Source organism: Gossypium raimondii, chromosome 10, assembly GCF_025698545.1.
Source record: "Gossypium raimondii isolate GPD5lz chromosome 10, ASM2569854v1, whole genome shotgun sequence".
In the NCBI taxonomy this organism is placed as follows: Eukaryota; Viridiplantae; Streptophyta; class Magnoliopsida; order Malvales; family Malvaceae; genus Gossypium; species Gossypium raimondii.
Genome location: NC_068574.1, coordinates 61,070,045 through 61,142,133, shown reverse-complemented (window position 1 = coordinate 61,142,133; position 72,089 = coordinate 61,070,045). Strand labels below are relative to the sequence as shown.

Sequence of the window (72,089 nt, the reverse complement as noted above, 5' to 3'; positions counted from 1 at the left end):
TATTTAAATTTGAATTTTATTAGGATTATTGTTAGAATTATTATTTAGATTTATTTTCAGCTTTTATCTTTATCTATCTTTTAAGAGTTTAAATAGGAACAAACTAGGTTTTCTGTGTACTATAAATATGGGATGGAGTGACACAAATTGACTCTCATCTTTTTTGTAAAAAAAAATCCCTCACCCTAAAGCTCTTAACTTTTTGTTCCTTTTACTTTTCAATAAAATTCCATTTTATTAAACTTATTTTTTTTTCTGAAAAGCATGAGCCACTAAACTCATCTAGCCAAAGGTTGTCGAGATTTCCCAAAAAAGTTTCATGAGGCTTAGAACCCGCACTTAGCCTTCTCAACGAGTATTCATCGTTTCTTCGCATTACGGGACTGACGCTTCCGTCCATGTCCTTCCAAAAGTGATCTTTTCATCTTGTGCAAAGGCGACTGCTTTGTATGTTTTGGGAAGGTTGCACAGTCGGTTCATTAGCTTATTGCGTCAGTGGTTGTCGAGCCCAAGAGACAAAATGGCATGACATTTGCCATTGAGAAGTAATGATCTAGTGTAAGACGGTCCCACGAAAGTGACGATTGACTAGAGTCAGGTTCCTCTAAATCGTAAGTCTAAAATCTAAATTGAGCTGGAACAAATAATATGTATAATAATAAAGAAATGTATTTGAGGACTAAGGATGAAACAAATAGGGTGTCTTGGTAAGTTTAGTAAATTACCTAATTTTCATGAAATAATCCAAGTCGATTTATTTTTTGTGTGTTTAAGTTGGAATACTTTTTAGTTTTACTTAAAGCAAACTAAAGGCTCTCTTTATTTTTATATGCATTATGCCTAATTTTTATAAAAGTTTGGAGTGATACTTCTTTAATGGTAAAATCTAAATTACACAGTGGATATGAACCATACTTGAGGACAAGCATGGGCTAAGTAGGGGAATATGATAATACTCTAAAATGACATACTTTTATGTGTGAATTGCATAGATATTTTGAGTATAATTCTACTAATTTTTGCTTTTTATGATTTTTATCTTGTAAGGACTAAATTGAAGGCAAAAGGAAATTTGGGGGCAAAAAACGTGAATTTAAAGATAAAATGAGCCAGCGTGTGAAATAAGAAATATGTGTTGCTGAAAATGCAAAGTGTGAAAGACTTGGGGGCAAAAATTCAAAGAAGAGATTTATAAACTCAAGACTCTATTTAAATTTGAATTTTATTAGGATCACTGTTAGGATTATTATTTAAATTTATTTTCAGCTTTTATCTTTATCTATCTTTTAAGAGTTTAAATAGGAACAAACTAGGTTTTTTGTGTACTATAAATATGGGATGGAGTGACACAAATTGACACTCATATTTTCTATAAAAAAACTCCTTCTCCTTAAAGCTCTTAGCTTTTTGTTCCTTTTACTTTTCAATAAAAATTCTATTTTATTAAACTTATTTCTTTTTTCTCAAAAAGCATGAGCCACTAAACTCATCTAGCCAGAGGTTGTCGAGATTCCCCAAAAAAGGTTCATGAGGCTTAGTGTAACAGCCTAATTTTGACCCTAATCGGAATAGTGGTTTCGAAACCACAAATCTAAGTAAAAAAAATTTAAATATTATTTTCTGTGTTTATAATTTGTGAATTAATATGTGTGAAAATTTCGTGATTTAATTTTACTGTATGTGTGCTTAATTTGATAAAAGGACTAAATCACATAAAGTATGAAAGTTCTATTTTACAAGCTAAAGGTGTCTAAAAGCTATAGAATATTAATTGGAGGTCTTTAATGTGCAATTTGGCCTTGTTTAGGATGGTGGCCGGCCATAGGGACAAAGAAAAGATTTGGTCAATTGGTTAGGTAAAAATTTGGTGACTAAATTGATTTTTATCATAAAATAAAGAAAAGAGTGATATCATCTTTTCTTCTCCACCTTCACCACCGAAAATTAGCAAAAAAATAGGGGTTTGAGAGCTCAAACATTTTAGCAACTTTTCTCCTTACAAGTAAGTGTTTTGATGATCATTCTTTGATAATTTTTGTACTTTTTTTGGAACCCTTGTAGCTTGAGCTAGCTAATGAGGGGACTATTTTGCAAAATGGTTGGAAGTCTAGGGTTTTTCCATGTGAGCCTTTATGTTGGTTGCTGCATTTTATGGAAGAAAATGAGTCTTAGTTGTTAAATAAACAACTTTTGTAAAAGGTGTTACCATGAAAACACCTAAAAGGACCTTTTTGTAAAGGTTATAAAATAGGTGTTAAATATGTGAAATAAATGACATGTATGGACTTATATGAGTCTAGGGAATAATCGGCCAAGCTATAGTGTGGTCAAATTTGGAATATTTTGTATTTTGTGAAATAGGGACTAATTTGTAAAAATGTGAAATGTAAGGGAAAAAGTGAAATATACTTATTTATACGTTTTTGACTAAATTGAATGAAATTATGTTTGAATGAGTTTAATTTGAATATGTCTAAATCAAGAATTAAAGAAATCGAACTTGGATCTGGGGAAAACAAAAGTCGTCGATTAATCGTTTCGTTCCGGTTTATCGTTGTCCGAGGTAAGTTTATAAGCAAATAGATAATATAAATTCTAAATAAATATTAGTTATATATGCTAAAATGAAAATATGCAAATATATATATGTAGCCGAATGTGTTTAAGTTCGGGTAACAGAAATAGACGTGGATGTGATTTACCGATATATAGCGCTGAGTGTGCGAGTATGGAATAGCTATGGCTATACGAATGACACTAAGTGTGCGAAAGTAAAATGATGATGTTGAATAGCGGGCACTAAGTGTGCGAAACGAAAATGACGATGTCGAATAACAGACACTAAGTGTACGATACCAAGATCAATTTGGTTAAATGAGAGAGAGCACTAATTGTGCAACGTCATTATAGCTTCGACAAATTATTTAGCACAAATTGTGCGGATCCAATGAATGATGAATGTGACATATAAGTTCATGATAGTACAAGTATGTAATAGTTAAATAATGTATGATATCAAGGTAAGTTGGTTATTTCATTTGTGATACAAATTAGATGATGCAAATGAAAGTATGTGTGTGTGTATGAAAGACTATATTTGGCCAAATGGTAAGTGTATTATGTGATATCAAAATTATGTTTTTTTTATGCTTATATATATATGAATATGAATTGAATAATTAGGTTATGTGATATTGAACTATTAATAACATTGAATTGTTTATTTGCTTATGACTTACTAAGCTTTGATAGCTTACTGTGCATATGTGTTTGCCTCAGTTTTATAGATTTTGGAAGTTAGTTACGGGATCGGGGATCGTCAGTGAAATCAATCACACTATCGTCCATTATCGGTATCTATAAAAGTTAAACTTAAACTTATGGCATGTATAGTCTATACTACCTTTTAGAATATATTTGAATGATGTACATATATATAATAAGACATGCGAAAATGGCTTGTTTATCTTGATATGTATGGTTTCATGCTTGATTAAATATCATGGTTAATTGTTTGGATTGTGTTTCAAAAAAGGTTGAAATAGGGTAGTAAAGTTATTTGATAAAGATTAGCAATTGAGATGGCTAATTAAGAATATGTTTAGTGTTATGTCTGCCTAAATGCTAGTTAATACAAAGAAATTATGAAAGAGTAAAAATTTGCAATGGAACAGTTTTTTTTTCTTGGACAGTAGCAGTGATGTGATTTTGAAAAATCACCGAGGATATTAGAAATGGAATTAGAGGGTGAATGAGATATAGAATTAAATATTATCAAGTCTATTTTCATATGAAAGAAATGGTATAGGAAAATGAATTTTATATTACGAGATATTTTAATTTTAGTGATACAGGGTCAGAATGATTTCAGAATCCCTAGTCTTGAATTTGGAAAATTATTAAAAAATTTACAAAAATATTTATGGGTTGGAATTTATATTTTTAAAATTATGAATGAGTCTATTTTCAAGAGAAACAAACAGGAACATCATTCAAATTCTGTACGAGAAGATAATCAGTTTTTAGTACAAAAAGATCGAAGCTATCAGACAGCAGAATAGGGGAAATTTAAAGAATAAATTGTACTTATTGGTTGAACCAAAAATTCTGAAAATTTTATGGTAAGAAGATATATGAGTCTAGTTTTAGGAAAAAATTACGGATCTAAATTTCAAGTTTCGTAACTCGAGTTATAAATAATTAGTGACTATAATGCAAGTGGACAGTTTTATTGTGGATAGTGAAATAAATTGTTTTGATTGTTTAAGTATTCGGAAAAAAAATTTTATTCTCTGAACTAGTAATGTAAGTCAGGTAATGTCTCGTGCTCGACTCTGGCAATGGTCTCGAGTAAGGAGTGTTACACCTAGAACCCGCACTAAGCCTTCTCAACGAGTATTCACCGTTTCTCCGTATTACGGGACAGACGCTTCTGTCCAGGTCTTTCCAAACCTTTTCATCTTGTGCAAAGGCGGTCGCTTTGTATATTTTGGGAAGGTTGCACAGTCGGTTTGTTAGCTTACTACTTCAGTGATTGTTGAGCCCAAGAGACAAATGGCGTGGCATTCGCCATTGAGAAGTGATAATCTAGTGTAAGACGGTGCCACGAAAGTGGCGGTTGGCTAGATTGGAGCTGGTGGTCGTAGGCGTCATCTTCCACTATAACTGGCTTATTCTATTACGAGAAGGATCACCTAAAAGCCTAGGATTGGAGAATCGAGATAACCGGAGGCTGGAATCTCTCAAATCAAAGAATCCATTTTCTCTATTATGTTTCTCTTTACAATTTTGATTTCAATTTATACAATTTCATCTCCTCCATGTAACACCCCTTGCCCGAGACCATGGCCGGAGTCGAGCATGAGGCGTTACTTGACTTAACTTAAAAGTTCGGGGCATAAAAATTTACTTTCAAATTTAATTTCATCATTCATAATAAAGCTGTCCTCCTGTACAGCAGTCACTAAAATAATTATAATTCAAGCTACGAAACTCGAAATTTAGATCCGTAAATTTTCCATAAAACTAAACTCATATATCTATTCACCATAAATTTTTCAGAATTTTTGCTTTAGCCAATTAGTACAGTTTATTAGTTGAAGTCTCCCCTGTTTCACTAATCGACTATCCTAACCACTCATCACTAAAATTTAATTATCTCTTATTAAAGGCTTCATATGGTGATTAAACTTATTTCTACTGAAAATAGACTCATTAAGGAGTCTATACATATAAATTATAACTCAAAATTCCTTCTGTACAATTTTTAATGAATTTCTAAAGTCAGAACAGGGACTTCAAAACATTCTTGCCCTGTTTCACTAAAATTCAAATATCTAAAAGTATATAATTCTTTTGCTTACTCCACTTCTTTCCTATGAAAGTAGACTCTTTCAGCTTTAATTTCATATCTCACTCAACTTCTAATTCTATTTCCACTATTTTTGGTGATTTTTAAAAGTTACATCAATGCTGCTGTCCAAGAACTGCTCCATTGCAATTTTTAAAAAATTCAATATAACCCCTTTATAATTGTCTAACCTTCCCTGCAAATTTCAAATCACAACCAATTCCAGTATTTCATCTACTTCATTTAAATACTAATGAAGTTCAACCAATCAACCATTTCAAACTAAAAACATGTATTTATTTCGATATCTAACGCAACCATAACATTCAAATTTACTTTTTACTTCAATTCCCTATACATGCCATATAAATCCAAAAAGTTGCTTAACATAAACTACCGGAGTATATCTGGGTAGTGTGATTCTTGATGTAGATCCGATCCTCCGAATGTATAAATACATTAATCTACAAAAACAATAAACACACACATGTAAGCTTATAGAAAAGCTTAGTAAGTTCATAGGCATAAAACATAAATCTTACCAAACACTTGTACACTTATACAATATACACCATTACTAAATTTACCTGTCAACCACAATCTTTGGTGAGTTCCTTGGTATAAACTCACTACTACTTATTCTTTTACCATAATTCCTTTGGGCCCATTTGTCACTTACCATCCTTGATCAAAATTAAGGAACGGTTATGGAAATTTGAGTACTTCACCTTCACTTTGCCATATGACCTCTTATCACTTGTCCTTGATCGATAAGTGTAGCTAGGCTACCACTTATCACTTTACCATTTGATCGATAAGTGTAGTGAAGCTACCACTTATCACTTTATCACTTGATCGATAAGTGTAGCCACTTATCACTTTGTTTCTTGATCAGATAAGTGTAACCACTTATCACTTTGTTTCTTGATCAGATAAGTGTAACCACTTATCACTTTGTTTCTTGATCAGATAAGTGTAGCTAAAACTACCACTTATCACTTTGTCACTTGATCAGAAGTACTCAAATCCGACGTTCCACTTAATTTGATCATTTATTCGATTTTCACATTTTTATTTTATTCTCATTTCAACAATAAATACATTTCACCATACATTGTATAATTCATGAAATTAACATTTAATCATTAAATTTCAGCCACATGAACTTACCTGGATCGATTTGCAGAATTTGTAAAAGTTCAGGGACTAATCGGCTACTTTTTCTTTTCCTCGACTTGTTTCGGGTTCTCGATCTAAAATGCAAATTTATTCATTCATCAGCATTTAATTCAATTCTAATTCATTTCACAATTTATGCCCTTTAATTTTCGAAATTACACTTTTACCCCAAACTTTACAGTTTTTACAATTTGATCCCTACTCAATTAACCCCTCAATTGATCTAATTTTTCTCAATTAACACCTTTTCCAACTATTTTAGACTACTACATAGCCTTTCATACTCAAAACCGCAACACCAAACCTTAATTCCCAACTTTTTCACAATTAGGTCCCTAAAATCAATTTCTATCAAAATTACTTAATAAAATCATCATATAACAAAATTAAAGCTTCAATTTCATGTTTATTCATCATAAAAATCCAACACTAATCAATGGTAACTTTCAAAATCAGCCATGGAATCAAAACTAATGAAATAATTAGTTGGACCTAATTGTAAAAGTATCAAAATCACAAAATTAGAAGAAATAATCAAGAATTAAACTTACATGATTCAAAAATATGAAAACCAGCTTATTCCAGACCTCCTATGGCGTTTTTGCTGATAAATTGTGAAGAGATCTCTAGATTTTTCACTTTTGTCTTTGTTTTAAATGTTTAATTTGTTAAGTTTCCAATTTTGCCCTGTTTCTCCTTACATTCTGCTGATTTTTCTTACCCAACCGTCCAGCCCATATAATTTGGGCCTAATAGCCTTTAAATCCTCCACTTTAGTCACTTAAGCTATTTAATCACAATTTAACAAATTTTACACTATTCCCAATTTAGTCCTTTTAGTTAATTAACTATCCAAACGTTAAAATTTTCTAACGAAACTTTAATACCAACTCAATGACACTCTATAAATATTTCTAAAAATATTTATGGCTCGGTTTAAAATCTTGAGGTCTCGATACCTCGTTTTTTATTTTAATTATTTTAATATTTATTCCTAGTACACTATTCACTATTTCAAAAATTTTCCTAACTTCACATTTAACTTATACTTACTAAATTTATAATATTTTCTACTCGTTTGTCAGATTTAGTGATCTCGAATCACCATTCCGACACCACTAAAAATTCAGGCTATTACACTCCATATTTTTAATTCTATTTTTTTCTAGGTATAATGTCTTTTCTTAGGCACGATTGTGCCCAAGATTTCGAGGAATAAGAAGTTGTAGAAATCCAGTCCCTGAGGATTTGACCCTACTTCCCTTATACTATTTTCTTTCGTTATTTCATAAGGATAGGTTATTTTTGGTGCTTTCAACGACACACCAATATATCTTATAAATAATAAAAATATTTAAAATAAAAAAATAATTGTTTGGGGGAATGAGAATTTTCCAATGGATAGCCGTAAACGATTTGAAGAAGTCTTTGAAATTCTTTACATTGAGCAAAAATCCTGTCTCTTCCCATGACCCTTTTGTGTTCTCACCTATAATTTTTTTTATACGTGTTTAAGTAATCTTTGTGCATTTTACATTGTACATCTAATAATTCTTAAATGAGCAATATTTGGCTCTTGCAGGTTCGGGTTGCTTGGTAGGATCTGCTCAGTCTCCTACTGATCAACTTTCTTTAGAGTCAAATAGTTCTCGAGAGCAGTCTCATATTCCTATTTCACCATGGGCTGTATCTTTCAGTGGTAACTCTGATTCTTCTTCCTCACCTGGTATTATTCCTTCACCAGTATTGGATACTCAGAATCCTCCTGGTCCTTCCTATGTTAATACTCACCCTATGACAACCAAATCCTAGAATGGTGTTTTTAAGCCAAGGGTGTTCACTGCTGAGCTCAGTGACACAGAACCTGCTACCATTTACGAGGCTCTTGCGAGCAAAGAGTGGGCACGCGCAGCTCAGCAAGAATATGAAGCTCTCTTGAAGAATAACATCTGGGATTTAGTTCCCCTACCAGCAAACCGACGAGCAGTGGGTTGTAAATGGGTGTTCAAGCTCAAGAGGCATGCTGATGGTACCATTGCTCGCTACAAGGGCCGTTTGGTGGTTAAGGAGTACCTTCAAGAAGCTGGGGTGGATTTTCAGGACACATTCAGTCCTGTTGTTAAGCCCACAACTATCAGAGTTGTCTTGGCATTAGCGGTTCAGTTTGGCTGGCAACTCAGGCAGGTGGACATCAACACTGCCTTCCTCAATGGCGATCTGTCAGAAGAAATTTATATGCATCAACCACCTGGTTTTGAACAGACTTATGGGGAAAAACCACTCGTGTGTAAGCTAAAGAAAGCTTTGTACGGCCTTAAACAAGCTCCTAGGGCCTAGTTCTCTAAACTTCGAGATTTCCTATTGTCTTCAAAATTCTCTTTGGCCAAATCCGATGGTTCATTGTTTGTTAAGAAAACTGTTGATGTGATCTTGTATGCCTTAGTCTATGTCGATGACATCATCATTACTGGAAAACATCAGGCCAGTATTGATCAGTTTGTTACTGACTTGGATACTCAATTTTCTTTGAAGGATTTGGGCTCTCTCAACTACTTCCTTGGCATTGATGTAGTCTCCACTTCTACTGGTTTGTTTCCCAGTCAGTGCAAATATGTGCTCGATCTTCTTCGCAAGGCAAAAATGGACAAGCCAATAGTTCTCCTACACCCATGATTGCTTCTTCTATTTTGTCTCAGCACACTGGATGCGAGGTTATGAATGCATCTGACTATCGCAGCATTGTATGCGCGCTGCAATATGTGGTCATCACCAGACCGAACATCACTTTTGCTGTCATCAAAGTATGTCAGTTCATGCATCGACCGCTTGATGCACATTTTAAAGCAGTCAAACTGATTCTTCGATACTTGCAAGGTACTTTGGATTTTGGTGTTCAGTTCACACGTACTACTACTTTGCATATTGTAGGCTATTTGGATGCAAATTGGGGCACTGATATTGATGATCGGAGGTCAACCTCGGGGTTTTGTGTTTTCCTTGGTGGTAATCCTGTTGCTTGGGGATCGAAGAAGCAGCAGGTGGTCTCTAGGTCCACTGCAGAAGCTGAATATAGAGGATTAGCTTGTGCAGTAACTGAGGTGGTCTGGCTAGAGTCTTTCCTGTCTGAACTTCATGTTGCACCATCGAAGAAGCCTACTATATGGTGTGATAATTCTGGAGCTGTTGCGGTTTCTGCCAATCTAGTAATGCATTCAAAATTTAAACATGTTGAATTGGACATATATTTTGTTAGAGAAAAGGTTGCTGCTGGGAAGCTAAGTGTAGGGCATGTTCCAGCATAGGAACAAGTTGCAGATGTGTTTACAAAGCCCTTAGCAGTACCTTTGTTTACAAAGTTTCGATCGTGCCTTAAGGTGATTAAGATGACCGATCACTCAGCAGGAGTCAAGACGATGGGGGCATGTTAAGGGGATGCAAGCAGTTGTGATAGTTAGCTGCAGTTAAGAAAGTTAGTTAGTATTCTGTTAGTAGTTAGTCAGTTGCAGGTTTTGTATTATAAATACAATGAACTTGTATTCTCAAAGATAAGTTGAAAATATACGTTCAGTATTTCTTTTCAGTTTACTTTTCATTCTTTCTAGTTCTCATTAGTTTGTTTATAACGTTACAAAGTGGGGAATGAAAAAGGGGAAGTGAAGAGCTAAGTAACCTTAACGATGGAATGTGGCCAGGAGACATCTTTCTTCTCTTTGATATGGAAGTATGTGCTCCTTCTGATATAGGAAATTTTGAAGCTCAAAAATACTAGAAAAAAAAAATGAGATTTGAGCTAGCGAGAATTGCATGATGCTGAAGATATCTTATATAGAGGTATTATTCCTGTCGGTAACGTTGCAACTTGAAGTCCTTTTGGTTATTAGAACTTCATGTCGGTAAGGTATTAAAGATTAAATACATTAAATACATTATTGTAGCTGCAACAATCAAGAAACATTCTCGAATCTTCATGTGAGAAAGTCTGCAACAATCAGTGCGATCCGCACCAGTGTCAAACTGACCGACTAGTACAGTTTTCCTTTTACTTGAACAAAACTTTAAACTAACTGAATTTTCGTGGACCAGTCGGAGGGATCCACCAGAAATTAATGTCCTATTAAAGCCTAGGGATGTACTCGATTATCCAATCTCCTACGATATTTTTTAGGGGAGATGATGGATTCGCCTGAGGAGCATCATTCATTTTGAATCTTGAATAGTTTTAATAGCTTTCAAACTATTGTCCACGTTTTAAATATTTTGAGCTTATAATAAAATTTGATATTAATCAATTTAATTACATTTCATTCGTGTTTTAAATGATTGTTATTATAATTAAAATGTATTATAAAATCACTAAAAAATTAAAATTATTATCATTAACATAATAATATTAAATACTAATTTTTTAAACAAAATACTTTTGATACATTTAAAATTTTAAAAAAGAAATGAAATTTATCGAATTGAATCCTTATTCTTAATATCTAAAAGATGAAATATACTACTTGTATTTTGACAAAATTTGAGATTTTGTCATTATATTTTATTTGAAAATTTTAATCTAATTTATCAAAATTTGTTAATTTAAGATGTTGATTAAATACGGATATAAAATAAATATTTTGACTATTTAACTTTTAATATAAAGTGTTTTAATAATAAAATTGATGGTTAAATTGGTCAAATCGTCAATTCTCATAGCAAATAGTTCTATCGCCAGTCCAATATTAATTAATTAAAATTTTATAAAATTTAAAAATATTAAAATTATAAACCAGTCTTTTGTCTTGATTTTCAATTTTTTTACCACTTCCAAATAATTAGTTGAATTATCAATTAAATCCCTTTGCTCAAATGCATATATAGACCTTAAGGCCTTTATAATTAAGTTGTTGGTCGGTCCCCATGAAACTAATGTATTAAGAAAAATATTTTTTGTGAACGAAAATCTAAATACATATAAGTAAATTTATCTTAATTTCTTATCTTTCATCAAGATTTCAATAGCAATCGTAAGTAGTTCATAAAATTTAACATAAAATTATTTGTTGACACATCCTTAAAATATACAAATAAAACAAAACTTTCCTAGTTAATCAAGAAATTAAATAAAATCCCCTTCCAAATTATTGCATCTTAAATCTAAACTTCAAATCAAAAATCGTGAAGGATAAATTCATTTTTCTTTTCAATTTGAACAAATTGGTGCTAATAACATATTTTGTTGCATGGATGCATGGATGATACTGGTCGAGCGATGGTTGCATGGATGATACTGGTGGAATTAAATGCGGTGGTAAGAGAAAGGTGAACACCGCTTGCTGCGATAGTAAGAGAAAGGTGAACAACGCTTGGGGATTTTTGTATGTAATTTATGGCGAGGATCAAGCAATGAGGTCAAACATTGTTCAAACGTTGTTGCTACTTCAAGTCCTTACCGACATGACACTTTTCCTTGTTTATTATTTCCACTCACCCATTTATATTTATTGCTTCCCTAATTTCGACCAAATCACCAAATTTCATCCATGCAACCATCGCTCGCTCAAATTTTATTTTATTTTCTCTACCTTTAAATTTTCAAATTTATTTAGCATTACAATAATTATGATATATTTAAAATCTTATTTCAATGAATGTCAGTAGTGTAACCGGTCTACACGGTTCGCCATCTATGATGGAGAAAATTATCCGACCTTTAATGACATAACTTTTACGGTTCACGTAACATTATATAATTCAACTAATTTTATTTTCTTTTATTCACAGCTGTTAGATAAATGAAATAACTTTGCTATTTAAATCTCTGGCAAAGTATTTATGTAACTTTATTTTTATTAGCATAACAATAAAAATAAATTATTGTGTAATTCTTTAGTCTTTATTCCTTATCTTTGACTATTCCTTATCTTTGCATTTATTACTTTCACATGTGCCATTTATTTGTCCTTTCACAATAACATGGTAAAGTCTAAGTAATTAATGCGCTTAACGTGACTCAAACTCAAAGCAAATTTAGAGCGGTGAATACCTTAACTATTAAGATATCACATAAGGTTCGATAAAATTCTTAATTAGTTCCCCTCGTTATATGTTAAATAATGTGTTTTTCTTCTTCTTGTCATATTAGTGTTGAATAATGAACAAAGCATTTTATTCAGTTTGTACATTCTATTAATTTAGTTTTGATTTTTAAAAAATTAACAAATTTATCTCTTGATCTTAATTCTAAAATTTCAAAAAATATAAAATTTTAATAATTGACAGAATAATTTATTCAAATGCAAAATATTTTTTTTCTCGTGAATTTTATTATAATGTGTTCCTTAATACTAAAATTAGGAGTATAAGGTGAAAGATAGCTTGATGTCATGTTAATATTGTTTTGGGTTAACAAATATTCAACTCAAATTATAATGAAAATACAAAAAAAAATCATGTAAACTCATTATAAGTTTATAATTACTTGGTAAATGAGCCGGTTTGGAAATTTAGATATTTTCGGGTTTGAATCAATTCAAGCTTAGATTTTTTTTAGGCTCAAGCCTTTTTGGACTCGGAGTTTTTGGGGTTCAATTTTTTTTTTCAGATTTGAACTTGGATCAAGTTAGATGAGCTCTAACAAACTCAAATAATTTTGAAATTTCTAAATTATAAATATTTTAATTTTAAATATAATAATTTATTTTACTTCTAGACAATGACAACATAATTTAGATTTGCATTATAAAAAGCATAAATCTTATAAAAATAATTATAGAGCTTATTGTATATAAAATTTATTATTATACAATATGTACATGAATTGACAAAATCTTTTTATTGTTTATTATTATACTCTATTCACAATTTATTAACTTTTATCTTTCCTATTAAATTTAGAAACCTAATGCTTATGTTTTAAAATATTTATGCCAAACCTCAATTATTATACTAAGCTCAAACCCACTATTATCGTAACTCAAAATAATCCAATTATAACTCATATTTCAATTTGAAAATAAAAATCTTAATATCTAGGGTGTTCAAATAGTTAACCGAATCAAATTAGTATTAACCTAATTAACCAAACTTTTAATCATTTAATCGTTAATCGAACTGAAATTTTTAAAAAATTAACCGAAATTTATATATATTTTTCTTAAAACAAGTATAAAACATATAAAAGAAATTGATAATGTTCATTTGTATTATTAATTATTAAGTTTGACTAATTTGACTAATTCTATTAATTACTTGATTTGAACCAAATTAACCAATAACTAAACTTCCAAAAAATTTGTTAACTGAGGCCAACCAAATTAGATTGATTCAATTGATTAATTCGGTTTTAATCGAAATTTAAACACCCTACCAATACCCAAATAAAATTTATAAAAATTAAAATTTTAAAATCTAATTTAAAAATAATATGTAGAGAGAAAAAACTGAAAATTGAGCGAGGTTTAAAGCAGAAAAAAAATAAAAAGCCTAATACCCAAATCTAATTAGTCATTGAGCTCGTGGATACCTTTTGAAAACCCAAAGCAGAGTGATGGTTGAATGAATGATAGCGAGATGTGATGATGCAAAGTGGGGCCTGAAATGATATTAGGGAGAAGGGAACTTCCGAAATCTGAAGGTACTTAGCTTCCGAGAAGGTTCTTAGGACTTACGCCTCAGAGAAGGTTCTTAGGACTTCCGCCCTAACTACCACACCCTAAACCCTAAACCTCAATCCTATATAACACATCAGAAGGAGCATATACTTCCATCAAAGAGAAGAAAGATGTCTCCCGGAGACATTCCATCGTTAACGTCAGTTAGCTCTTCCCTTCCCTATTTTCATTCCTCGCTTTTTACCCTTATAGACAAACTATGTTAATTATTATTTGTACCGTTTGGTTTATCGCAGGACTAACAGCAACAGCAGCATCACTGGTTTTAGCTTTCTGATGGTGGTATTCCTATCTCTAATGAACCTCAAATTCCAACCCCAGCGTAATATTGAATCTCCGTTTGAGACCCAAGGTGTTGTCATGGCCATGTTCGTGATCTGTATGTTCGTCTACTCCATAACTTTCTGCACTCCTTACTTCCTTGAAGTTATCGATGACATCAACCTTCTAGCCGGAAGTCTTGCCACGGTTTTACTTACGTTTACCCTTTTCCCGCCTCTAGGCTGCCTCATTCTTTTCATTTGGACCATTCACTTCGTTAAGCTAATATATGGTGCAATTCCAAAGCTTTGTCAGCTATGCCAGGCGCTTCCTTCTCTGTTCAATTTACGAGTACTGCTCGGTTGCCATGCCCACCATAATGAAGAAAGATGGTAACTCGTTATCTCTATCAGACTATCACCTCTTCTTGTATATCATTGAATTGAATACCGGTACATAATGTATCTAATCTTTTTAAGTAATGTTTGTTGAGACAAAATAACATCACTGTTTTTCTTAATTATAGTTGCAACAACCATATCCATGCAAGTCTGGGGTTTCTAATAAGCGTGCTTCTCGCTCTCATACAAGTGAAATACCAGTCCACGAACATGGCGGTGCCTTTTGAGACCCACCCTGCGATCATGTTCATATTCATCACCGCCATACTTGTTTACGCCCCAACTGCAGCAATCAAAACCAGCAACGGTAACTCGTCAATTCACCGTATCATAGTTACCAAAATCTGCCTCCTTAGTGGAAGCCTTGCCACGGTTGTACTGCTACTGGTTATCGTCCCTCCAATTGGGTGGCTCATTCTTCTGATTTGGACCTTCTTCCTTGTCAAGAAAATATACGACGGTATGCTACACTTGCCGTGCCTGATAATTTCAGCGCTTAACTATGTTATCTATCAAATATGGGGTCGCCGTCGTGATCTGAACCAAGGAAGAAATAGGCTGCCGATTTAAGTACAACAGAAATGATCATGGTCGGGCTACAACAAAATTCTAAATCCGCTTATTAGGCTCAGGTCCAATCTGGAAAAAAAAAAAAAACAGGCTTAAATTCTAACCAAGTCTAACTTGAATCGTAAAAGCCTGAGCCGAAAAAAAGTGTACTGGTGTTATCAAAATTCCCTCATATTTATTGCACTGTACTACTTCTCAAATAATTTTGATTCCATTAAACTAATGAATCATAATGCTACCATTTTTATAAATAATCCAAACATCCGAAATTTGCTTCTTTCATTCCTTTCTCAACTTTTATATCCATTACCGTTATAATCCGGGGGAAAAACTTGACAAATAATTAAATTATAAATCATGCTGCTATAAATTATATGCTATTTAGTTGGTAAAAGCATTACGGAAGTTATCGTACTAGGAGCCAGATTGCATTTTGCTTCATTACTTAAAAAAAATAGGTAAATCGTTCTCTATACGTTCAATCAAAAAATAAACCGATTCTTTTTGTTAAAAATTTCATCCAATTTTACTGTTAAAAATTGACATAGTTGACAAAATAACTAGATAGTTACAGATGATGTGCCATATGTACCTCATTTTAACATATAATGATTAGTTTTTAACGGGCAATTTACCATTAAAAGCCTTTTTTTTTTAATTTTACCGAAATAGGCCCGATATTTTATTATTTACCGGAATGAGCCCTTTTTCCCTAAAGCGCGTCCACGTCAGCGCGAAGTCAGGGGACGTGTCAGCAAATCGCGTTCACGTCAGGGCGCTTTGCTGGCGTGGACACAAATCGCGCTGATGTGGACGCGATTTGTTGCCACGTCGACGCGATTTGCTGACACGTCCCCTGGCTTCGTGCTGACGTGGACGCGCTTTAGGGAAAAAGGGTCCATTCCGGTAAATAATAAAATACCGGGTCCATTTTGATAAATTTAAAAAAAAATGGCTTTTTTTTGATATTTTGCCCGTTTTCAACGGTAAAAATAGTTGAAGTTGTTTTGAAACCCCTTTTATCCACCCGAATAGTTTTAGATCTCATGAGAGGGATCCATTAGATAAAAAGAAATATTGGGTAATACATCCATTGCACAGTCAGCGACCCATTGACGGGAACCACCGACATTGACGTAAATCTTTTAAATTAATCAGACGATCACATAATTCCATCAAAGAGAAGAGATGTCTCCCGGAGACCCTGCATCGTTAAGGTCAATTAGCTCTTCAATTCCCCATTTTCGTTCCCCACTTTTTAACGTTATAAAGAAACTATATTAATTATTATTTGTATCGTTGGCTTATCGCAGGATTAACAACAGCAGCAGCAGTAGATTCAGCTTTCTGATGGTTGTATTCCTAGCTCTCATGAACCTCAAATTCCAACCCAAGCATAATATTGAATCTCCGTTTGAGACCCAAGGTGCGATCATGGCAATATTTGTGATTTGTATCCTTGTGTACGCCATGACTTTGTGCACTCCATACTTCCCTGAAGTTATCGATGACATCAACCTCCTAGCCGGAAGTCTTGCCACGGTTTTACTTACGTTTAGCCTTTTCCCGGTTCTAGGCTGGGTCGTTCTTTCATTTGGACCATTCACTTTGTTAAGCTCATATATGGTGCAATTCCAAAGCTTTGTGAGCTATGTCAGGCGCTTCCATCTCTGTTCAATTTACGAGTACTGCTCGGTCGCCATGCCCACCATAACGAAGAAAGATGGTAACTCATTATCTCTACCAGATTATCACCTCTTCTTGTACATCATTGAATTGAATACCGGTATATAATATATTTAATCTTTTTAAGTAATGTTTGTTGAGCCAAAATAACGTCACTATTTTTCTTTATTGTAGCTGCAACAACCATATCCATGCAAGTCTGGGGTTTCTAATAAGCGTGCTTCTCGCTCTCATACAAGTGAAATATCAGTCCACGAAGATGGCGGTGCCTTTTGAGACCCACCCTGCGATCATGTTCATATTCATCACCGCCATACTTGTTTACGCCGCAACTGCAGCAATCAAAACCAGCAACGATAACTCCTCAATTCACCGTATCATAGTTACCAAAATCAGTCTCCTTAGTGGAAGCCTTGCCACGTTTGTACTGCTACTGGTTATCCTACCGCCAATTGGTTGGCTCATTCTTCTTATTTGGACCTTCTTCCTTGTCAAGCAAATATACGACGGCATGCTATACCTGCCATGCCTGATAACTTTAGCGGTTATCTATGTTATCTGTCAAATATTTCGACGCGGTCGATATCTGAACCAAGGAGGAAATAGGTTATCGGTTTAAGTATGGGCTTTTTTTCTGTTAAATTATATTCATTTGCAAATAAATACTTAAACTATTATTTTGTCTATTTTATCTTTTAAAATTATTGACATTCAATAAAAATAGAATGTTTTTTTGGTCTATTTTTGTTTTAAGGATAAACTGACAAAATAATAATTTAAGTATAAAATGAGACAAAAATATCAAATATCAAAATAAAAAATAAATATAATTAAGAGATCAAATAGAAAATTAAATTTTAACAATAGGGCAAATAATTTGTTATTGTTATTATTTTCTTAATATTTTCATCTCTATTTTATATTAATGTCAATTTCATTATAAATTTACTGTCCAATAAGGTTATATATATATATATATATATATATATATATATATATATATATATATAGATATTACATAAAAAACCTAACACTAACAACTAAGCAACACTTCAACCCTCACAAGTTGAGGATGAAAATGGAAGAAAATGGATTTTATAAAAAGAAATGTGAAATGTTGAATATGAGTAATTGTGTTCAGATAATTGTTTTCTTCTAACTCTCCCTTCTTTTTGTTCATTTTTTTCCATGGCTTTACTTTCCCTCCCTAGCTTTGTTGGTGACTAGACACAGTAAAAAGAAGGTAGGGTTTCTAGAAGGAAACAAAAGTCTCTCTCATATTGAGAGAGATAGGGGACATAATACACGAAAGTCTTAGGTAGTCTTTACATTATCCTTTCACTCGTAGATCAATAATACACGTTCCGTGTTAATAAACTCTACTAATTTCTACGTGGACAATCTAATGGTTTAAGATAAATAGACATACAACAGATATACTATTTTGTTAATAAACTTGTATACATTCTTACAATGTGAATAATAAGACAAGCTAATAGGGAGCTTTATATACCTGGAGGGGAGTGCGAGAATAGAATTTATTAAAGGGAAGGGCAAGGGGAGATTTGCGTCTGCTCAGATTCATGGGGTTCATCGCTACTAAGTTGTTCCTCCTTGCAGCTGATGTGAGGCGCAATCACCCTTTCCTCCCAACTTAATTATAAATACAAAACTAGGGTCGTACTCGCGATCGCAGCAACAGTGGCTGCGAGAGTTAGAAGAAAACGCAAGATATTATATAAAACAAAAGCTGTAACCAAAAGAAGGCATAATATTATTAGGTGTAGGGTGGGTTTGGATGGGCGGTGTATTTACTTGCGGTTAGTGTAAAAATAGTAGTGGCGGTGAGATTAGATACTTTAACAATACTGTAGCGTAAGACGAAAAATAAGCTAAACGCACTGCACCGCACCGCACCTAATCGCCTATCCAAACCCACCCGTAGTCTCATATAATATCTGCGGCTGTTTTTGAAACAAGGTTTAACATTACCAATAGTCCCTTCCCAATCCACAAATAAGAGGATAATATACTTCAGCGCACTCAAATTCACATCTTCTTATATTAATAACAATACCCATACCAATCGAGCTAAAACTCAATCGATTTTAAAGTAGTAATTAATTAGCATAGTTAATGTATTTCGATTATTTGGCTAAATAGGCTATATATGTCCAAAAAAAAATTTATTGGTCAAATATGTCTTCTTCGTTTTTTTAGGGAAATAGATCGTTTCTTAAAAGAGTGCATGAAAACGGCTGACATGCTAGGGAAAGTTTGCCCAGTTAGACGCACTTTCTTTGTAATTATTGAAAAGCGCTTTCAACTAGGCATACTTTTACACATTCTCTCTAAAAAATAACTTATTTTCCTAAATCTTCAAAAAAAACCTACCTATATGGCAAATTAACAAAAAAAAAACACAACAAACTTTACCTATTTAACCCAATTATTTTGATAATTCTAATAAAATTTCTTAATTATTTGTACAAATTATAAAATATTGCTATATTGTAAATTAAACTTTTCACTCTACACTTTTTTTTCTCAGTAGTTAAAAAAATTGATCATAATGATTTGTAGATAATATATAAATAAACAAAATTTTATATTTAAATCAAAAGTAATATAATATAGTAGTTTAAATATAAATATAAAGTAATTTAATATAAAATTTATTATTTTTGGTGAATTACAATAATAGCACAAAGTCCAAAAAACCAATAAAACTAGCGCGATTCGAACCCAGGTCACACCTAGAGCAATAAACACCCTTGACTACCAGGTCTCACATGGGGTTCAAAATTTATTTATATTTATTATTGTATAAATTCATTTAATAAAATCTTTTTAATAGATTTAGAGTTTTTATTTATAAATGTGATATATGATAATACTCTAAAATGACATACTTTTATGTGTTAATTGCATATATATTTTCAATATGATTCTATTTATTTGTTCTTTTTATATGATTTTTTATCTTGTAGGGACTAAATTGAAGGCAAAAGGAAATTTGGGGGCAAAAAACGTGAATTTAAAGATAAAATGGGCCAGCGCGTGAAATAGAAAAGATGTGGTGCCGGAAATGTAAAGTGTGAAAGACTTGGGGACAAAAATTCAAAGAAGAGATTTACAAACTCAAGACTCTATTTAAATTTAAATTTAAATTTTATTAGGATTATTGTTAGAATTATTATTTAGATTTATTTTCAGCTTTTATCTTTATCTGTCTTTTAAGAGTTTAAATAGGAACAAATTAAGTTTTCTGTGTACTATAAATATGGGATGGAGTGACACAAATTGACACCCATTTTTTCGTAAAAAAACTCCCTCTCCCTAAAGCTCTTATCCTTTTGTTCCTTTTACTTTTCAATAAAACATCTAATACATAATGTTAATGGTAACAAAAATTTAGATATGTTCACTTAAATTAGAATTACTCATCATTGTTGAATGTAGTAATATAAAATGCATAAAATACAATAACAGTTTTGCAAAAGTGAATGTTGTCAACAAATATCAATCAAGAATTAAATATTTTTACTATAATTAAATTTGTAATTCTACAATTGAAATAGCCCAAAAATCAATTAAGACATTCCTCAAGTTTTGTTACTATAAGAACATAAAACAAATATATTTGATGTTATTCTCCTAACTAAGGCAGAATTAGAACCATTACGAACTCCTGCATGAATAAGGTTAACAGCTTCAAGATTATCTGTCCAAATGAGGACTTTCCGATAACCATGATCAAGAGTAATTTGCAACCCATTGAAGATGCCCCATAATTCTGAATCAATAACTTTACAATTACCCAAATACCTTGTGAAACCAACAATCCAATTCCCATTAAAATGATCTTCCAAAAGCCCTCCAGCCGCGGCAATCATATCCACAGATTTAACCGAACCATCTGTATTCGAATAGACCCAACCATCCGAAGAAAACGGAACTAAATCCGATCTTGAAAATTTAATGCCTTGCGAATCTGACACCGAAAGTTACTGCTTTGCCCAACATAGAGAGGCTTTGATGACCTCAACAGTACTCCACGAAAGACCTTGAGAGCATTGAATTGATGTGGATTTCGTTATAAGTTTCACTGTCCAAAAACTCGTTTATTATATGCTAAATAATGTTTTTTTTGTTATGTTGAGAACCTTTGACAGCATTGAATAGGATTATTTATATATCAGTGGCGGAGTCAAGGCTTGGTAGGGGCTTAGTCTCCCTTAAAATAGAAAATTTGTCATTTAGATTATTTATAATTTATAAAATTTTAAATTAGTAATGATAAATTTACACTTTGGCCCCTAAAAATGATAAATTTTAATTTAATCCTTTAAAAATTTTAAAGATATAGTCTATTAAAATTGTGAAATTACATTTTACTATCGTCAAAAGATACAATTTAATTCCCCAAAAAAAAAATTTCTAGCTTTGCCATTGGGTAGGAGTATTATTTTTCACTATGTTTTAGTATATGAGTTAGCAATAAACTAATTTCAATCGGTTATTTTTAACTACTCACATGACTTGTAATTAGAAAGGAGAAGGAAATTTTTACCTATTTTCAAGAGATCTTATTTTTTACAAGAGTTTTTACTCGTATTTTTAATTTCAAGTTTAAATTTATACTAACTATATATTTTTTATTTTATGCCTAACTATTATAATACAAATATAATAAATAATTTTTCCATGTTATTACACTACTAACTTTAAGCTACCAATCCATTTCTTCCTTGGCTTAGATGACCACGGGGACCAACTACTTCATTGAACACATACGAAACCAATGAAATTGACTGGTAGAGCCGGTGGAGCATTTGGCATGCCTCGTATATTTGCTTCAGAAGGAAGAGGGTCCAAACGAGAAGAATGAACCACCCAATTGCCGGGACAATAACCAATACCAGTACAACGGCGACAAGGCTTCCGCTAAGGAGACTGATTTTGGTAACTATGATACGGTGAATTGATGAGTTATTGTTGCTGGTTTGAAGATGATGTTCGACTTGCCAAGCTGCAGCGTAAACAAGTGTGATGATGATAACTATCAACATGAGCGCATTGTGGGTCTCAAATGGTGCCGTGGACTGATACTTCACTGGCATGAGAGCCAGGAATACTCCTACTGCAAAGGCCAAACTAGCATGCCAATTGTTGTTGGTTGTCCTACCATTGCTACACTCGAGGAAAAAAAAACATATGTTATTTGTGCTCAACAAACATTCCTTAAAAAGGATTAAATACATTATATCCCGGTATTCAATTCAATAATTAATGCATAATTGTTTCTTTCAACTCGTAATAATTAATACTTAAAACTATCCATAGCATCTCTTTAACCCATAAATAGGAGGATAATGTGTTTCAACGCACTCGAACCCACGTCCTCCTATATTGGCAACAACGCCCATGCCAATTGAGCTAAGACTCAATCAACTAGTCAAATTAGTATTTAGTACATTGGTAGTGAAAATTTTTAACTCCACAAATGGGGTTGAGATTTTGCCATGTGTCCTTAAATTGTATCTAAAAAATTAAATAAATAAGATATGTGATAAAATCTCAATCTTACTTGTAAGGTTAAAAATTTTCACTATTTATATACCAAACAATTACTTTTCGGATTTTGCACACTGCAAGGAGAATATTTTAATCCCACAAGCAATATACAAGTACTAATACCTTAAATGAGCCATGTATCACTTTTGTTGTAAGTCATTAAAAAATTAATATAAAAAATCAATAAGAGTATTGGCAAAGTTTAAGTTTTGTTGTTTGAATTTATTTTGGGTATAAAATGATAAAAACACTTTTAAAGTAATACTATTTGTTATTAAAAGAAGAGTGAATATTTGATATACTAGAAGTTTACCTTTTTTTTAATATTTTATTATACCTTATAGGGCACTTGTTAATCTCCTGACCTTTCTTGTAGAGTTTAAAATTTTCACTAAATGTGTACCAAATAATTTCCCAAAAAAGAATAATTTTTAGATCTTTCCTCACTAAGTTGATGATAATTTAACTTCTTGTTCCAACTCAGCTAAAGAAATAATATAGACACGCATGAAGAGATAATAGAGCTAATCAAGTACAACCTTTCCTCATTATGGTGGGCGTGGCGACGACCGAGCAGTACCCGATTGAATAAATCGGACGTAGATGACGTTGCATGGTATAGTTGACAAAACTTTCGAATTGCACGGTATATTAGCTTAACAAAGAAAGTGGCCCAAATGAGAAGAAAGACCCAACCTAGACCGGGGAAAAGGGTAAACGTAAGTAAAACCGCGGCAAGACTTCCGGCTAGGAGGTTGATGTCATCGATAACTTCGGGGAAGTATGGAGTGCACAAAGTTATGGCGAACACAAGGATACAGACCACAAATATTTCCATGATCACACTTTGGGTCTCAAACGGAGATTCAATGTTAGGTTGGGGTTGGAATTTGAGGTTCAAGAGAGCGAGGAGTACAGCCATCAGAAAGCTGAAACTCGTAAGCTTATGGTTGGCCATGCCGCTGTTACTGGTATTCCTGAGATAAGCAATACAATCTTGGTCAATATTTCAAGTTAAAACTCAAAAGAATAACAAACCCTGGTGAGAATGAAAAGGGGAAGTGAAAAGAGCTTAACCTTATTGAAGAACTATCCTTTCTCTCTCTTTGATTTGTGAAATTTGGTGGAGTCAAAGATGGCTGCTTTTATAAGCTATTCAGCCATCATTTTGTAATTTTTTAAAATTAAGAGATTAAAGTGTAAACCTGATAATAATATAGTGACTTGACAGTAATTTACCCATAATTTCCTCCTCTGATATCAAAGAGGTTTGGTATAAAAGAATTGCAATATTTTCAATGCTCTATTAATTATTCCACCATTGATCACCACTTTGATTTTTCAACCTCTAAGGTTCACCTGCTCGACTTATTTCAGGAGGAAACCACATATAAGTCACTAAATTGTTAGTAAATTTATGTTTTGGTCATTCAACTCTAAAAAGTTACAAAATGATCATTGGTCTATTAAAAACCTTTCATTTAAGTCATTATATGTTATTAAAATTGTTGTTGCATGGCCTTCTTTGTTCACACCATCTACAATAATCGAAAGTTCTCATTCTCTTTCTCTTTCTCTTCTACAGTTTAGTTTTTTTCTTTTATGAAACAACTTTGAACATCACAAATCTATGAACCAAATTCCGGACAACTTTCTTCTCTAGTCTTTGACATTGGCCCTTAGATCTAAGATATGTTCTACTTGTTGATGGGTACTAATCCACTATACTAATGATCAAATCGTCGTTTAGAGCTACCTAGCCAATCTTTTTTAAAAAAAAAAACTTAACAACCTAGCTTTTTTAAGTTAACGGACTAAAACATAAATTTAGTAATAATTCAATGAACTTGAATGTAATTTACTCATAATTTCCTCCTCTAATAAGATAAGAGTTGGTAGGCGTTGAGTAAAAAAAGGAATTGCAACATATTCAAAGCTCTTTCTTTTTTTTGGCTCAATTTTTCAATGGCGTGCTAAATTAGGTCACCATTGTTAAAACTTTGACTTTTGTATTATTAGAGTAGGAAATTATTGGATAAACAACATTCAATATCATTAAATTATTAGTAAGTTTACGATTTAGTCACTCAACTTAAAAAAGTTACAAAATGGGATCATTGAATTATTTGAAAGTTTTCATCTAAGTCACTAGATTGTTAAAATTGTTGTTGCATGTCCTTATTTGTTTGCTCCCTAAACTAATTAAAGGCGATCTGTCTCCTTTTCTTTGTTTATTTGTTTTCATGAAACATCTTTGAATATCACGAATCTACAAACCAAAATCCAAACAATTTTCTTCTCTAACCTTCGACACTGATCGTCAAATCGACTTGGATCTAAGGTATGTTCTTATACTTCTCAATGGGTACTAATTAATTATACCGATCTTCAAATTGTCACTTAAAACTAACTCTGTAATAGTTAAGTGACTTTGGGTGTAATTTACCCATAATTTCCTCCTCTAGACAAATGTATGCCAACGGTAGAGGTTGAGTAAGAAAGAAGAATTGCAATATTTTCAACGCCCAGTAAATTATCCCACCATTGCTTACGACTTCTATCTTGTTTGAAATTTACGACTTCTATCTTTCAACTTTTTGAATTATTAGAGGAGGAGTTATTGGGAAACTGCACTTAAGGTCATTAAATTATTAGTAAATTTATATTTTAGTCACTCAACTTTAAAAATGACCATTTAACAATTCAAAATTTTTCATTTAAGTTATTCAACTGTTAAATTTTTTGTTGCGTGGCCTTCTCTATCCACATCAGCTACTCCAATGGAAAGTTCATCTTTCCCTTATCTTCTACAGTTAAGATGTTTTCCATAAAACAACTTTGAATATTACAAATCTGCGAACCAAAATTCAAACAATTTTCTTCTTTGATTTGTGCTACTGATAGCTAAATCGAATTGGATCTAAAGTTTATTCTTCTACTTTTCGATGGGTTTCGATCCACCATACTGATCGTTGAATCGTCATTTAGAGCTCGCTAACTAGACTTTTATTAAAAAAAAAACTTAACAGCCCAATTTTTTAATTTAAGTGACTAAAATGTAAACTAAATAATAGTTTAGTCACTTGAATGTAGTTCACCCATAATTTCCTCCTCTGAGACAAGAGTTGGTTGAGCAAAGTATTCAAAGCCATCCTTTTTTTTTTTTTTTGTGGTTCAGTTTTTCAATGCTTGCTACATCATGCCACCAATGTTTTCAACTTCCACGGTGAACGTTTGTCAAATTAGAGGAGGAATTATTGGGTAAAACACATCTAAGGTCATCAAACTATTAGTAAATTTATGTTTTGATCACTTAATTTTAAAAAGTCACAAAATGATTACTGAACTATTTGAAATATTTAATTTAAGTCACTAGACTATCAAAATTGATGCTACATGGCATTGTTTGTTTGCATGCCTGCACCAATCGAAAGCTTTCTATTCCATTCTCTTCTACAATTCAATTTTTTTTTGAAACAGCTTTGAACATCATAAATCTACGAATCAAAATTCAAATAGTTTTTTTCTTTTATCTCCAACACTGACCGTCAGATCAACTTAAATCTACAGTATATTTTTCTACTTGTCAATGGCTACTAATCCATTGTACTAATCGCGAATCGACTCTTGAAACTTGCTAGTAAGATTTTTTTTTTTAAAATTATTAGTCCAATGGCTTCAATAAAAACTTTTGAATAACTCAATGACTATTTTATAATTTTTTAAAATTAAATGACCAAAATATAAACTTAATAGTAGTTTAGTGACATTGGTTATAGTTTACCCATGATTTCCTCCTCGGTTGAGTAAAACAGAAGGATTGCGATATTTTCAATGCGCTACTATTGTTTTTTATTCAATCTTTCAATTCTACCTATTGCTCACAACTTTGACTTTCAACCTCGACAGTTCAGCAACTTTTGTCTTATTAGGGGAGGAATTATTAGATAAATTGCATCTAGAATCTAAACTATTAGTAAGTTTATATTTTGGTCTTTCAACTATAAAAAGTTACAAAATGGTCACTAAACTATTCAAAACTTTTCATTTAAGTCATTGGGCTGTTAAAATTGTTATTGCATGGCCTTCTCTATTCACACCACCTGCACCAATCGAAAGTTTACCTTCCCCTTCTCTTTTATAAGCTATTCAGTAATATTTTGTAATTTTTTAAAATTAAAAGATCAAAGCGTAAACTTGATAATAATATAGTGACCTTAAGAGTAATTTACCCATAATTTCCTCCTCTAATATCAAAGAGGTTTAGTATAAAAGAATTGCAATATTTTCAATGCTCTATTAATTATTCCACCATTGGTCACCACTTTGATTTTTCAACCTCTACTGTTCACCGACTAGACTTATTTCAGGAGGAATTATTGGGTAAACTGCATATAAGGTCACTAAATTGTTAGTAAATTTACGTTTTGGTCATTCAACTTTAAAAGGTTACAAAATAATCATTGGTCTATTCAAAACCTTTCATTTAAGTCGTTATGTCATTAAAATTTTATTGCATAGCTTTTTTTGTTCACACCACCTACAACAATCAAAAGTTCTCATTCTCCTTCTCTTCTACAGTTTAGTTTTTTTTTTTTTTTGTGGAACAACTTTGAACGTCACAAATCTATGAACCAAATTCTGAACAACATTCTTCTCTAGTCTTTGACATTGACCCTTAGGTTCTACTTGTTGATGGGTATTAATCCACTGTACTGATCATCGAATCGTCGTTTGGAGCTACCTAGCCAATCTTTAAAAAAAAAACTTAACAACCTAGCTTTTTTAAGTTAAAGGACTAAAACATAAACTTAGTAATAATTTAATGAACTTGAATGTAATTTACTCATAATTTCCTCCTCTAACAAGATAAGACTTGGTAAGCGTTAGAGTAAAAAAAGAAGAATTGCAACATATTCAAAACTCCTAATTTTTTTTGGCTCAATTTTCAATGGCGTGCTAAATTAGGCCACCATTGTTAAAACTTTGACTTTTGTCTTATTAGAGGAGGAAATTATTGGGTAAATTGCACTTAAGGTTATTAAACTATTAATAAATTTATATTTTGGTTACTCAACTTTAAAAATAGTCATTGAACAATTCAAAATTTTTTATTTAAGTTATTGGGCTATTAGAATTTTTATTGTGTGGCCTTCTCTGTCCACACCGCTTGCACCAATCGAAAGTTCACGTTTCCTTTCTCTTCTACAATTCAGACGTTTTTCATAAAATAACTTTGAATTGCACGAATTTACGAACCAAAATCTAAACAACTTTCTTCTATGATCTGCACTACTGATAGCCATATCGACTTGGATCTAAGATTTGTTCTTCTACTTGTCGATGGGTTCTGATCCACCATAGTACTGATCGTTGAATTGTCATTTGGAGCTCGATATTCAAACTTTTGTTTTTAAAAAAAAATACTTAACCCAAATTTTTAAGTTAAGTGACCAAAATGTAAACTTAATAATAATTTAGTTACTTGAGTGTAGTTTACCCATAATTTCCTACTCTAATAAGACAAGAGTTGGTAGAGGTTGAGTAATAAAGAAGAATTGCAAAGTATTCAAAGCCATCGGAATTTTCTTTTTTTGGTTCAATTTTTCAATGGGGTGTTACATCATGCCACCCTTGTTTTCAACTTCCATGGTGAAAGTTTGTCTAATTAGAGGAGGAATTATTGGGTAAAATATATCTAAGGTCATTAAACTATTAGTAAATTAATGTTTTGATCATTTAATTTTAAGAAATCACAAAATGATCATGGAACTATTCAAAAGATTTCATTTTAAGTCACTGGACTATCAAAATTGATGCTACATGACCTTGTCTGTTTGCATCACCTACACCAATCAAAAGCTCTATATTCTCTTCTCTTCTACAATTAATTTTTTTTCTTGAAACAGTTTGAAACGTCATAAATCTACAAACCAAAATTCAAACAACTTTCTTCTTTGATCTCAGACATTGACCGTCAAATCAATTTAGATCTAAGGTATATTCTTCTACTTGTCAATGGCTGTCAATCCATTATACTAATCTTCAAATCGATGCTTGAAACTTGCTAATAAGATTTTAAGAAAAAAACTTAATAGCCTAATGATTTAAATAAAAATTTTAGAATAATTCAATGATCATTTTATAACTTCTTAAATTTGAAGGACCAAAATGTAAACATAATAGTAAATTAATGACGTTGGTTGTAGTTTACTCGTGATTTCCTCCTCGGTTGAGTAAAACAGACGGATTACCATATTTTCAATGCCATCTATTGTTTTTTAATTCAATCTTTCAATTCCTGCTATTGCTCACAACTTTGACTTTTCAACCTCGACAGTTCAGCAACTTTTGTCTTATTAGAGGAATTATTGGATAAACTACAAATAGAGCCTAAACTATTAGTATGTTTATATTTTGGTCTTTCAACTTTAAAAAGTTACAAAATGGTCACTAAACTATTCAAAACATTTCATTTAAGTCATTGGGCTGTTAAAATTGTTGTTGCATGGGCTTCTCTATTCGCACCACCTGCACCAATCGAAAGTTTACCTTCCCCTTCTCTTCTACAGTTTAAATATTTTTCATGAAAAAACTTTGAACGTCATGAATATGTGAATCAAAATCCAAATAATTCCATCAGATCAACTTGGTTCTAAGGCATGTTCTTCTACTTGTCGATGGGTATAGACCCACCGTATTGATCATCGAATTGTCACTTGGAGCTAGCTAGTCAAACTTTAAAAAAAAAAAAACTTAGTAGCCTAGCTTTTTTAAATCAAGTGACTAAAACCTAAACATAGTAGTAGTTTAGTGAATTTGGATGTAGTTTACCATCATTTCCTCCTCTAATAAGGTGGAGCAAAAATGAAGAATCGCAACATATTAATTTATTTTGATCAATTTTTCAGTTCCGTACTAAATTATGCCACCGCTGATTAAACTTTAACTTTTTATTATTGGAGGAGGAAATTATTGAGTAAACTACACTCAATGTCCCTAAATTATTAATAAGTTTACGGTTTTAGTACTCAACTTTAAAAACTTACAAAACGGCGTTCATTAAACTATTTAAAAGTTTTCATTTAAGTTACTGGACTGTTAAAATTGTTTATGCTTATCCTTATCTATTTGCGTTGCGTGCACTAATTGAAAGCTTTATGTACCCTTCTCTTTTATAGTTCAATTTTTTTTCCATGAAATAACTTTGAAAGTTAGGAATTTACGAACCAAAATCTAAACAACTTTCTTCTTTCACCTTTGACATTGATTGTCAATTCAAATTAGATTTAATGTATGTTATTCTACTTATCGATGAATACAAATCAATCATACCGTTTGAAGTTAACTTTGTAATAGTTTAGTGACATTAAGTGTAATTTACCCATAATTTCCTCCTCTTGACAAAAGTCTGCCAACTGTAGAGGTTGAGTAAGAAAGAAGAATTGCAATTTTTCAACGCCCAATTAATTATCCCACTATTGCTTACGACTTTTACTTTTCAACCTCTATGCGGTTCACCTTTTGAGTTATTAGAGGAGAAATTATTGGGTAAATTTCACTTAAGATCATTAAACTATTAGCAAATTTACATTTTGGTTATTTAACTTTAAAAATGACAATTAAACTATTAGTAAGTTGCATGAAGTTTGTTGTTCGCACCACTTGCACTAATTGAAAGTTTTTCTTCCCCTTCTCTTTTACAATTCAAACTTTTTTTAATAAAACATATTTGAATGTTATAAATCTGCGTACTAAAATTTAAACAGTTTTTCCTCTAATCTCTGATATTGACCATCAAATTAACTTAGATCAAAGATATGTTATTCTACTTGTTGATAGGTATTGATTCATTGTACTAATTGTCGAATTGTCTTTTGAAGCTCACTGGCCAAACTTAAAAAAAAAAAAACTTAATCACCAAACCTTTTCTAAATTAAGTGACCGAAACATAAAATTAATAATAATTTAGTTACAGTTTACCCATAATTTCCCCTTCAAATAAGACAAGAGTTGGTAGAGGTTGAGTAAAAAAAATATAATTGCAACACATTCAAAGCCCTTCTAATTTTTTTTGGCTCCATTTTTCAATGGCGCACTAAATTATGCCACCATTGTTAAAACTGACTTTTGTATTATTAGAGTTGGAAATTATTATATAAATTATAAGAGGATTAAATTATTAATAAGTTTACGTTTTGGTCACTTAACTTAAAAAAAATACAAAATGGTCACTAAATTATTCGAAAGTTTTTATTTAAGTTATTGGGCTTTTAAAACGTTGTTAGTGTGGCCTTCTTTATTCGTGCCACCTTCACCAATCGAAAGTTCTCCTTCCCCTTCTGTTCTACAATTCAAATTTTTTCATGAAACAGTTTTGAATGTCACAAATCTGCAAATCAAAATCTAAAGAGCTTTCTTCTCTAATCAGATCGATTTGAATCTAAGGTATGTTCTTCTAATTGTTGATGGGTACTGATCCACCATATTGATCGTCGAATCGTTGCTTGGATCGCTAGCCAGACTTAACAACCTAGCTTTTTTAAGTTAAGTGACTAAAATATAAACTTAATAATATTTTAGTGGCTTTGGATGTAGTTTACCCATAATTTTCTCCTCTAATAAGACAAGAGTTGGTAGAGGTTGAGTAAAAAAGAAGAATTGCAAAGCATTCAAAGCCATCCTAATGTTTTTTGGGTCAAATTTTCAATGCCGTGCTAAATTATGACACCATTGTGAAACGTTTATCTTATTACAGGAGGAAATTATTGCTTATAGGTCACTAAATTATTACTATTTTTACATTTTGGTCACTTAACATTTAAAAAGTTATAAAATGATCATTAAAATTTTTTTTAAAGTTTTTATTTAAGTAATTAGACTGATAAAATTGTTGCTACCAGTTTTTAAATTCCAAAAATAATTAAATATATGCAAGACAACAAGGTTGTAAGTAGGAGCCATAAATTTCTTAGACAATAAAACGAACATGAAAGTACCAAAAGAAAATATTTGTATCTTAGACAATAAAACGAACACGAAAGAACATGAAAGTACACATTTTGGCCTCAGAAATAATTTCTTGGGCACTCCCTTTCAATGATTCAATCCCATGCTTCAAGAAGTAAAATCACAGACAATTTTCTAATATGAGAACGAATAAAAGAAGACGAAAAACTCTGTAATAGGACATGAAAAGATGGAAAGATAGAACCCCACATATAAGGCTACAGAAAGGAGAAAGATGAAGAAAAGACATCGACTCACATTTTGAACAAATTGTGCACAAAAGTAAATTTAAAATTTGGGGATAACAGATCTGTTTTGAGAAAGGTACCATTGAAGTAATTTATTCATCGCAGAGTGCTAAGATATGTATCACAAATAAACTGCTGACCATGAAATCTGGTCCATGCGAGCAACACCCCACACCACACCTAACAAACATATACTTTTAAACATCCGGCAGGACTGCTAGGCTTTGAATAACTTCTCCTGTTGCGTCTGCTGGGGCTTGAATAACTTGTGCTGTTGCATCTGTAGGTTGTTCTGGTTCCGGACTACACCAGAACTCCTTGCCTAATAACTTGATTTTTCTCTGAACTATGATCTTATACGTAGCTTCTGCTTCAACATCCTTACAGAATGTGATCAAATCTCCCTGATGAACTCCTTTATTGACGACAAATTGACGCCAACCACTGGATAAAACAGGTTTCTTGTAGGCGCCGTCGCTACGAACATAGCAACGAAAAGTCCATGTGCTTCCCTTTTCATCTTTAACTTCAACAGATTTGGAGCAATTACCATTTTCAAGCTCGAAATGCTTCAGTGAATTGTTGGGAACCGCCAATCTTTTCTCTACATCGGTGTTCGTTAGAACTTTCGAGAACAAGATCGTCATGTTGGGGGCAAAATTTGGTGGACGAAAAGGAGTTAACCAAAAGAAAGCTGTGTAATACTCCCGACCTGAAATGCACTTAGATTAAAGTCAAATTTCAAGGAGTAGGTCCCACTGACCGTGACAATATTAAAAAAAAAGTCCTCTACCCCTTCACCATACCCCTATTTGTGCTCTCAACTATACGTTTTTGACACGTGTTTAAGGTTCTAGAACTCTGCTGTTAAAAGTAAAAAAAATTGTTAGGGTTAATTTATATAAAGGTTAGGTTGAATTTTTTTTGGAAGCTATTTGGCTCTTAAACTTGACAACAGTAAGTTAATTTGGTATTTCTTTAGGTGCCCGATTAATATCATTAAAATACGTTGATGTGATACTAATGATCAATAATATGATAATACGTGAAAAATTTTAAAATAATTTTTTTATTTTTACTTTTTTTCATGTGTTAAAATGTGAAACTATCACATGTCACCATATTATTAGTCATCAATGCCACATCAACTTCACGCTACTATATTTTAACCATATTAATTAGACACCTAAATTAGGTTTAAAGTTTCAAGTTTAGATACCAAATAGGTATAAATTGTAAAGTTTAAATACCTTTAAATATATAAACCTAAAAAGTTAAGTATGAAGATTACTTAAACACGTGTCAAAATTTATAGATGAGAGCACAAAAATGTGCATGGGAAAGAGGCAGAGGATTTTTGCCTCCCATTCAGATAAACTATTAAATATTTATGATTTAAAATATTTTTTTCTAAGTTAGATACCTCTCTTAGTCAAACCATTATGTCTTTCTAAAAAAAGCTTAATCCATAAATCGATGTCTAAATTATTATTTTTATTTTGATACCTAAACATTTTTTAATCAAAAGTATTACCTAAATTAATTTTTCTCCCAAGTTGGTACCTTTTGTAATTATTAAAACTTTTAAGTCTATTTTAAAAAATTAAAATTTTCTATTTAACAAAAAAGACTAAAAATATTATTTTATTTATATATTTAAAATTTATTAAAAATCATAAAAATAAAAAATCCTAAAATAGAGACAATTAATTCATCTGGTTCAACCAGTTGTTTTAGCTCGGTTCAATTGATTTGTATTGGTTCGCAAGTCAATCGATTCTCGGTCCAACTGATTAATAAGGTTTGGTTTTGAAAACACTGATTTTGATCGATGAAATAACTTTTTTTATCCTGTCAGGTTGAGCAAGTAGGCGGTGAAATTCGAAAATACAATTAATTACCAGCATTTCAACATCGGGTGGACCAATTTCAGATATTACTAGCGTTGTCATTCATTATAAAGGAATAAGAAAAAAAATAGAAGAAATAAACAAAGAGAGAGAAATTATGAAATTAAAAATTATCTTAATAGAGAACATAAACTAATTTGAACTGTTAATTATAGCTTATAAAATCGAATTCTTTTCTAATGATCATAGTTTTTGCCAGTGCTTTTAGCTTCTAAATCGTTTGAGGGTCTGAAGATTGTTATCGTTTAATATCGGAATTATGAAGCATGTTTATTTAAAAAAAAACATATAATGGTAAAGTTATATTGTACTTTTAAAAATAGAACGTAAATTTAAATTTTGAAGATGACATTATTAAGAGGATAGCTCCGAACAAAATACAAGAGCGAAAAACACATGATTTTTGGCAAATTTCATGAATATTTTATTGAATTAAGCATAGGCAAAAAATTGCGTATTTTTCAAGTGATGAAACAACAACATACCAACCCCTAAAAAAACGAAAACACTGTAAAAATAAAATTAAAACACCAAACAATAATAAAACCCTGAATCAAAATTTTCTCAATTCGAATTTCGCTGACCAAATAAAAACTCAAAATAAAACACCAATATAATAAATCTATGGGACCTCGAATATCTATATGTATGTATGTATGTTAGCAAGAGCATGGAATGGTCCAAAGCTGAGATAATAGAGAAGAACGACGACGAAGTCGCATCTTTTTTTACTTGAGGAAAAGCTCCACTCGAGCACGAAAATTTTATCTAATGCTAAATTTTGACAATCATAGATGCCCGCATCTGAGCACGAAAAATTGTCATCCAAGAAGTAAATGCAATTAGGCTTGCAACCAGGATAAACATCAGTGGCAACGGTGAAAGTACAACAATTTCCCAAGAACAAAGACGATCACCCAACAACAAAAAAAATTCTCCCAATACCTAGTGTGGATGTCTAGTTTGAAAATCGAATTTCTAAGATCCAAGCCACATGCTACCAACCAACCAAAAGGACTTCCCCAATATTTCCACCCTCTTATCTCTGAAAAATCGAGCACATCGAAGATTTCGTTCAATATACTATAGAAACATCACTATTGATATTAACCCAATCTCAGACAACTGCAATTTTTTTTTTCTTGATCGAAAGCTTGATGATGAAACACAAAGAAGCACGTAAAGGGAGGTGGAGCAGTTAGTTCAGTGCCTAATTAAACTTGGAATAGAAGTAATTAGGGTTGGCTAACAAGTAATCATTAATGATTGTTATATAATATTTATACGTACATCGAACCCAATTTATATATGATTCTCATAAAGACCTGACCAGCAACCAAAACCATATTGCAATTTTGAAATGAGATCACCCAATATATTGGTGTCAGTCTATTAACAAGGACTTCAATACAATTAAAAGAAGCTAAAATTCAAGGTAATCAGCTTTGGCATAATTGATTTTCATTATCTTTTCATATAGCCAAATCAGCTAAAATTTAACTGTGAAAAGTGAGTAAAATGGTTAATTTCAGAAGCTAGTTGTCTCATCACGTAGCACTTCACAGTTAACACCAACTCAAATAAATTAAAAAAAAGTAAAGGATAAAACTATGTGAAATTAAAAGAAAAATAAAATCTCGAATTTCAATACAATAAAAAAACTAACCTTAAATAAATCAATGTGTCTCTATCTTAAAGAGGAGGGTATGGAATGATCCAAACCGGAGGAGCAAAAGAAAGGAGCTGTTCCACTGTTTTTGACTTGGGGAAAGGCTCCAGACCAATATCTTTGTCCCTATTTTTTTCTACATCATAGATGCCGATGTCTGCAACGTCAATAGATGTGTCCGTGGAGTAAATGCAATTAGGCTTGCAACCAGGGTAATCAGCGGCGGCAACAGTGAAGGTGCAACAATTTCCCAAGAACAAAGACCTATCCCCCAATGAATAAATCTTCTCCCAACTCTTAGTGTCCATGTCTAGTTTGAAAATCACAAATTTAATTGTATAACCAATGTCTTCATCATCATCGTTACCGTCATCGACATCAAATGGATCGCGACATGTCATACAGAGATTTCCATCTAAATCAAATAGATAACAGGTCCGACCACCATGAAAATTTGGAGGCCGTGAGGCAAATTTCACAGATTTTGGATGAGCTCCATTTAAGTCTTCAAATAAAAAAATCTCACCACTATTTAAACAACCATAGAAATTACACTTGAAATAAATGGCGTCATCCCACAAAAAACCACCACCATCATCATCATCATCGTAAATCAGAGTACGCCATGCTAGATCACCGGGCTTTGCAAAACCAATGCGTCCACGATCGAGAAAACCCCAATAAATTGCAAAAACTATACAATTAGAGTTCGACTCTTTGGGATTTATAGATAATATTAGTTTTTCTATACACCAGCTACTTTTAGGAAGGGGCAAGCTAGCTCTTGAGAATGGATTAAACAAGCGAATTTCGAAATTGAGATCATGTGTTACCAACCAACCAAAAGGACTTCCCCAACATCGCCATTCTCGTAACTCAGGTAAATCGAGCTCATCGAAGATTTCTTCCAACATACTATAAAAACTATGATTGTCACTGGTGTCATCCTCTTGTAGCATTAAACAAATTGCAGGGAAATTAATTTTTTGATCCGCGAGGGAAGCTCGCCAAGAACGACAGACTGCGGTCATACGAATATGATGCCGAGGGGAACCGGCCAAGCTTGCAATGCGTCTCAAAACATCATCTAAAATATTAGCCCAACTTGGAACATCTGCAATTGTTTTTTCCTTGGAAAGCATGATGATGAACAAATCGTTTTAAGTGTAGCTATGGCTTTTGAGTTTTTGAATGGAATATGAGGATGATGAGAGAGGGGAAGATGGTTCAGTCCTACTTGAACATTAAGTGCTAACGAGCAGCAATTAATGTTTGAGTAATTATCTTATTAATGTTTAATTATATTTAAATAAATTTATTAATATTTATTTACAAGTTTTTCATTTTTTTTGTTTAATTTAATTATGATATATCATATTATTATTCACTGATGATGCATTACACTTATGCACCAACATTGCATCAATAGTCTCCTTTATATTATTATAAAAATAAGTATGATTGAGGCTTCGTTTGATAAATCTTTAAAAGATAAATTAATTTAAATTTTATATTTTCGATGATTTAATCTTTTACATAATTTGATAATTCAAAAATAAAAGCGACTTGATAGAATATTTTTTATAAAAAGTGAGAAAATTATAAGTAGATAAGAGTTACTTATAACTTAATCAATAAAATTTTCAATTAATTCTATTTTATTTTATTAGCTTATAAAGACTTCACGTATAAATTTTGATTTTATTTAGAATAAGATGAAATGCTTGATTGTTTTATAAAATTTTGAATAATTATTTTATAATTTGAAATTTATATTTATCAAATAATTTAATTACATTTCATGCTTAATTTTAAGTTTAAAAAAAAACAATCAAATAATATTAGTTATATTCTATTAATATAATATTTAATAGTCTTGGAAGCATTGAGGATGAACACCGTATTAACTATCATCCAATCTGTTCAATTTTGGAAGCATGCACGTTGATAATGTCAACAACATCTATAATGGTTTTGACTTGATGAACCATGCATTCTCCAATATTTAGGGTTGCAAAAGTCGGGTCAAACTGATTAAACCAATCGCACCGGTGGGTTTCAGTTTTGTCTGATCGATTTATTTAGTTGCGCTTTTAGATCAACTGCAAAAGTTGGGTAAAATGGCTTAACTGATTCATTTTTAGTTTTGAAAAATCAAAATCAAAGTAATCGAATTAATCGGCTTTAAAATATATTTAAATCCAATCCATATTCAAATATATTACTTAAGCGAAACCCAAAATAAATTAAATATACCCAAATATATTATTTAAATCCAAACTCAACTAATAATTAAACTCAATACCATCAAAACATGGTAATGCAGGTTATTTGGATACTCCAAATAAGAAGAAATTTGGGAATTTTGTACGTTATATATACATTTTTTGGGTCAAATCAAACATATAATTTCATTAAAATTTGGGTTGTTCCTTTCCATACAAGAAGTTTGCACATGGTATAAAGATGTTTTTTTCATATCTTTCTCAGAATTTCTCTCAAATTATCAACTATTGGTTTGAATTTGTGATCTAAAAGAATTCTTATCAACATCTTCAATCTATTCATCCGATTTTTTTTCAATTAAATTGAAATTCGAATTTCATTACAATAAAAAAACTGACCTTAAATAAATCAATATGTCTCCAGCTTAAAGAGGGTATGGAATGATCCAAACCGGAGGAGATAAAGAAGGGAGGAGATGTTCTACTTGTTTTGACATGGGGAAAGGCTCCAAACCTATATCTTTGTCCCTATTTTTTTCTACTTCATAGATGCCGATGCTTTCGACGTGAATAGATTCCTCCGTGGAGTAAATGCAATTAGGCTTGCAACCAGGGTAATCAGCGGCGGCAACAGTGAAAGTGCAACAATTTCCCAAGAACAAAGACCTATCCCCCAATGAATAAATCTTCTCCCAACTCTTAGTGTCCATGTCTAATTTGAAAATCGTATAACCATTGCATTCATAATCGTCATCGTCATCACATGGATCGCGACATGTCATACAGAGATTTTCACCTAAAGCAAATAGATAACAGGTGCGACCACCATGAAAATTTGGAGGCTGTGGGGCAAATTCCACGGCTTTTGGATGAGCTCCATGTAAGTCTTCAAATAAAACAATCTCACCAGTATTTAAACAACCATAGAAATTACCCTTGAAATAAATGGCGTCATCAATTAAAAACTTAAAACCATCATCATTATCGTTGCCGTCGTAACTCAGAGTACGCCATGCTAGATCACCGGGCTTTGCAAAAGCAATGTATCGACGATCGAGAAAACCCCAATAAATTGCAAAAACTATACAATTAGAGTTCGGCTCTTCGGGATTTATAGATAATATTAGTTTTTCTATAAGCGAGTGATTTTTAGGAAGGGGAAAGGTAGCTCTTGAGAATGGATTAAACAGTCGAATTTCGCAATTGAGGCCATGTGATACCAACCAACCAAAAGGACTTCCCCAATATCTCCTTCCTCGTAACTCCGGTAAATCGAGCTCATCGAAGATTTCTTCCCACATACTGTAGAAATTATAATTGTCACAGTTGCCACCCTCTCGTAGCATTAAACAAACTGCAGGGAAGTTGATTTTTTGATCCGCGAGGGAAGCTCGCCAAGAACGACAGACTGCGGTCATACGAATATGATGTCGAGGGGAACGAGTCAAGCGTGCAATGTGTGTCAAAAGATCGTCCATCATATTAGCCCAGCTTGAGACATCTGCAATTGTTTTTTTCTTGGAATGCATGGTGATGAACAAATCGTTTTAAGTCTAGCAATGGCTTATGAGTTTTTTAAAGGAATTTATGAGAATGATGAGAGAGTGGAAGATAGTTCATTCCTACTTAAACATTAAGTAGTGTCTACTTTATTTTATAACGATCAGATTTAGGATTTTCAGTTTGGTTGGGTTTAGGTGTCAGGGTTTTACCATTTATTTATATTTAATTATATTTAAAAATTATTGATATTTACTTAAAAATCCCCCATGATTTTTTAATTTAATAATAAAGTGTCATTTTATTATTTACTAATGGGCACGGATTTATGCACCAAAATAATAAAAGGTATGATTGAGGTTTTGTTTGATAAATCCTTGAAAAATTAAATTTAATTGAAATTTTATATTTTCAATGATTTAATTTTTTACTTAATTTGATAATTCAAAAAATAAAAGCAACTTGGTTTTGAGGGTCAATTTGAAGATTGCTAGTAGTTGATGCCGGAATTATGAAGCATGTTTATAAAAAAAATGCAATGGTAAGTCACATTGTACTTTTAAGAGTAGAATGCAAATTTAAACTTTAGAAACGATATTATTATGAAAATAGCTCCGACAAGATACAAGAATAAAAAAAACACACGCACATTGTTTTTGACAAATTTCATGAATGTTTTACTGAATTTGTATAGGTGAAATTGCATATGTTTCGAGTTAGTCAATGAATCATACCAATCCCTAAATAAAATTAGTACACCAAACAATAATAAGACCCGGAATGAACATGGTCTCAATTCAAATTTGGCTCACTAGATAATAACTCAAAATAAAACACCAATATAATAAATCAATGGGGACCTCGAATATATATATATACATGTGTATGTTAGGAAGAGCATGGAATGGTCCAAAGCTGAGATAATAAAGAAGAACGACGACGATGTCGCATCATTTTTTACTTGAGGAAAAGCTCCATTCGAGCACGAAAATTTTTATCTAATGCTAAATTTTGACAATCATAGATGCCCACATCTTAGCACGAAAAATTGACATCAAAGAAGTAACTGCAATTAGGCCTACAACCAGGATAATCATCAGCAGCAACGTTGAAAGTGCAACAATTTCCCAATACCTAGTGTGCATGTCTAATTTGAAAATCGAATTTCAAGATCAAAGCCACATGTTACCAACCAACCAAAAGGACTTCCCCAATATTTCGACCCTCATATCTCCGGAAAATCGAGCACATCGAAGATTTCTGCAATGCATCTCAAAACATCACTTTCAATATCAGCCCAATATTGGACAACTGCAAATTTATTTAGTTTTTTAATAGAAAGAACATTTCATTTTGACATACGGTGAAAGAGGATCATCTTGTGTTAACCCTTTATTAGCTGTAAATGCATGTAAATGTCAATTTTTTTTATGCAATGCTTATTACTATTAATAATCTTTTCTCGATCTTTCAAATAGGTGAAAAATGTATTTAAATATACTCAAATCCACGTCCTTATAGTTGTTGCAATAACAATAATGTATTGAGTTTATTTGGACTTGGAGATTTTCACAAATTTTGATGGGGTTGGATGTAAACATCTTGTTATATATTGAGTCTGATTCCTTGCGATTTCTTGGTGCTCGAATCCCGGGATTAGGCCATGGAAATATGCAGAATTGTTTAAGAGTGTGGATTCACCATCTATGGTGAATGGTATTGGTTTTGTATCGTTTATATATGTATATAGGGAGATTAATTCATAAATAATAAGACCATCTTCTACATTATAGCTTGCAAGCCCAGTTTTTTTACCGAGAGCCCATGCTTCAGTTGCTTCCTTCAATATAGCTTTTCCTCGATTGTTAGAAGTCTGTATTGGATAACGACTCATTCCCAATATGATCTTCAGCCAATTTGATCACCGCATGTCAATTTGATTCCTAATTTGAGACCGTATATATTTGAAAACTTCTTCCAAAGCAGCTAAAAATTTTCGAGATCATAAAAGTTTTGGAATAGTTGATTCTCAATATTTTTTTCATGTAGACAAATCGACTAAATTTTAACTGTAAAAAGTGAGTAAAATGATTAATTTAAGAAGCTAATTATCTCATTATGCAGCATTTCACAGTTCACACAAACTAAAATAAATTAAAAAAGTAGGGAAATTAAAAGAAAATTTAAAACTATATCAATATGTCTCTATCTTAAAGAGGGTATGGAATGATCCAACACAGCGGAGGGAGGAAATCATCCATTAGTTCTAACTTGGGGAAAGGCTGCACTAAAGAACCCAAACCAATATCTTCGTCTAAATATTTTTCTACATCATAGATGCCGTTGACTTCGACATCAGATAATTCATCGGTGTAGTAAATGCAACTAGGCTTGCAACCAGGGTAATCAGCGGCGGCAACAGTGAAAGTGCAACAATTTCCCAAGAACAAAGACCTATCCCCCAATGAATAAATCTTCTCCCAGCTCTTAGTGTCCATGTCTAGTTTGAAAATCACAAATTTAATTCTATAACCAATGTATTCTTCTTCATCATCTTCATCGTCATCGTCATCATCACTGTTACCATCATTGTCAACAAATGGATCGTTGATGGTCACTAAACTAACTATAAATAGGACTAAGACAAGCGAACCTATCAAATAATAGTATAGTTATGGTGAGTAGAAATATCGTATCACAATGACTAAAAATACTAGTAATTATCGTTTTTCTACTAATCAAGGATTGTTTCCAGTAGTAAAGAAAGGATTCTTCTGTGCCTCGGACACTCTTCGGATATCATTTTGGTTAAGAGTTTTAGGGAGCTTGAAGGGAAATACATGGACTATCTTTCAATCCTATTAAACAAGAAGATAGTTCCAACAGGTCCACTGGTTCGAGACGCCAGTGAAGAACACCATGAGAACGAGAAAGAGATACTTGAATGGCTTACCAAGAAGAGAAAAGCCTCCACCGTGTTCGTTTCCTTCGGGAGTGAGTATTATCTCTCGAATAAAGAAAGGGAAGCCATTGTTGAGGGGCTTGAGCTTAGTGGGGTGTACTTCATTTGGGTCCTCAGATTCCCTTTTGGAGATAAAGATAAACCCAAGTTTGATGAGGCCTTACCCGAAGGATATCTGGAAAGGATTGGTGAGAGAGAGCTGATGGTGGAAGATTGGGCACCACAGGCGAAAATACTGCAACACTCGAGCATTGGGGGATTTGTGAGTCACTGTGGATGGAGTTCTGTAACAGAAAGCTTGAAATTGGGAGTTCCAATCATAGCAATGCCTATGTGTGTTGACCAACCATTGAATGCTAGGCTTGTACAAGCTGTTAGTGTTGGAGTAGAGGCAGAGAGAGGAAAGGATGGGAGCCTTGAAAGAGAAGAGATAGTCAGAGCGACCAAACAAGTGGTGGGGGAGAAAGATGGGGAGAATATAAGAAACCAAAACCACCTCTTTTCTCCCTAACAAGGGGCCAAATTTTGTTCAGACAAGTTGGATAAAACTTTAATGTTTCAACATATACTCAAATAAGCTTTTAGCTTTTAGCTTTTAGCTTTTAGCTTTTAGCTTTTAGCTTTTAATATTTGATTTTATATTTAATTAAGCTATAACATAAATCAACATATACAAATTGAAAGTATATATCATGTAGATCTATTTATGGGTTGGGCTACTCATTCAGGTCCGAAGGCTTGCTCAAAATTGGACAATGTTTGGACAAAAATATTAAGCACGGAAAAGGGCTTGAGTAAAAAATTAAGCCCATTTAAAATATGGGCCGAGATTGGGCTTGAACATTCAATGCTCGAGCTTGGCCTGACTCGACCCGTTTTAATTTTATAATACTTTATATTACGTTATTTTTGTATATTATGTAATTTAGAATACATTAAAAAAATAAACATATACTAAATATATAATACTACTCTAATGTAAACATTAAAATAATGTTAAGATGACTATATAAAAAAATTCAATAAATAAAAATTATATAAAATTATTAACTATTAAAATAAAATAAAAAATATTTTTAAAAAAATTTAAAAAATAATATGGACGGGCATAAAATGAGCTTGGGTTATTCTTTGCAAATATGGACGGATTTGGGCAAAATTTTAAGCCCATATTTCGGGTTAGACTGGTCTTGGGCAAGCATAAAGTATGTTATATCATGCTTAGGCCCAGCCCGAACCTGGCCTGACCCGGCCCATGAGCACCTCTAATATCATGCTAAAACCCGAACCAAACCGATTTAGAACGGTTTGATAATAATCGGTTTTTTATGTCCACCGGTTTAGTTTCGGTTCTAAAAATTAAATATATCTCACCCCTAATCATAATCTTCAAGTTCATATAACAGGAGTTGTCGAAACTTCGTTTTGAAATTGAGTTTAGAGAGAGCTTGGATCGAAAGGTCTTCGATACTAAATTTAATCTATTATGATAATTCTATACTATTAGTCCCAAACTACGGTAAGTTGTAGATTTAGTCTTTATTCTCCAATTTGATCATTTTTAGTCTCTATATTTTCTCGAATTTTAACTCTAATAGTAGTTGTTAAATCCATTAAATTATGTGGAAATATCATATAAGATTTTGAAAATAGTAAAATATAACTTAACTAATTTAATAGGTTATTGTTTTGTTAGGACGGAATTTCTAACTAAAAGAGTATAGGATTAAAATGACCCAATTAAATTACAAAACTAAATACATAATTTGCACATGTTATAGTGACTAGTAGCAAAATTTGACTTTTATTTATTCTAAGGGATAAAGTAACATTTAGTCTCTAAACTTGGCAATTTTTCTTACATTGGTCCGTAAATATTATTTTGGTCCACATTAGTCTCAAAACTTGGTAAATTTTCCCCATTAGGTCCACATTGGATTTTATTAAGATTGTGCTACATCATCACTTGAAAGAAAAAATAAAATTATTATAATTTATTTATTATTTTAATAAATTTTAATTTTTTAGATTTTATATAAAATTCACAATCCCACAGTATCGTGTCATGTCATGTTATGTCATCTCTCCTAAACAAAATTTAAGTTTAGAGACTAAATTAAGAAAGACGTCAAGTTTTGAGACTAATGTAAAACAATAAAAATCAGGACCAAATTAAAAAAAATACCAATTTCAGAGATAAAATATTGCTTTATACCTTTAATAATTTTTAATTACCCCCTAGACGCTTAGAGATTAGTGTAGATGGTTCCCGTTGAGGCTCCATGTTGCATGTGTTTGTCCGCTGATGATTGAGAAACTCGCAAGTTTGTAGTGAATTTTGACTATTAGCCGCCCGACCCAGGGCGGCTTTGACTTGTCTACTTGTCTAAAAAAATTGAAAAATGTTTTATTAGTCCTTGTACTCTGCATAAGTTATGGATTTAATCCTTGTACTTTTCGAATTAGATAATTTTAGTTCATGTTCTTTTTTAATTTAGAAATTTTAGTCCTGACCAAATGATAGTAGTTATCTATTTGGTTAAATTCTTCTATTACTCATGCACTATGCTAAAAATTATAGATTTAGTCTATGCTCTCCAAATGGATCATTATGAGTCGCTATGTTTTCGAATTAACAACATTTCAATCTTGATGCAAACAACAACTGTTAATCTATTAACTAATTTTTTTGTGCAAATAATATGTGGAAATAGCAAATTAATATGGTATTACACATGCGGTAATATGTTTGCAGCACCCAAATTCTAAAGTAATATGTCAACATAGCTACCCTTTGGTTAAGATTGACATTTTAAAATTTGAGAAGTAAAGGGATTGAAAATGATCAAATTAAAGTACTTAAACGAAATCTATAACTTATACATAGTATAGGGACTAATAGCATAATTTGACAAGAAAAACATACATGTCTCTCTAGAATGTCAACCTAAACATTTGGATTTTGACCAAAATCACTTGAAAAGAAAAGCAAGGAAATGGCTGCTTGGCTACTCCAAATAAGAGGAAAATTGGGAATTTGGTCAAATCAAACATCCAATTTTATTTTTAAAAAATTGGTTTGATTCTTTTTATACATAAAGTTTTCACATGGTAAAGGTGTTTTTTCATATTTTATGTCAAATAATGAATTAAGTCAAATCAATTATAGGTTTGAATTTGTGATTTAAAAAAGAATTGATATTCTATCTTAATCATTAATCACTAATTGAGGATTCGACTTTCGTCTTAGATTTTGAACAATTTTAAAATTTGTGGTCAGCATCTACCCTTTTAATAGATCTACAGAATGTGAATAATTAATTACTGGACTCCCTCCGATAAATATATTGAGAAATAAAAATTTTGAGAGATTCAATAAAAAGAATTGATAGACTCGATAAATTTGGAATTTAGTGATTAGAAGGCTATATATGTATGGTAAAATTGGGTAATTTTGAAGTAGTTATCTACGTTGTTTTAAGAATCGATTGGTTAAATTAAATTGGTCAAAAGGAATTGATTGGAGTATTGATTCAAATAAAATGCTAAATTAGTTGACCAAATAATTAAAATTTTTTATTAAGAATTTATTTATATTGAATTAGATGAACTGATCGAAATAATCTAACCAGTTCAAACACTAACTCGTATTCAATATTAATTAATTGAAAGAAAGGTACAAACAAAGTCAAATCCATCAATGGACAATATAGTTGATATTAGTAAAATAATTATAAATGGTAGCAATACTTCTAGAAGGAAATGAACAGGTAAAGGAATTAAGAAATATTTTTCTTTCAAGTTATCATTTTTCAAAATATATATAATTAATTATACATCTGATAAATTAGGTATTTTTCATCTCCAATACTAGACATAATCTCATAAATATAAACAAAATTTTCACCATTTTGGGTTTTTTTTCATATTCATTTTACGGTCCATATTTGGGGTTCATGGCTATCCTCTCAATAATGTCGTTTCTAAAATTTGAACCATACAATATGTTTTAGGGTGGGTTTGGATGAGTAATTAGGTGCGATGCGGTACGAGTAGTTTACTTTTTATCTCATGCTACAGTATCGCTATAATATTTAATCTCACCGCCACCACTATTTTTACACTAACTGTAAGTAAACGTACCGTTCACCTAAATCTACCCTTACTATTGCACCCAAAATTTTAATTATTTTTCATAAATGAAAATATCATTTATTTTCCTATGATCATCATGGATGATTAAATAGTTGCAAATATAAAATTCAAATCCTGATTTTTACGTAAAATAATTAATAGAAAATGCAGAGATTATAAGGAAATAATTTTGCATGTGATCACATATCTACTTTTGTCCTAAGCAAAAAATAATAATTAATAATATTGCTAATTAATTAAATTATTATATAAACATTAACAAATAATATCTAATGTGCACAATAACCAAAAAATTGTTATATTCTAATAAAATTATTTAAAAATTATAGTGTATGCTTTTTATTGGAATAATAATAAATTTAGCCTTCAAAGTTCATACATTTTAGATTTTGCAATTTGGTTTTTCTTTAAAAATTTACGTAGAATATGTAAACATTAAGGGCTAAATTTGTTATTGTATCAATCAAAACTATATATACTATATATAAACATTTTGACAGAGTAGATGTCACTCGTAATCGGGTTCCAATTAAGTTGTTAAATTATCAAAAGGCCCTTATTTTAACAAAGCAATAAAATTTAATTTAAGGGTATTTTTCTTTTTATATAAAACCCGGAAAAATATATGCTTAATAATGGGAGGTGAGCCTAAGACACTAAATATACCGTCTCTCATCTTTACGATTTAAATCAAAGTAATATTTGATTTTCATGTCAATTCTTAATAAATATAATACATAATTGTTTTCACTCACATAATGAGTGTGTCATAATTTAGTGTACAATTAACGGAAAATATTAATGCTATAAAAATTAAACTGTTCAATTTAATTCGAGAGAGACTAATTTACTTAATATCAAATTAACACACAATATTATTTTAGCAATAATATTAAAATACCCTAATAATGTTAAAAAATTAATAATGATAGCGTTATAAAAAAAGGTATCATTAGTTTGTATTAAAACCCTACTTAATGTCATTAAATTATTAAGAAATTTACCATTTAGTCACTTAACTTTAAAAGATTGCAAAATGGTCATCAAACTATTCAAAAATTTTCATTTAAGTTATTAGGTTATTAAAATCATTGTTGTATAGCCTTCTCTATTTGCACTGTCCACACCAATCAAAAGCTCTCCTCCTCTTTTATAGTTCAATTTGTTTTCATGAAACAACTTTTAACGTCACAAATCTGTGAACTAAAATCCAAATAATTTTTTTCTTGAATCTTCAACACTATCCGTCAAATAAACTTGCAGGGCCGAAGCCAGAAATTTTTTTCAGGGGGCGAAATTAAATTGTATATTTTGCAATAATAAAAAAGCAATTTCACCATTTTAATATCTATATCTTATCATTTTTAAAGGATTAAATCAAAATTTTATCATTTTTAGGGGAGCCAAAGGGCAATTTTACCTTTATTAATTTAAATTTTTATAAATTTTAAAGGGGTCTAAATAAAAAATTTTCTACTTTAGAAGGGTCGAGTCCCCTGCCAGCCCCCTATTGGCTACGCCCTTGTCAACTTGGATCTAAGGTATGTTATTCTACTCATCAATGGATACCAATTTACCATACCAATCATCGAATCATTAATTGGAACTCGCTAGTCAAACTTTAAAAAAAAAAACAAACTTAACATCTTAGTGACTTAAATGAAAACTTTAGAATAGTTTAACGACCATTTTATAACTTTTTAAAGTTAAATGACCAAAAAACAAAATTACTAATAATTCAGTGACCTAGGATGTAATTAACCCAATGAAATAATAATTAAAAACGTTATAAAAAAGGTATCGTTAGTTTGTATTTATATAGGTATTTCCGTTAAAAACACTCTTCAAATCCCCCCCTTGACCGCCTGCTTTCCGCGTGTAAATTTCTTCATCATCGTCACTTTCCTCCAAGTCCAGTCAACACATACAACCTTCATCCCCAATTCCTCTTCTTTTTCTCTAAAACCCCTTAAATTCTCATCTTCTTCCTTCTCCTTTATACATAAAAAGAAATCTCTAGTTTTCGTTAGACCCAAAACAAACAGAAAAAATGGGGTTCTCAAAAGAAGAGAAAACAAGGAGAATTTTAAGAGGTTTCAAAACTGTGTTTTTCTTAATAACAATGGTGATTTCATTCCTTGTTTTTTCAGCTCCAGTTTTCTTCGTTATTGCCGATACCCTTTTACCTACCGCTTTGCTTTCAGCTTCAATTCCACCTTCTTCTTCATCTTTATTGAAAACACTTTATTCTCATTTCAGTAACTATGATTTTAGATACTCTCTCATTGATATCCCACTGATTTCCATTATCAGATCCGCTGTTATAATCTGTAAGTTTCGTAAATATTCATACACAAAAAATGGGTGTTTATGGTTTCCTTTTTTTGATTGGCTTTTTGTGTGTTTTTGTTAGGTGTTTATAGCTTTTGTGATGGGCCAAAGCTTTCGAGGGGACCTTATTTGGGGATTACAATGATTTGTTCTGTTTCTTCGTTGATTTTCGTGTCGTTAAAAGCTTCGTTCGTGTTCAATTCGAGTAAAGAAGGGTCGGCCATGGAAGCTGCTTTGTTCATTTGTTCATTGGGCTTTGCTATTGCTCATATGATTGTGGCGTATAGAACGAGTTGCAGAGAAAGAAGGAAACTCCTTGTTTACAAAATTGATATTGAAGCTGTAAGTTTCTCTTTTCTTCATTTGGTACAACGATGCAATTAATTATAATTTTAGGTCTAATTTTACTTTTAGTCCTTATATTCTTCCCACATTTAAAATTTAATTAAATCCATAAACTACTTTTAAAGCAATTAAGCAAATGAAAAAAATCATTAATTAATTAAATGGTAAAATTATGCAATTAGATTATAATTTAGAGCAAAAGTTTGCTTAGGAAAGTTAGAATATAGTGAAGGAACAAGGAAACTTCAATTATAATTTTGGTCTAATTTTACTTCTAATCCTTATACTTTTGCACATTTGAAATTTGGCTAAATTGAATTGTGTAACATTTGAAAATAAAAATTTAGCATATGTAGAAGGTCAAATAAGCAATTGAAAAAATGATGGTGCAATTATGCAATTAATGTATAACTTATAGCAAAAGTTTGCTTAGGAAATCAAAATATACCATCTTTAGATGCTTATAGAGAAAGAACTAGGAAACTTCAAAGAGTCCATCAATTCATACATACCAAAATTGTAGAAAATTGGAAATATTATGTGTCTTGAAAGTATAAAATGTTTAATTATTTTTAATTTCATTGATATAATTGATTTTTTCCTTTTTTTCATTGGATTATACCTAAAACTTGATAGTGACCTTAGATTTTAATGCCAAACCTACTAGTGGTTCTAGATGCACTATTGTCAAAATTAAAGAAAAAAATATTTTTATATTTTAATTATTAAATAATATTTGGGTTGATATCAACTATAAAAATCTTTTATTAAAAATTGTTAGGACGGTCAAATTTGGATGTCTATTCTTGTCTTGAACATGCTCCTTGATATAGAAGGCGGCTAGAAGGTTGACTTTTTTTGGTTTAATTCATGATTTGGTCCTTGAATTGTATTCGTTTTTTTACTTTGGTACTTGAATTTTTTTTCCCCTACTTGAACTGTCATTTCCATATCATTTTAAATACCAAAAATGAGAAAATGTGTATAATTTACTTAATAAAATCTTTGCACCTTGATTGGCAAATTCCAAGTGGAAGGAAAATACATGGAATCTGTGCTGGCATGGGGGGACTGCATATATGCTCTAATATTTATCAACTTGATATTCCATTTTCAACTTTGTGCCCACATTCATCCATGTTCACATAATATATATATATCTCCACATTCATCCATGTTCACATACATACATATATGTATGTATATGGAAGTTTATGGATTACTCCAAAATTTGCAAGTGGGAAGTCTTGTGCTGTAAAGTTAGCTAATTTATGCATACCTTTTTTTCCCCCAAAATTGGATTCCACCTATTTATTCTATTCACATGTCAATGTAAAGCTAAGATTTGCAAAAGAAGGAACTTTGAGGAATTCCATATGCTATCCTTTTCAAAAAAGACCTCCCTTTTTGCATTTATTAAAAAATATCTATATTGGAAACTACCCTAAATCCGATATTAACCCTTATATTCAAAACAATAGGAAGGGGTCTTAGCTCTCTTGACATACAAACATTGGATAGACACAAATATCCTTATTATTCGAACCCACGAAATGAATTTTTTTGGTGAACATCTAATGTTGTTAGGTCAAGAGCGTGTTCGAATTTGGGTTTTATTAAAATAGAATTTTTAGTTTTGACTTTTTAAAATTTTATGATTTTATCTTAACTTTTCATACAAAATTTTTGATTTCGCCCCTGCTCGAGTACTTCAACTAGAAAGAGATGATTAAAGCAAATGAAAATATTGATAAAATGTAATTATAAAACTGAATTATTTATTGATGAAGTTTTAATTGGTTTCATATGTGAACAGATTTCAGCTTGCAAGAATGGGTTTCCAAGGTATCAAAAGATTCTCCAAGATGAAAGAGTGAAGTAAATGCTTTACTAACAATGGAAGCATTTTTCCACTACAGCAGAAAGTCTTTTTCTCCCCTTTTTGGCTCATCACTTGATTCTTCCAAGCAAGGTTTTTCAGGTAATGCAACTCATTGCCCATTGTGTACAATCCTTTGTTTTAATTGCAAATCCCATGTGCTTGCTCATCTATTAGGACTAAAGCCATGAATAGGGATGACAATAGAATGGGACGATTGTTCTGATATTTTTCTCAAATTTGGTTTTATTTAAAAGTTTAATACTCAAATTCGATTTTTATCTTAGTTTTTGTATTTTTTTTTAATTTTAAAATTCAGGTTTACTTGATAGCACAATTAGACCTGAATTTTGAAATATGAAAAATATTTTAAATTTAAGAAGAGTGCAGAGACTGAACACATTTTTAAACAAAGAAAACATTTGACTCCATTGTCTCTTAATATTTAAAAAATGATCGCCGATGCTAGTTTGATCTAAATCGACTTGAATTTAAAATTTTAATTAAAATATACCTTTATAAAATCGGTGAAATTTGATAAATTCGAATTATTTTACCATCCCTAATTAAATTGATGTTTTCTTTGGTTTATTGTGGTTGATGACATCATATCATAACACTGACTCAATTTATTCATGCATTTGCTTCTTGCAGATTTATTCATAAACAAATGAGTTAGCTGGAAATGAATGAAGTTGAGAAGCTAGGGAATATCAGTATATAAAATGGTGAAACACATGTGTGTATATATTTATTTATTTAGCTGGTGATTGTGTATCACTCGGTTGAGGCTAGATCTTGAGGGTAGATTCAACATTCTTTCATGATTTTGAGTGTATAGTTTGTATTGCATATCAAAATTATTTTAAAGAAGGAATAGGCCAAAGGCCTTTTCAACTTCTTCTTCTTTATGAAAATATGCTCCATTTGATGAGATATAATTTTCACTTAATTATGTCTTTTGTTACCAAAATTTATGTCGATTAATTATTAACAAAAAGTCATGATTATTTAAGTAGACATTTATTAAAGAGGCATAAAAATTCTTATTATTGTTTGATTGAATCTTAGCTCAATTGGCATCGGCATTATTGCCAGTGTAAAAGAACGTGGGTTCGAGTACGCTGAAACGCATTATCCTCTTATGTAAGGGTAGGGTAGGGGCTATAGGTAATCCTAAGTATTGTATCAAAAAACAAAGACTAGAAATCATTATGCTACACTCATATGAAAGAAAGCAAATAAAAAAAAACTACTATAAATTTCATTTGGTCTGTTTTCATAGTGCAAAACGTACGTATGCTTTTCTCATATGAAAGAAAGCAAATAAAAAAACTACTATAAATTTCATTTGGTCTGTTTCCATAGTGCAAAACATAGATAGTTATTAGCTTCATTGTATTTTTAAAATTCATTCGTCAACAACTCTCGTTAAATTCTCGTAAATTCATTTTTTATCCTCACACGCCAACAAACGGGAGCTAGGCTAGGAGCCGCTGCCACTAGTGGGAGGAGAACCTTTACAAGATGGTTGGCCAAAAACTCTCAGATTGTCAGCGGAAAGAACAACGAATGAGAGGGGGAGGTCGGACATTATTCTACCGGAGGAAAGAAAACAAACGGAAAAAAAAAGGAGAGGAGAAGAAGGCGGCCAAGCGACAGCTAGCACGAGACCGATTGCGTCAACAGTCGCAGCTTGAGAGAGAAACGCTCTTCCAAAAGTGTTTCATTAAATTTTTTAAAAAAATTTTAAAATTTTAAATTAATAAAGATAAAATTACATTTTGACCCTCTTTAAAAATGATAAAAATTTGATTTAATCCTTTAAAAATTATAAAAATATAGCCTATTAAAATGATGAAATTGTATTTTTACTTATCGTAAAAATTACAATTTAATTTCGATTCTCTAAAACCTTGTGTAACAATTTTTGATGATCTAGGACCAGAACCTACATATCTCGAATCTAATATTGTAATATCTAATCCAATTTTGCATCTCCATGATCATCTTAACACTATTACTTTAGATCTTAAAAGACTTGTTAAGGTAAGAAAGATTAAAAGTAAAAAATAATAATCAAATTATAGTAAATTAAAGTAGATAGATTAAATTTTAAATTTTTAGGAGGGAGTAAAACTACAATTATACCCAAAACAAACAACCAAATGAAATTCATAATGTTCGCAAACGACGTCGGTTCAAGTCCCGATTTCTTCAGTATTTAAAAACGTAGTCGTTTAGTTTCACCTTTCATCAACCTTCTTCTCAGCACCATTATAGCACAAAAAAAGCTCGAAGCTTCACACTCTTCACAAAGGAGCCTAAAGAAAAATGAGGTTCAACTTCGATATAGCTGAATCCACCGAGGACGATTCTCGAAGGTCCTTAACACCTAAAGAAGATGTCCAATGGGTCCCGCTTCAAACCCACCCGGTTTTCACCACCACCGCCGACGGAGGAGGAACAGCCGCCACTGCTTCTGCGTCAGCTGGAGGTGTTAGAAATCTTCTAGCTTGGGACGGAGCCTCAAGACTATATTATTGGGATTCCAATCAGCAATGCCTCCATCGAATCTCCATTCGCTTGGGCGAGCCTGACCCTACTTCCGTCGTCGCCGCCTCCCCCTCTAAAGTAAATTTCCGAATCTTAGATAAGATAACTTGCTTGCTAATTCCACCACTGAAGTATTGCTTGAAATCTTTGAATTTGTATGTTTGAGTGGGAAGACAATGAATTTGAAGAGATTATTAGGTTTTATGAATTTTGAATGGTTATCTCTGTTTGGTTGTTGTAAAAAGGAATGGTGAAAGAACGAAACCATAGTTGATCAGCAAATGAAGAAATAACTATAATGTAACATGTGCAATAGATTTTAGTGTTTATATGAAAGTAAAATCATGCATTTATGTATGCAATCAAAATTTTGTTTCCCTTGTATGAAAATTTTTTGGCCTTTTGCTCCTGAAAATCTGACAAGTTTGAGCAGAGCGTAGAAGTTTAAGGACCTTGGCATGGTTTTAAAAGGTTAGGATGAGTGTCAACTAAGCCATTGTTGTAGTGGCAAAGGGCTGTTGCCTTTACGCAATGAGTATGGTTATCAAATGTTGCCTGTATGTTTGAACAGTTATGTTAATTATAGTTGAATGTATATGTGGCTTTAAGTGTTTAAATGCAAAAGAAGTAATTGTGATAATATATAGGTGTTGCGAGCGGACAAGGAGCTGAATTTTGTGGTTAATAAAATCTCTATCAACAGGAATGGCTCAGCTTTACTCCTAGCTGGTTTAGATGATTTATGTGTCATGTATCTTTATGGACGTTCTTCTACAAAAGAAAATGCCATCGTTTGCAGGTAATTGTGTGAAATAACATGCTTTATGTATTATGCATGCCAGATTTTGTTTCTTTTGTAGTGCTGTTAATTGAGGAACAAGTTGATTGTAGCTAGATGTTTTTTGAGTTGATATGTTTGAACACTAATTATTGCAATAATATATGGTTTATTAACCACTAGACATTAATAAACATAACATGTCTAGATTGTTGTTTGTAGAATCTCTGCCCACATTAAGTTTTGTACTCTGCTTGTGGTGTCTGTCTTTCTCTGTTTTCCTTGGATGCTTCCACCTAAAAGTTGACAGTTTGTTCTGCAGGACTGTTTCAATTGGTTCACAAGTTTATTCTAGTGACGGCAGTGCAATACGCATTCTTCAAGTGTCATGGCATCCCTATAGTGACACTCATGTTGGAATTCTCTCTTCTGATTCAGTTTTCAGGTATAGAATAATCATACTTCTACGTTTCAGTTTGCTTTAATTGATAATAGTATGAGGGATGCTTATAATATATTACTTGCTTCGAGATTATTACCTGGTTTGGGAGGAGAGGTGAAAAATTGCAATAAAACTCATAAAGAAATAAAGGGTAGATTTATTTTAAAAAATTTGAGGCTTATTTAAATATGAATGCTGCCATCAATGTCTTTCTAGCTCCATAAGATTTCAATTCCATTTGAATTTGTCTCTCTCTCCCTTGTGGGGTGTGTATGAGTTTCCACATATAGCATGTGAGTTTGTTTTATAGTTTGTCACACCTATCACATTCTTTCATTTCGTATATTCTTCTGCGTCTTGCGATGCACTTTTGTTGGTAATCTGGTTAAAAAATGTATAAATGGTATTTGTGTTTGATTGAAGCATGTGTTAACTTCTTATTTTCATTTCTTGCAGACTCTTTGATTTATCCTCTGGTGTGGTGCAACCAGAACAGGAGTATTATCTGCAGCCTGTAGAACCTGGTAGATCAAGGAATGCTGCATCTATCTGTCCTGTTGACTTTTCTTTTGGGGGAGACCACCTGTGGGATAGGTTTAGTGTAAGTTCATTTCTAGTATGTGAAATATTTTTCTTGCTGCTGCATGTAATGGTATAATTGGCAGTGACTTGATGCAATTGACAGAAATCTTATTACATGTTTTGTCCTATGCAATCAATGACGTTTTTTGCATCTCCCTCGAGTTCAGTAGCTAAACTTTCTTCAGACTTAATGGATGGCAATTGATATTTCCTTTCTCATTGATGAATTTGTCTATAATTTGCTCTGCTGGTGCATGCTAAACCTTTCAAATCTTATTTCACATTTTAAATGTGGCTATCTAATTTGTTGCCTCGATGGTCTTGCTTCTCTATACTTAATGAATTTGCTAATGGTCTTTCTTCTTTCGATTTTTAATAAGGTATCCTTGACTTCTTTCTCTTGTAGTATTATGATACATCTTTTTCCTATTGCTAAGTTGTTACATTTTGGAATTAATTACTATTCACATATTGTGGCAATTATTGAATATAACTTTTTTTTGTCATTTAGGTCTTTGTATTATTCAGCGATGGATCAGTTTACATCCTCTGTCCAGTCGTTCCATTCGGAAGGTATTCAAGATTTTAAATTTCTTTGGTTTATTTGACTTGTTTTTCCGATTCTTGTATTTAAACCATCTTCATAACTGCTGTTTCATTTATAAATTCACTTGAACCATGTTTCTGATGTTACTGTTAACACTTGCTATATTTTGTTATATTTATTTTTTGATTTGCTGGATTATCTATTTCTAAACAGTGTTTATAAATGGGAGTCAATATTGGAGATTTATAGCGATGCTCATACTTTTGGACTGAAGTCAGCCAAATCGGCAGCTGTTAATAATTCTAATATGGCAATCTCTTGGTTAGAAGCAACTTTTCCTGAGGTAGCACAAGAAGCAACAGACAGGGAAAATCTCTCTACCATAAAAGCTCATTCACATGCTTTATTTGATGCGTCACTTGCTCTGCAGGTATGTGAAATAATGGTATTGTAGCTTATCTTAAGGATATGAATTTAATTTTTATTGGAGATACCTATTTTAATGTACAATTTATGCTTTTTCTAGGAATGAACAATTTAGAATCGATCTGTGTATCATAGCAATTTATGCTTTTCCAGGGACCGTTGCGTAAAGTATGTCATGGTGGGGAGGATGAAGATTTAGCAGTTAGGGGTGCCGAATGTGAAGGCCGTGCAGTCAGTTTTCTCTATAATTTAGTCAGCAAAGACTCAATTCTGGTGACTGCCTGGAGTGGTGGGCAATTGCAAATAGATGCCCTAGCCGATGAAATCCAGCCAGTTTGGATTACTGGTAGTGCACCTCGTCTTCGTGTTGATTCCTTTGATCACATTCGTGGGATTGCTATGATCTGTGAATCAATCCCTGCCGAGCATTCTATTGTGAAGCTTGATCAACCACTTGATAACACTGTTTGGTTGGGGCATCCACCTCCATTGTTGAGACTGGCAATTGTGGATTTAGCTTTGCCAAGGAAAACAGAAGGCAGTTCTCTTATCACGATGTTTGCAGATCCACTTATGCCCGAAAGAATATATTCTCTTCACGAGGGAGGGGTAGACTCAATAGTGTTGCATTTTCTCCCTTTTACATCTCAGATTAACGGGAAGGATGAGAATATCAAAACTCCCTCTGTGCATCCCGTGCTGAGTACATGCCAGGGAGAAACATCTTCATCTTCACCTTCTCCTCTTTCTGGCTTTGCCTCACTATCAGATTCATTCGGATATTCGTGGGTTGTGGTAGTCACTTCAACTCAAGAATGTGTTGTGCTAGAGATGAAAACTTGGAATTTGTTGCTTCCCATTCAAATTGACAAAGAGAAGCCGATTGACATGGAACAACAGAAGGAGAAAGATACTACGGATATCATAAGCAAAGAACTCCTTAGTGGTCCAAAGTCCGTGCTGGCTCCTCAGGCCTCACCTAATCTGCGTTCTATTTCTGCAGATTCTATCGAAGGTCGATCTGCTCTTCACCAGTACTTCAAACTTTTCCATGAAAATTATGTCGAGTATGCGCATAAGGTGAGAATGCATCATTCCATTTACATCTATTTACTGACATTGCTTTTCTCCCCCACCGTTTTTGTGATAAAAGTACCATGAAGGCCCTTGTACTAGGAGGTGGATTTTACCCCTTCTACTCAAAAAATGGGCAAATTAGTCCCTATATGTTAGATTAAAGAGCAAATCGGTCATTTTGTTAAAAATTTCATTCAATTTTGCTTTTAAAACTAGTCATTGTATGTCAGCATGAGGTATACGTGGCTCACCATGTGAAACTATCTGGCTATTCCATCAGCTATGCCAATTTTTAAAAGCAAAAATGGATGAAATTTTTAACAGAAAGACTAATTTGCAATTTGATCTAACGTATAGGGACTAATTTGCCCATTTTTTGAGTAACTGGGACAAAATACAATCTAACTCCTAATGCAGGGACCTCCATGGTACTTTTACCCCGTTTTCGTCTATGTAATTTCTCTCCTCGCAAGATAAAATTTAATGTTTGTTTTATTTTTCTCAACTTCTCTAGGTGTACTTTGAGCTGAAACATCATGGACCTCAGCTAAAGAGAATCATAGACGACCAACATGCTCGTTTGGACGAGGCACAACAGAAGATATCGAGAGTTGAAGCAAAACAGCCTATGCTGGATGAAAGGATTGATCGTGCGGTCCAGAGACACAACTCTTTGGAACAGTGTTTGCAACGTCTGAGAAGACTCCCTGGGGCACACAAGAAACCATTGTCTAGAGCTGAGCGAGAGTTTAAGTCCGAACTCGGTAATCTAATTCATACACATCACAATGATTTTTACTTTATCCATAGCATGTCTATTAACCACCTCACATCATTCAACGATTTGTTCGGTCGTTACTCAGATCAATTTACTGGAGTTGAACTGGATGCTTTAAGATCCTCCATTGATACATTAGGCGCAAGGCTTAAAAGGTATACAAAATCTTCAAAAGACAACCTAACGACCCAAAGGAGGAAAATACCTGGTAGGAACCATGTCCAGGATGCTCAAATCTCTCAACTGAAATTGTCACTCGAAAAACTCTCGCTGCTCAATAGCGAGAGTACGAAAAAGGTCGAACTTGTTGAATCGGCGATAAAGACCGTGGAAAGCAGCAGAAACAAAACAATCCTCTCGTGATCGAGTTGCGGCGAAAGAATTGAAAGCTCTTTCACAGTTTGATTTTTTAGGTCTCAATGGAGCATTTAAGAAGCTATTTAACGACATGGTTGTGTATGTTAGGGGAAGTTTCCGGTTCTTTTGCCTTTTAAGAAAAGCTAAAGTGGGGAAACCACCATTTTTAGGTCTTAATTTGATTATCCACTAAAATTCATGGCTTTTATTTAGCATTTCAGTGGAATACAGGAAGTTTATGATTGTAAGTCTGGAGAAATTTAAAAAAGTTGGGAACATTTTTAGTATTCAAACATAGATTTAGAGTTCAAAATTTTGATTTTATTATTCTAAATTAAAATGTTAGACCGGATCGGTCCGCTAGATTGAGAATTAGTTGGTATATCGGTTGAACAAAGTAATTGAATTGGCTTTTGATCGAACTGTTCAGGACCAGTAAAAAAATTGAAAATCATTTCAATTGATTTATAAAAAAAAATCAAAAACCAAATCAATTGAATTGGTTTTCTTAATAATTGTTGATAGATAATTAAACTAGTTAGATCGGGAATTGATGGTTTAATAATTTCAACTTTTGGGTCGGTTTTTCAAGCATTGATAAATTCAATTTGATTAAGACTGAAATAAAATTTTGACTTAAATCAGTTCACTTGACTCAAAATCGAAATATTTTCAAATAACTCAAAATTGATTTAACTTAAAATGATAAAAATTTAAAATAGTCCGAATTTGTAATAATTAATTATTCCAAAATTTACTCTTATCCAAAACCAATTCCTCTTAGAATGCTTAAAAATATGACTATGTATATAAGCCTTATAAAATAAAATAAAATAAATTTAAATTTAAATAAAACTAGAATTCAACCCCAAATCCAATGAAAAATTGAATACTCTCATCTCTTGCTTTGATTCTTCAACTTTTGCATAAAAACTTATATATATATATATATATTGTTCTTTTCATTTTAATGGAAATGGATGGATTCTACCATTAGGCATTGTTACAACTTGAATATGGATAAAAAATATATATATAATGCCCAACACATAATAAGAATCAAATTAATTTACATTCACTAACTCTATTTTTCCTTTTTTTTTTCCCCTAATTTTAATTATTGCATCTCACACCATCCAAAATTCTATTACACCTCTCCTTCTCTAACATTTATGTTTTAACAGTACATTTGGCTAAGAAAACGATCTGTTTCGACGCCGCACATTGATCGGATACCGTTTTTGCGTTCGCGTCGTTGGAAAGAAGACGAGCTTATCTTCTTCGGCCGGTTCCCAACTATTCCAAGAAAAAGAAAAGGGTTACTTAAAACATAAAAAGATGAAAATTGTGGAGCAAAATGGTACATGTATGGATGGTACCTGAACCGGGTCACTAGGTGGTGTAAGAATACCGAGAGTTCTACTCTAGCAAGCTCGTATCCTGGGCACAATCGAGGCCCTCCTCCAAATGGTGTGAAAACGTGTCCGGGGCAGCTTATTCCGGAGTTACTCTGTTAAAATCGTTGGTCACTGGTTAGTAACACTTTTTCTCAAACATGTTCGGTTATATATTCGAGGGAGATGGGGAAAATGAGGAAAACCTACCTGCCATCTCCACGGATTGAACGTGCGAGCATCTTTGAACTGATTGTGGTCGAGATGTACGGCTCGGAATGATGCGAAAACCCTCCAACCTTTCGGAATTGTGTAACCTGGTTGAACCGAGTTTATCAGTAAGTACAAAGCTAGCCTGAAATTTTATAGTAACATGACTATCAATAGACCATGATCAAAGCGTGTTTTCTAACCTTTTATGTTGATATCCGTCATTGCTCGTCGGAAAACTCCGCTGATTATGTTTGCAACTCGTAACGTCTCGTTAACAACCTGAAAACACAATGAGTTCGAAAATTAGGGTCAAGGCCAGGGTTTGGTTTCGAACTACATGGCAATGTTTCAAACTTACACATTGGGTGAATGGCATTGACTTATAATCACTCCATTGTAAAGCCTCGGATTCGGATTTTTTCGCCCTAATCCCTTCATGTTCTTCCTGAAAATGAAAATTTACAATCAAGAAGATTGATAAAAATCTATCATCTTTTGGCAAACAAAATCTATACGAGTCAATATGAATCATACTGTTATTTGTCTTATAGATTAATAAATAAATGAAGGGAAAACAAGCTTTAATGTTTTGATCTAATTATGGTTTTAGCCCCTCTACTATGCTAAAATTTAAAATTTAATCATATAATTTAAAATAAGAAAACTATGTTACTCGTACCCACACCCACATGATTGTTCGAATATGACATATTTAAACATGTCAAATACGAATATCGAACACCGCTGTAAATATAATCTTTTACAAAGGGTAAACTAATTTGTCACCCAATTATAAAAAATTACAAAATAATCACTCAACTATTAGTATTTTTTTATCACCCAACTACTCAATTTTTTGTCACCAGCTCACTAACATAAAAATGAAAACACCCAAAAATCCAAAATAGTTGGGTGACCAAAAAAGGAAAAATTGAATAGTTGAATAACCATTTTGCAACTTTTTATAATTGAGTGACTAAAAAAGAAATTTACTAATAATTAAATGACTAATAGTGCAGTTTACCCTTTATAAAAATAATACTAATAAATGGGTCTTGAATATGACTCATGGACCTATGTGGGCCTCAAAAGTAATCATGGGCCATGTGGTGTTCACATGAGCCCAAATCCCCTAAAATGGTCCCAAACAAACACTGATTTCTAAAAGGAAAATCGAACGGCTAGGATTAAAACCATCATCAAAAGCAAAAAAAGTCCTAGGAATCAAAAAAAAGTTTTTTCCTTTTAACTTATAGGGTTGGTGTAATGACTCTTTTTTTCTTTTAAAACTTTACCACCGTCCGATGGTCCTTTCATCTTGAAATCAGCACCTCTCATTTCCCAACGTCCCACCTAGGGACCATGGGTCAAATCATACACCCTATTGTACACGATAGCATCCCACTTACCCAAAAATACCCTTTGGAATCTGTAAGCCTGGGGAAGGGGTTGTATGGTCATTTCGTGAAAGACAAAATGGTCAAAGAGTAAGAGTAGTCAGAGTCTCTGACAAAAGGGTCAGAATTTTTCATTTTTTTAAATTATTAAAACTCTTATTAAATTTAAATAAAAAATTTAAAATCGAACTTCTAAATAAGAGCAAAAAAGAATCAATCGACACATCGGCTCAAAATAAAACATAAAATAACCTGATCGATTCAACCATAAATCAGGACATGAATTTGTCCTGTTAGACAAATTGCAGTTCCTACTTTGACTTGATGATTTTAATACTTCTTTACTTTTGACCTACACCACTAAAACCAAATCCAATCTTATCATAAAAATTTTCCCTTTTTTACTTTTCCTATAAATGTTGGGACAACATTTTCAATTTCAATTTTAAAGTTAAACCTAAAAATATATTAATTAAATATTTTTAAAAAAATTCCATTTTGATTCACCAAAAGAATATTTCCACAATTAAAAAAAAGGCAACAAAATAGATGCACCCATAAAAATAATATTTTTAATATTATGATGAAAGTGACTAATTTTTTTATCAAAGTAAGGGCCTTTGATCACATGATGGGAACAATCAAAAGGTTTATTTTAATAAATAAATAAAATTATTATTTTATCAAACTCATGTGTGGCAAGTATGTTCCCTAAGTACATCTTTGGCCATATTATATGATATAATAATATACTTTTAATAAGTAAAGTAAGGCCATGTGATTTAATCATCTCATTATTTCATGTGTGAATGCTTTGTACACACTTTTTATTTACTTTCTTTTAAGGTTATGAAATTTGATTACTTGAGAGAAAGCAATGCCCCAATTTTGAAGATTTATTACTTTCTTTTCTTAAGATCCCCCACTATGAAAATTTTTTTTGGTTAAATTTAGGACCATAAACAGTGCGTTTACATGTAGTTAATATAAACACAGCGATAGCTGTAAGATCAGATATTATAATGATATTATTGCATGAAGAAAGACTAAACTAAACGCAGGACCAAAGCCAAATTTAACCAAAATTTCAATATTTAAAAAGGAATGAAAACATATACCTTGAGTTGAGCCAAAGCAAGAGGTGTCTCAGTCAAGAACTTGACAGCAAGAGTCATAATAGTTGAAGTTGTTTCGTAACCAGCAACAAGCAATGCTACCAAAAAATCCACTATTTGTTCATCTGAAAATTTATCATCCCCAGCCAACAATGCTGCCAACATATCATTCTTTTTCGCCCCTCTTTCATACTCTTTCCTCCTTTCCCTCACTATTAAACTCAATGCCTCCGCCACCTTGGTCCGAGCCTAAAAAAACCCAAACCCAAGTTATTAAAACGATATTCAGATATGACGACATGTATAAAAAGAAAATGTTAATTGCTTACTTTGATGGCTCGACGATAAGTGGTTGAAAAAAGTGGAAGCGGAACGGTGAAGAATCCTTCAATAACTAGAAGGTATTCTTTTCTTAAACTTTCACTCCATTCACCAGGGTCATAGCTCATTAGTTGCTTCACTGTTAACTCAAAAGTTATCTATAAATTTAAATAAATAATTAATTAATTAAAAAAATAATCATGAAACATAATTAATTAGGAAGCAATAATGTAAAATTTATCGGTTTTAGGAATCAAAGAATATTACATGTTCGCTTTAAAAGTTCGAGTCTTATGAATGAAAAGAAAAATACTAAAAAAACTTTTGTCGCATTCTAAATAAGAAATTTATAAATATAAAAATTATAAATTAATATATAATAAAATTACATCTTTTAATTCTCTAAAGATTAAAAATTTATTTAATTTTTAAAAATATAAAATTATAAATTAAAACTCGAAAAATTATAATTAAATTTCGATCCTTAGTATCAAATATCAAAGTTTTTTTAAAAAAATTAAAAAAATAATGAAAATGATGGTTTAAAGTTTGAAAAGTTTTCAAAACAAAATGATTTGAAGCCGTAAACTTTATTTTTTCAACTCTCTCCCACTGAGTCACCACCGCCATTTTTAACTTGTTAAATAATGATTAATAAACCCAACAAGGATGACCAAACCAGCGAGTCAACTCAGTACTATATATGTATAAAGTAAACATGTAATAATGTGTTTTTTTTTTTTGGTTACCTTCTTGGCTTCTTCCATGAGGAAGACACGGTCGGTCCATGAATCCAAGTTGAGCCGGATTAACCGGTCTATATCAACCAAAAGATGATCCTTTATAATCGACGAGTTAGCAAAACTCATAGTTAAAGAATGCATCTTTTTATGAAGACTTCCTTTCATTAAAAGCAAAGAGTGTTTCCCAAGCAAATTTGATATCGAACCGGGGTAACTACACTCGAACAATTTCCCTTCGTTTTGTAAAATGAACCGGTTCGTTTCCGGTTCAGCAGAGAAAACAGTCGGTTCACCGAACACGTGAGTTGTGAAGATCGAACCGTATCGTCTCACCCTTTCGTCGATGAACGGTTCAGGGTTCTCGGTCTTGTAAGCGGCGATAAGTTGGAGGGTTTCTCCGACTAAAGGTAAACCCAGATTTCCTGGTGGTAAACGGAGACGACGGTGACGGGAGGAGCGGTGGAGGAGGAAGGAGACGGCGGAGATGATGGCGGTGATGAAAAGATAGTGAAGGAGAAAAGCCATGAAAAAGGGTGTTTATTTGAAAATAAATAAAAAAGAGATATTGAAAGAAGAGAAATGGGGAAAGATGGTTTATAAAGAGAGAGACGGTGTGTGTGTGGTGGTTTTATTGGGAAGGGGAAGGTAGTAAAAGAAGCACACGAGGGGTATCTTCATATCTGTAAGAATCTAAGGGGGAAAGGGATGAAAAAGAAAGAAAATTAAATGTTTTGGGGGATATTTTCAATATCTGACACCTTTTTCCTCTCTTTTATTTTTCTTACTTTATATTCAATTTTTGACTTATTTTAATAATAATAATAGAATTTAATCAATTATTTACTAATTTATTGATACTCATAATAGAATTTAACTAATTATTTACAAATTTATTGATGATGTGTTTTATTTATTTGTCATGTTTGAATTCCTTGTTTGAATCTTGGTATGGTAATAATATTAAATATAAGGAAAATGGTGATTTGTTTCTTAAAAAAAATTAATTGTCTCGATTGGCATGGGTATTGTTGTCAATGTAGGAAGATGTGTATTCGAGTGTACTGAAGCACATTATCCTCCTATATATGGGTTGGGACGGGTTATGGGTAATTCTAGGCATTTTGTCAAAAAGAGCATATATAATCGGAACCTATAATGAGATTGTCCAAAAAAAATTGTAGAATGTAATTCTAATTGATGCAGAGATTGGGATAGGATTCTTTTTAGAAATAAGGAATAAAGAAATTATGGATAAATCCAAGCGATCTTTTCGTAGACGTTTGCTCCCAATCCAATTAGGGGATCAAATTGATTATAGAAACATGAGTTTAATTAGTTGATTTATTAGTGAACGAGGAAAAATATTATCTAGGTGAGCAAATAGATTGACCTTAAAACAACAATGATTAATTACTATTGCTATAAAACAAGCTCATTTTTATCTTCGTTACCCTTTCTTAATAATAAGAAACAGTTTGAAAGAAGTGAGTCGACCACTAGAATTACTGCTCTTAGAACCAGAAATAAATAGGCTTACCCCTTCAATTGATTCAAAATTATCAAACGTAGACCGATGCTTTAGTCAAAAAATCTGATAATCAAAATTGTCGTGCCGTAAAAAAAAATAAATAAAAGAATCGAATCTGATTGGGGAAGAAAAAAAAATTATTGAGCTTCTTCGCTCTTCTTGTTTTGATGACCTTATTAGAATCATAATTTTTTTATCATATTAAATTCTACTCTACCTTCCCGGAGTTCATTCTTGAGGGAACCCCATCTCATTTAAAGCATTTCGTTGGATTCCTTCTGACCTCTTTATTTTCTAATCTTCTTATTTTTAAGCAAAGAGTATTTTTTAAAATCAACATCGAGCAATTGAGTTTTGAGTTGCATATATTATGTTTAACTACTTCTTTTTTTTTTTTGCTAATTCTTTTCGTATAAATGGTTGAATTATTGATTATTATTTCAACAATTTATTATTAATTTGATTGCACTTTATAATATTGTTTCTAATTGTTGTCATTTAAATATTTTACTCACCATTATTAATTGAGTCTTAGTTCGATTAGTATGGGTATTGTTGCCAATACAGGAGAACATGAGTTCGAGTAAGCTGAAGCACATTATCCTCTTATTTATTAGTATGTCCTTTGTGTTGGAATTAGGTTGATTAAAAAATTTGAATGCTGGTCATCAAAGTTAAACTACTAATATTTTTATGGTCTGATTTTTATTTATTTGTAAAACAAAATTTTGTATTTTTAAATTTATACATAAATTTGATTCGATATCTAATGTCATATATGAATTTAGATTAGGTGACATGAAACTTTGATTTTATTTTAATTATAAAAGTGAAATTTTGATTTTGATTCAACTCAACGGTGAAATTAGAAAATCGCTCTAGGGGGCCAAAGATGAATCATAAATTTTTTTAGGGCTAAAGTGTAATTTTACCATTATACTAATATGTAATTTCATAAAACTTTAAAGGGCTAAATGACAAATCTACCATTTTTAGAGGCCAAGACCACTACCTTCCCCTTCACCATGGCCTTCACCATGGCCTTAGATTCAATTGTATACATCTTTTACAAAAAATAAATACATCAATGTATTTTTTATATTAGATAAATATAATTATTTGTGTATGCAATATCCAGACATAAAATAATGTTAGGTCGATAACAATGTTAATGGTTTGTAAAAACTGAATCAAATAAAGAATTCATAAATATATATATATATATACATGGGCGAAGCTAGAAAAAAATTTTAGTGGTCGAAATTAAATTGTAATTTTTACGATAGTAAAAATATAATTTCACCATTTTAATAGCCTATATTTTTTATAATTTTTAAAAGATTAAATCAAATTTTTATCACTCTAGAGAAAGCCAAAATACAATTTTACCTTTACTAATTTAAATTTTAAAAAATTTTAAAAAAAGTTTCGGCCTAAATGAGAAGGTTTCCATTTTAGGAGGATCGGGGCCCCTGCCAGCCCCCCTTTGTTTCGCCCCTGTATATATATATAGTTGTACAAAATCAAAGTTTATATATCACATTCCACACATAATTGTGAAACACATGATAAGAAAATAAACACAATATGAATGGCCAAATGTACAAAAATGATTTGTATGATACAAAATTATTAATGTGTACAAATTTATATAAAATATATAAAATTTTAAACATAATTTTGAAAAAAAAAAAACAGCACTCCCATCAATATTGAGTGGACTGTTTTGGATGTCTTAAGAATTTGAGGGTATATTTTCCAACCATGACCAAAATAAGACTCAATTTGTTTATCATTAATACAATTCATTGCCCATAAAAGAAAGGATGCAAATCATTCCACAAAGAGAAAAAGGGCATGGAAAGTATGTAGGCAATATACATTTTGCAACAAGACCTTTATTATTATTATTATTATTGTTTGCTTTTTCCTCCATGATGCATGTGTTCTCTTGGCCCACCAAGAACCTACTAGAAAAACCAGAGAAAATCTCTCTTTAATCACCTCCAATTTTATTGAGTTATGTCAAAATAATAAATTTAGTCCCTAGCATTTACCTATTTTGTCATTTTGGCACTTATTCTTTTTTTTTATCACATTGACCCTCAAAAACCTTGAACAATATTGATGCGGTCGCTTACATGGTTGTCTACATATAATTCATAAGAATTCAAAAATAAAAATAATATTTAGAAGTATATGTAGATTGCCACGCTAATGTTATTAAAATTTAATAATTTAATCAGTTTTTATCCAAAAGAAAATAATTTGACTAAAATTTGAAAGTTGTAATCCAAAGTGAAGAAATAGGTTAGGGAAATTTTGTCATTATCCCATTAATCTTTATGTTAGGTGTATATCTTAGGATGAGATCCTTGTTACTCTTTGGGGATACTTTTTCATAAAAATAGTATATCACTTCAATTAAGTAATTGAAGGTACTTGATCTGATATCCATATGGAAAAAGAAAAGTATGTTATCATAAATATCATAATTTTACTATAATAAAGTAAATATGCTCAATGCTTAAAAAATAGAAACTATTATTTTAAGGTTTAATGAAAAGAGATTGTCATTATTCCTCCACATTGTCCCAACAATTCCCAATTTTAAAAGGCAAAAGAAGTAAGAAGTTCTAAAATTCTAGAAGTAAATATAAAGTTTACATTCCATCAAATTTGTAACTTTTATAATTTAGCAAATTGAGTTTTAGCTCGATTGGTATTAGTATTGTTGTCAGTATAGGAAGACGTAGGTGTGAGTGCGTTGAAGCGCATTATCCTCCTAGTTAAGGGTTGGGAGGGGCTATGGGTAGTTCTAGACATCATATAAAAAAGAGCAGATATGATACAAACTTATAACTAGATTAATGTTAAAAAAACATTTATAATTTATTTATTAAGGTGGGTCACCAGTAAATTAATAAATATTTTAAAAATTATTAAAATATATATAATTATTATTTTAGCTAATAATATATTATGATTCATTTCATATAAATTCACGTATTATGATTCATGAATTATAAAATGAACATGTAAGATAGCTTAATCATGCCAAGATATATATCCTTATTAATTGCCTTATTTATATGAATCAAGTAGTGGAGCGATTCAAAAGGTTTTGACACTTACAATAAGTTTTCTTATACTTATTTATAATATATAAGCCGTCCTGTGTTAGTATTTGTTAGGCCTAGCCTCTTTATTCAATTCAATTAGATGTTAATTTAATGTAAATGAACCATAACTATGTAAACCTATTCCTAATAGTTTGACCCAAAATAGTATATCCAAATTATAAGAAATCCCATAGAAGCCACAAGTGTGGAATTTACACCTTCCAAATTTGTATTTGTTCGGGTATGGAAATAAATCGCGAATACGGTTCAAGTAATAAACTCCCAATTTTCCTTTGGGTCCCAATTCCAATATGATCCACACGCCTCATTAGCCCATACGGCTCCCGAAAGAGTTCCAATAGTTAAAAAGATAAACCCGAAACTAATAATACGAAAACTCCAACGATCCAATTGTTGAATCAATTGATATCTGTAATAATTTTTAGAAGAAAGAAAATAAGTGTTTAGTAAAACATTGCTTCTTTCATATATGTATTGGATTTTCCCATACGAAAATGAAAAATTATTGTTTTCACCAATAACATGGAGAAGTTTTTCCCTTAAAATTAGGGTTGAGCAATAAAAAATCCACTTGAACCAAAGTGTTTGGACAGTTTACGGATTACAAATTTAAAAACCACAGTTATCCGAAATCGAATTAAATTTTAAATTTTCATGATATAAAAATAAATATTTTACATTTAAAGTAGTAAAATAATTTAAAATTCTTAAAATTTATTTATTTTTAACAATATTGATTAAAACTTTGATATTTTGTTAAATAATATTAAAAACCATAAAAGAAAACTCTTTTGTTAAAATAGGTCTAAAAATCTAAAACCAAAATTAATATAAAAATTAAAATCGAACCAAACTGAATTATGATTAATGATATAAAAATTTTTAAAATCCTACCTAACCGAACTAATATCACCCCTACTTAAAATAACTAAAAGGCATTGTATGCAAGCTTAATAAGCAACCTTTTTGGTAATGAGGGATTACCCTACAATTTTAGGAATAATTTTTCTCTTAAAATTTTATTTTCTCAAATATATATGAAGGTTGATGATATCATGTTCATCCACATAGTCCCCATGAAGGACAATAAGCTCTCTACCCACTAGACAACCCCATAAAATAATTATCCCTTACAAGAACCCACAACTCTTTGTTTTATATGGTAATATTATCATTTAAAAGGAAATAAAAATCCTTTAATATGAAACTTCTCTCTTGATTGGTAAAAGGAAATAGTTTTCAACACTTTTTAATCAATAATAATTAATAAATATATTTACATTTGATGAATGGATGTATAAGCTTAGATAATTCTTATATATTTTATAATTAAATAAAATTTTATTTTTAAGTCGAGTTAAATCAGTCTAAACTAAATTTTAACTTGTTCAAAATTGGATTAAGTCGAATAAATTATTTGGCCCATAAACATATATAATACATAATTATATATATAAGAGATTAAATTAAACGGTTTATAACTTTTTATATTGTTAATATTTGTAGTTTTCATGCATGTAAAGTTTTGAGTTGATCGATATCTCTATCATATTAATCTAAAATATTGTCTATATTAATATATATTTAGTGATTATTTTCTTTTTACATAAAATGAACAGTTAGAAAATTTTTATACCAAATATGACATACATAATCTACATGAATGAATAATAAAATATGACGATTGGATTATTAAAATACTAATCGTATAAAAAGTACCAAAATGATAAAAAATTTACATTGGTGTAAGTGAATCCCTCCGATATATATCATTTTAAATTGTTTTTAAGGATTGCCAATTGAGTCTTAGTTCGATTGGCATCGACATTGTTGCCAGTGCAGGAGGATTTGAGTTTGAGTGCACTGAAGTGCATTATCCTCATATTTGAGAGTTGGGGAGAGATTATAAGTAATTCTAAACATTGTATAAAAAAAAGATATGATAAGAATATATAATGAAATTAATGTTTAAAAATTTTATTTTTAAGAATTATGAAACAAATATCAACTAATATGATCCTCACCTCTTTTTTAATATTTTAAATCAAAGTTTTATTTTCCTTTGAAACAAATGTGTTATATTAAATTTATTAGTGGAGATTTAAGAACCTTTTAAATAATCATGGATTTTCCAAATTAAGGGATTTTATTTGTAGCTAAGTGTATAGGTTAGTTGTTTTGAGACAGATTTCAAAAGACCCTCAATTCCTGGGATTTGGACAAAATTCCAAATTGTTATTTTATAAAACATTGACAACTATGTCATATTTTTTATACACCAAATGTTAATCAAGTGGCATTAAAAAATAAAATTAATAAATTATTCTTAGACTTACATGCATTTTAAAATTATTTAGTAATTGGATTTAAATGTAATTGTTAGTAATTATAAATGTGTGTTATGCTTGAGTAGTAAGTGAAGAAATTATTTTATGAACCCTTCTCACCACATCATTCATGGTCCATTTTCAATTACTTAATGACATTTTAGTAATTTTTTCCATGTCATTGACACATAAATTTGGTGATTTTTTTTACCCCAAACCCAAACTTGAACCCTGAACCCCGAACCCTAAATCTGTAATGACCCAAAATTCACGGGTATCGGAAAAGAGTAGTATCGGGCCTCCGTCTTAGAAAATTGAACCTGTAGATAATTATTAGAAATATTTGTGAGTCTAGTGGTGTGTCTAATTATGTTTTAATTAAGTAAATTTATCTTAATTTAGAGTAATTAGTAAGAAGAGACTAAAGTGAATAAAGGTTAAAAGTTTAATTGTAGATTAGAAGGAAGAAATAGGGACCAAATAGGTAAATAAGCCAATGGCTTAAGATTAGGCGGCAATACATGGAAAAATCTTAGATTTTTCTTGAATTATATTATAAAATATTATTTAATTAAAATATTATAAATTATATTAATTAAAGTTAAGATATTATATTATAGGAAATAAATAAGATGAAGACAATTGTATGGTGATAAAATAATACATGTGTAAAATATATAAAAACACACTTGTAATAAAATAAAATATTTTTATAATTTAAGTAAAAGATATTTGTGAATTAAATATTATTATATTAATATTATATATTGTTATTATTATTAACTAATACATAAAAGAAATAAAATAAAAGAATAAAAGAAACAGAGACCATTCGAAACAGGGAAGGAAAAGAAAGGAAGAACACAAAAGGAAAAACTAGGGTTTAAGGATTTAAGCTTTAATTTGGTAAGCCAATCAAGTCCTTTTCTTTTAATTTTGATGTTTTAGAAGTCTTAGAACAAAATTTTGTTGAATTTAAGCTAAAATTTTGTAAGTTCTTAGATTTTGAATATGATTCATGTTGAAAAAAAATGAATTAGGGATTTAAATGATAGAATTTCTAGTTAGAATTGATAAAAGGATTAAATTGTGAAGTAAGCTATAAGTTTTATGTTGTAGGGACTAAATTGAGAAAAATTCGAAATTAGTGAAATATGTTGAAAATTTAGTAGTTAAATTTGAGTTTAGATAAAATTTGAATAGAAATAGAGTGTGAATTAAATTAGAAAAGTAGGTGAATCTAGTTAGGATTAAATTGGAATTAAAGTATAAAATTGGATAGAAATTTTATTATTATTGTAAAATTTGTGCTGTAATTAATTATTTAATTATTTAATTTTCGTAGCTAATAAAGAATTCGAGGTATCGGCACAAAAAGGGAAGGAGAAGGTTGTCGAGGAGTAACTGCGAAATTCAGGTTTGTATTACTATAATTCAAATTATTTATTAT

The 72,089-nt window shown here is 31.5% G+C and overlaps 8 protein-coding genes across 9 annotated transcripts; 3 read left to right on the top strand and 5 right to left on the bottom strand.

Moving 5' to 3' along the window:
* Positions 1 to 21,810: 21,810 nt before the first annotated feature.
* LOC128033651 (uncharacterized) lies at positions 21,811 to 23,640 on the bottom strand. Its single transcript, XM_052621585.1, has 2 exons — positions 23,222 to 23,640; positions 21,811 to 22,298 (listed from the first exon to the last, which is right to left on the bottom strand). The coding sequence occupies exons 1-2, from the start codon at positions 23,638 to 23,640 to the stop codon at positions 21,833 to 21,835; spliced, it is 885 nt and encodes a 294-aa protein (XP_052477545.1). The 3' UTR covers positions 21,811 to 21,832.
* Positions 23,641 to 32,136: 8,496 nt separating this feature from the next.
* On the bottom strand, positions 32,137 to 32,586 carry LOC105775740 (B3 domain-containing transcription factor NGA2). The gene has a single exon (XM_012598210.1). The coding sequence runs from the start codon at positions 32,584 to 32,586 to the stop codon at positions 32,137 to 32,139; it is 450 nt and encodes a 149-aa protein (XP_012453664.1).
* A 2,955-nt stretch (positions 32,587 to 35,541) lies between these two features.
* Positions 35,542 to 36,660, bottom strand: LOC105776401 (F-box protein At2g26160). Its single transcript, XM_052622580.1, has one exon. The coding sequence runs from the start codon at positions 36,658 to 36,660 to the stop codon at positions 35,542 to 35,544; it is 1,119 nt and encodes a 372-aa protein (XP_052478540.1).
* Positions 36,661 to 38,168: 1,508 nt separating this feature from the next.
* LOC105775739 (F-box protein At3g56470) lies at positions 38,169 to 39,272 on the bottom strand. Its single transcript, XM_012598209.1, has one exon. The coding sequence runs from the start codon at positions 39,270 to 39,272 to the stop codon at positions 38,169 to 38,171; it is 1,104 nt and encodes a 367-aa protein (XP_012453663.1).
* A 2,798-nt stretch (positions 39,273 to 42,070) lies between these two features.
* Positions 42,071 to 42,733, top strand: LOC105775738 (beta-D-glucosyl crocetin beta-1,6-glucosyltransferase-like). The gene has a single exon (XM_012598207.2). It carries the CDS (start codon positions 42,084 to 42,086, stop codon positions 42,714 to 42,716), a length of 633 nt encoding a protein of 210 aa, XP_012453661.2. The 5' UTR covers positions 42,071 to 42,083; the 3' UTR covers positions 42,717 to 42,733.
* A 5,485-nt stretch (positions 42,734 to 48,218) lies between these two features.
* LOC105776402 (hypothetical protein) lies at positions 48,219 to 51,867 on the top strand. The gene is made up of 4 exons (XM_052622915.1): positions 48,219 to 48,690; positions 48,774 to 49,033; positions 50,853 to 51,017; positions 51,570 to 51,867. The coding sequence occupies exons 1-3, from the start codon at positions 48,411 to 48,413 to the stop codon at positions 50,916 to 50,918; spliced, it is 606 nt and encodes a 201-aa protein (XP_052478875.1). The 5' UTR covers positions 48,219 to 48,410; the 3' UTR covers positions 50,919 to 51,017; positions 51,570 to 51,867.
* Positions 51,868 to 53,170: 1,303 nt separating this feature from the next.
* Positions 53,171 to 58,771, top strand: LOC105776398 (nuclear pore complex protein NUP88). 2 transcript variants are annotated; one of them, XM_012599028.2, is made up of 9 exons: positions 53,171 to 53,549; positions 54,119 to 54,270; positions 54,572 to 54,694; positions 55,148 to 55,292; positions 55,785 to 55,846; positions 56,034 to 56,250; positions 56,400 to 57,326; positions 57,838 to 58,087; positions 58,187 to 58,771. In XM_012599028.2, exons 1-9 carry the CDS (start codon positions 53,250 to 53,252, stop codon positions 58,462 to 58,464), a joined length of 2,454 nt encoding a protein of 817 aa, XP_012454482.1. In that variant the 5' UTR covers positions 53,171 to 53,249; the 3' UTR covers positions 58,465 to 58,771. The 2 variants fall into 2 exon arrangements, with proteins under 2 accessions (XP_012454482.1, XP_052478670.1); XM_052622710.1 differs by having other exon boundaries at positions 53,401 to 53,549; positions 54,175 to 54,270.
* Positions 58,772 to 59,458: 687 nt separating this feature from the next.
* Positions 59,459 to 64,281, bottom strand: LOC105776399 (cytochrome P450 90A1). The gene is made up of 8 exons (XM_012599029.2): positions 63,648 to 64,281; positions 62,907 to 63,056; positions 62,581 to 62,826; positions 60,424 to 60,510; positions 60,266 to 60,344; positions 60,063 to 60,169; positions 59,838 to 59,968; positions 59,459 to 59,754 (listed from the first exon to the last, which is right to left on the bottom strand). Exons 1-8 carry the CDS (start codon positions 64,164 to 64,166, stop codon positions 59,652 to 59,654), a joined length of 1,422 nt encoding a protein of 473 aa, XP_012454483.1. The 5' UTR covers positions 64,167 to 64,281; the 3' UTR covers positions 59,459 to 59,651.
* Between the last annotated feature and the right edge of the window lie 7,808 nt (positions 64,282 to 72,089).

Bases quoted from the DNA above. Each gene is read 5' to 3' on its own strand.
- LOC128033651 (XM_052621585.1), bottom strand. From the start codon at position 23,640: ATGGCCAACCATAAGCTTACGAGTTTCAGCTTTCTGATGGCTGTACTC. The intron at 22,299-23,221 runs GTTGTACTTGAT...CCTCGAGTGTAG, and splicing joins GCCCACCATAATGAGGAAAG to CAATGGTAGGACAACCAACA.
- LOC105775740 (XM_012598210.1), bottom strand. From the start codon at position 32,586: ATGACGATCTTGTTCTCGAAAGTTCTAACGAACACCGATGTAGAGAAA.
- LOC105776401 (XM_052622580.1), bottom strand. From the start codon at position 36,660: ATGCTTTCCAAGGAAAAAACAATTGCAGATGTTCCAAGTTGGGCTAAT.
- LOC105775739 (XM_012598209.1), bottom strand. From the start codon at position 39,272: ATGCATTCCAAGAAAAAAACAATTGCAGATGTCTCAAGCTGGGCTAAT.
- LOC105775738 (XM_012598207.2), top strand. From the start codon at position 42,084: ATGGACTATCTTTCAATCCTATTAAACAAGAAGATAGTTCCAACAGGT.
- LOC105776402 (XM_052622915.1), top strand. From the start codon at position 48,411: ATGGGGTTCTCAAAAGAAGAGAAAACAAGGAGAATTTTAAGAGGTTTC. The intron at 48,691-48,773 runs GTAAGTTTCGTA...TGTTTTTGTTAG, and splicing joins CAGATCCGCTGTTATAATCT to GTGTTTATAGCTTTTGTGAT. The intron at 49,034-50,852 runs GTAAGTTTCTCT...ATATGTGAACAG, and splicing joins ACAAAATTGATATTGAAGCT to ATTTCAGCTTGCAAGAATGG.
- LOC105776398 (XM_012599028.2), top strand. From the start codon at position 53,250: ATGAGGTTCAACTTCGATATAGCTGAATCCACCGAGGACGATTCTCGA. The intron at 57,327-57,837 runs GTGAGAATGCAT...CAACTTCTCTAG, and splicing joins ATGTCGAGTATGCGCATAAG to GTGTACTTTGAGCTGAAACA. The intron at 58,088-58,186 runs GTAATCTAATTC...GTCGTTACTCAG, and splicing joins AGAGTTTAAGTCCGAACTCG to ATCAATTTACTGGAGTTGAA.
- LOC105776399 (XM_012599029.2), bottom strand. From the start codon at position 64,166: ATGGCTTTTCTCCTTCACTATCTTTTCATCACCGCCATCATCTCCGCC. The intron at 60,170-60,265 runs GTTAGAAAACAC...CGGTTCAACCAG, and splicing joins GACGGATATCAACATAAAAG to GTTACACAATTCCGAAAGGT. The intron at 59,969-60,062 runs GTAGGTTTTCCT...CGATTTTAACAG, and splicing joins TCAATCCGTGGAGATGGCAG to AGTAACTCCGGAATAAGCTG.